This window comes from Porites lutea, chromosome 3, assembly GCF_958299795.1.
Source record: "Porites lutea chromosome 3, jaPorLute2.1, whole genome shotgun sequence".
NCBI lineage: Eukaryota > Metazoa > Cnidaria > Anthozoa > Scleractinia > Poritidae > Porites > Porites lutea.
This window is the reverse complement of record NC_133203.1, coordinates 48,100,248-48,172,336: the sequence shown is the minus strand read 5'-3', so window position 1 is coordinate 48,172,336 and position 72,089 is coordinate 48,100,248. Positions and strand designations below refer to the sequence as shown.

Here is a 72,089-nt window from a genome sequence, read left to right as displayed (position 1 = left end):
CGATTACATTGTTTTTGTTTTAACCTCATGCAGGGTCCTTCCAGCCTGATAATATTATATCTGTTAACCGTACAAATAAAATAAAAGTAGTAAGAGTTTTTTTTCTTTATTTTCTCCCTAATTTTCCTCTCACCGTATCGTCATTTATCTTAGTTTCCATTTCTCTGTCCATTTCAGCCAGTGTATTTTTGACCCTCTCTGGAAGGCTGGTCAGCGGCACTGCTTTTGCTCGCACGGGACAGTCAGAAACTGGAGGTGCTCCTGTGACTGCTAGCTACAAACAGATGTACATAAGTTACGTAAAAGGTCTTACAAAAGCGGTCAAAAATCATGAAACAAAAGTCGCCCACTGATTAATTATCGTAACCTACATGAACTATATCATTAAAGTTGTCTTCACAAAAAAAAACGAAATAAAAAGACGAAGCCAAAGAAGATGGCTGCATTGCCTTCCCCTTCCCAATACCCCCAATGACTTCATTAGTGGCGGATCCAGAGTTTATAACATGGGCGCTCAGCCGCCGGAAGAACCGCGAGTGAAAACGTTTTCATTAATTTGGGACAATACCGCATTTGCTGGCCAACGCCTGCTATAAGAAAATGCGGGAGGTTAATGTTTAATTTTCCACGCGGCAAAACTCCTTATTGAAGCAATTATTAGGCCAATCAAAATTCACTTATTCATTTTGTCACCTTTGTAAGGTTTGTTTTGCACTATATACAATAGTTCGCTGCGGAACTCAAAACAAATCTACTTACTACTAATCATCGATTTATAAGGGCACCGCCGGCGACAAAAATTTCTTTAAAAAAGGTTATTTACACTATACTAACACACTGTAAACCTTTATGAGTTTTGGATGTTTCCAGAAGCCTCCTGAGGGAAGAGATCAATAACTTTTACATGTAAAGACAATTTTTCTGTAATTTTCACAAAACGAATGTTTCAAATAAAGGTAACAATTTCAATTTCAATTCATAGACTAAAGTTTAGTCTACTGCAACCAGCCAACAACAAATTTATCAGCACCTTTTTGTATTATTCTGGCTTTAGCCAACTGATGAAGACTAATAGCCGTTACGTTTATTTTAGTTGACTCTTGCAATTTTTAATGATTTCTAAATTCGATCGAGAACAGAATCTAGGGCTTAACATCTGTGTATTAAAGTTCTGTGAAAAGGTGGCGGTCTCTGAAACGTTTTGGTTCCACCTGCTTCGCAAGCAATTTATTACACTTTATTGGGTTCCAGCAGCGCCTTACAAAAGAAATATAGACTTTAATTTCGAAGGCCATTGTCAAATGTCCCTCTATTTTCCGGGCAATATTGTAATAATGGGCAATATCATAAGTTATGTTTGTATATCACCCGCTTAGAGAATACGTTTAACGTCAATTGAATTCAATCATTTTGACAGCGTTGATTTCAGAACAAACAAGAATTAAATGTATAATGAGGTTTTGAAAAATAACGAAATTGTACATGACCTTACATATGATCATCTCAAAAAAAAAGTTTGTGCGAAATACATCTAAAGGATCATTGAATTAAAATTTGTCAAAATTGAAGAATGACGTTATTTACTTTTTGCTTTTGAAATGAGTTTTCTATTAAGTTGGCTGAGTCCATTAACTCTTATTTAAAATCGTCGCTTCCGTCTTCACGAGCAAATTTGCTTTTTAAAAAGAGGATCCGCGCCTTCTAAGTGTAAATAATGATCCTTTTTTTTCTTTTAGTTTGCCACCCTACTTCACTTCAAAATTATTTTACCGGACATGTTATAATTTTTTAAATGCATGCGCACCAAGAAAAAACACTTTTTGTTTTAGCCAAGCATTATTCTCGATCCATTTTTGCCCTGAGAAAAAGGTTTCTATCTTTAATAACGGGCGATTAGTTTTTTAATTAGATTTAATTGCAAAACACACGCTACGATTCTCTTTAAACGCATTAAAACTATTGGTACGCAAATACGCGGACGACTTCAAGGCGAACAAAACATCTTTCCATTCAAAGCTCCATCTATGTTACGGTCATGTGGCAAGATAAAATCCCTTTCCGTTGAAAGTGGAGTTTCTGTATCTGCACTCTCTGCGTCCTAATACGTCAACAGCATGTTTTTATAATACAGTTATAGTAAAATACATTTTATTTTTTGCTTAGATATGCTTCTAGAAATTCTTAAAATGGAAAGATTTAAGGAGAAACTGCAACCAAGACAGTACTGAAAAATTTCAAACCGAAGGGTGTGTCATGAGATAGAGAGTCACACTCAGTTTCCCTTAATACTAGAAATGATTACGATTCTTTTACTCCTCTCGAGCATTCTATCGATCCTATGCCCACCTGTCGTCCCCGTTTAAATTACGAAAAAATAACTTGAACAGCAGAATCCACCCACTCAACATGTTTCAATTTTTGGTAAATTACCAGTGATACGTGGACAGTTGTAATAATAATGCTTGCAAATCCACAGAACAGCGTGGATTTCACAAATCAGCGAAAAATATGGATCGAAAGAATATTTTTATGGCGCATAAAAATCTTGTAGTACACGTTGTACTGGGGTGCAAAGTACATATGATTGTATTAAGGGATGAGCAGGTTGCATACAATAAACCTCACTAGGTTTGTTTGCTTGAATATTATATTTTTCTTCAAGATAAGACAATGGTTCACCTACTCGTTGAAAAGAGATCATGCATATCAGATTTTGAGTCCATTAGGAAAGGGACTTTGATGCTTAAATATATATATGCGCTTTTTTGGAATAAGCTAAGCAGCTTACCTGTGAGATACTGATAGATGGATTTACAGTGCTACCTTCACTATTCTTGGAACCGTGGAAAAGAGCTCTCCAGATAAACAGACCAGTCATTACAAGAGACAGTATTATAAATAGCAATAAAAACACCGCCAGAGTTAGGATTCGTCTTGAGTACCATGGAACCATATTGCTTTTGAGGCACGGATTGTCCTGAAGGAAGCTTTTCGCACCGGCAGCCTTGCGCAACTCCGGTAGGCACGCCTCACTGCTTGAAAATTTGACCTTGTAAACAGCGAAGGGCATGTCTGACTTCTGCGACTCCCCTCCTGAGGACTGGGGCAAATGTAGCTTTACTCTCCCCAGGCTTTCGAGGTTGATACGGGTGTTCATAATTTAGGATCTGAGAACAACATTGATTACTCCAATAAGAAGGGTGTTTCTTATTGTTGGGGAAACCATTGTTAGCTCGCTTTTGTGTTGAGGTGTGAGTTATCATTCCGTGTCTTTTTTAAAATTGCTTGAATTAAGTCATTTGGTAATGAGTTCGGTAATCACTCCTGTCCGCAACACCAACTAGCTACCAATAAAATATCGGTTTGTTGCAGGAGCCCATGACATCAGTTATAGAAAACCCCTAGTACATGTTCTAGAGAGTTCATTTTATCCAACCAACCAACTTTTGCTGTTTCACTTAATACTTTTCATGCAACGTAACGTTCAAATTCTTTCTAGTTATCCCTAGCTATAGCTGGCTAGCTGGCTTTTCTCCAAAGCCAGGGAGAGAATGAGTCAATGTCTTTGGCAAGAACAAAGTAAACATGCTATTCGTATGGAGACGGCTTTGACAGATGGTTTATAAAAAAAATAATCTTATATAACTTAAAAGTCATCTGCTTGTTAGTGAGTAAATTGAGAAGATAATGGTTATACGTACTGATACAAAACCTCGGATTTATCTCACTTAAGATTTTTAAGATTTTCACCCATATTGTTAGTTTGACCGTTGACGTTTTTCGAAGCATAGTCGGACGACACACCCAAATACAGGTCCCATTCTCGTACCGAACATCTAGTGAACAGTTGTAAGGGTTCTCTTTCGCCGACTTGCAGTTAATAAGCAACATATTAATAATGAATCATTGTTTATACCACAAATTACATGTTACGGCCTCTTAGGAAACATATTCAACAAAAAAAATGGGAATAAATACTGTGCTTTCATTCGTTTATCTGCTATCATCACTGGTGTTAATAATCAAACAGATAAAAACTTAAAGAAAAAAATGAACGCTCAAAGAAATTAATGCCAAACGATCAAATGGTAAGGGAGTTAACCTAAGTGAACGAGTCGACTAAAGAAAACGAAAAAATATTACTGATTAAGAAAAACTAACAAACAACTGGACAAGGAGGGAACAAAACGAGAAAACGATGAACAACAGATAGCACAGAGAAAAGCAAAAACTGCAAAAACTACCAACCTGCATCCATGGAACTGATGATCATGATACGTGACAAGCAAATTATCATTAATAGATTCCACTGACCGAGCATAATTGGTTCTCTCCCACATAGACTCCGCATGATTTCGCCTATTTTTGGTGTAAACAAACTACCACCCAAGTAGTATGGTTTTTGACTACTTATGGTCAAAATCGGGATAGTTTTCAATCGCTTAGGTCAAAATACTGTACGTTTTTTTTTCTGTTTGTCTGGTACAGGGGTCTGGAGTTGAGTATAAGTCTTTTTTCATTTCTCTTTTTGAGAACAGTGGTCCAGGGTAGAAATAGGGTAGGAAAATCACATATTTTTGTTGTGTGAAATAGAGTGAGCGTACCAACACCCTCACCCCTGGAGTACATCCTCCCCCCCCCCCCTCCTCCCCTGAGATACAAAAGGAAGAAAAGTGTAAACATGAAAACATTTAATGCTTTACGGGGGGGGGGGGGGGGGGTAATATCATAGCAGTGCACAGAAATTGCCCTAGGCTTCTAAAGAATGCTAAATGGGGTCACTTCTTATGAATATTAGTATTAATTTACAAGTATCCCGACAACGTATTGAATCGTACTGAACAATACGAAGAAAACAATAGGGACGACCAAGTGCAAGTTTTTCTGACATATTTGCAGCGGTCCTGCATATTATGAAAATGTCTGAAATGCTTGAAATTTCATTGTTAGCGGGCGCTCTTAACACGCTAAATCTTTAAACATAATTAAATGTTATAAGTTGATTATGTTAAAACAAACAAACAAACACATAAACAAAGACAAAATAAAACATGCAGATTAAGTTTTATCCTTGTATCTCTCCTTGGTCAAGAGGTTCTCATTTGTTGTTTTCTTGCCAAACTTTTTTTGTAAGAATGCAAGATGTTTTTCGAATTAGCCCCTATACAGGTCACTATTCTTTCCATTTTGAATTGAAAATACATATGGCAAGGTTAATCAAATCAATGCAGGGCTGAGGGCAAGTTATTTATAAATATTTAGTTATTTTTTATTAATTCCTCGCCAATTTCTCACCTGACCAATCCCTTGCCTTGTCTTTGATTCTTATGATTTGCTTCTTCAATGTATTCAGTCTCAAATATAGAGGAGATTTTGTCGTATCTGCTCTTGGGATACCGTATTCCACGGGGGGGGGGGGGGGGGTAGGGTACTTCCCCATATGGCCTATACGGGGATGTGCCGCTGCCGCTGGACAGACAGGGTATATAATTTCGTGTGAGTCTGTCAAAAGGGTATTGTCTGCATGATCGATTTTATTTGTTTGATGAATTTTGTTTGTACTCCAAGTAAACGAAAGCAATGGCTATAATATGAATTTGCTTCCGTAGGGTGGTGTCCTTAACAGGGCATGTATTTTAGTATTTTTTTTTTTGGTCCTAAACAGGGTTGTGTTTCAGCTCACCTATACCCAAATATCGGTCGAGTACCCCCTCCCCCGGGTATTCCACTGATTCTAGAAAGTTCTAACGTTTTATGCCGGGCTCGAACTATTGATAACAATTAGTGACATGACAATGGTCAATCTCCAGCTGCGTAACACGCATACCTTGCTGCCATGTTGCCAGGACTGAGAATAAAACATCTTGTTCATAAGAATTATTTTTTATTCCGATTAAACGTTATAGTGGCCTTGTAATGATAGTCTTTAAATGTCTTGTGATTTTTTTTTTTTCAGTACGTAAGTATTTTTATTGCCTTAGAAAAACAAGTTATTTCCAACCGATGATCGTGATATTAATGCAGTCATAACTGATGCCATTTATATAGACTAGGCATGAAGATTTTAACTTTTAACGTATACGCAGTAATGGCTGTTAGTTGTAAGAACTGTAAGCTCCATAAACCCGTTGTTGATCAGCCAAACACAAGGCCCGCCAAATCTCTCTCCTTTTTACAAAGACTATTACATTTGTGCTTACGTTGGTTCTGAAATGCGCAGAGGCTAGGAGAGGGAAAACGATGCCGGGAGCGCAATGACTGACGGGAAAGAGAAGAGAGGCGTCGGCCATTTCGATATTCCGTTCATTCTATGCGTGCTTTCAGGTTTAAAAATGTTGCCAAGATGGAGGGTCTACAAACAGAACAACCACCACAGCTTCAAATATGCTGATTAAAGCTACATGTACAGTGACCGTCGAAAGGATGAGTTAAGGGTCAGTTTTCGGGAAAGATATATAGCCGACCGAGCAGAGTCGTCCCCCGCGAGCTCCAGAGAACTCACGAAACCACGCCGACAACGGCATTCGGAAACGTTTCTAATAACAGGGAATGAGCTGCAGTTCTTGATTTTGTTAAAAACACTCCGAGGGATCTAACAAAAGCAAGAACGTTTTTCTCCCGATGGTGCATCATCATCAAACGCTTAATGGCAAACTCTCACAGCAAAGTAATAATGAATACTTTTATACCTCTAATGAGTAGGTAGGAGTGCGGGTAGATGATTAGATCACACGCACCGTTAGTTAATGTAAATTAGTAGCCAGTATTAGAGAAAAGTAAAACAATTATTCTCGTTATTTCTAATTTTTATTAAAGAACACGAAATTGATCGTTCCATTATGCCCACCAATAAGATTTCGAACTTTTTTCCTAGTAGAATTGTTGTTCCATTGCAGATAGTAAACAAAACAACGACAAGAGCTAGCATTTGCTTTTAATTGTGTGAAGTGCGCATAAAAATTGTAAATAAATATAATGCAAGTTCTAATGCATGAATGTCTTCTTTTATCATATTCAAAATCTTTGCTCCTTGCAGCTGAATTTAAAAATTACCGACGGGGCTGGTGTCACCGTTCGAGCTCAGTTCGAGGTTCTGTTTCTTGCACAATGTTTGCTGCTAGAAGGTTGCCTGTATGAAAATAAGTATATACGAAAAATCAGTAAGAAAAAAAAGACCTCTTTTGTCCACTGAACCTTAACTTGAAAGTGACATTACCATACTTTTTAGAACTGTTTCTTTAGTACTCAATTGTCGGTTTATCTCAGCGCACTTAGCTTGTGTAAACAAACTGAAGTAAGTGAAACAATTGTTGGTTCGCTTTCGTTGCGGTGTGGGTATTATTATTCAGCGTCTTTTGCATCAATCAAATTATGCACTGAAGCACGCGTACCAACTCCGCGGTATGACCAGTACGTTAAGCATGAGCACAACCATATCACCCCGGCAGTGGAAGCCATGGACAGCTGTTTCGCCCTCATTAGCGCTCGTTAGCATGACATAGCCGTCGGGTCAATGAGCTGACCCTACCGCGGAGTTGGTACGTCGTGCTTCAGTGCATAACTTGGTTGTTTCTTTTTTTATCACCCGCACGCAACACCAAGAAAGTACCCCAATTTTAGATTAATTTAAAACTGTCACCATGACAAAGCCGAACAAGGATTGGAACTGAGTTGGCTAGTGCGCGGCCTTCTGTGCGAGAGGTCTGGTATTCTTCAAATCGTTTTTTTTTTTTTAATGTTAAAGCTTTATAGATACAAAGTAGCCTTAAATACAGCTTAAGATTATATTTGTACTGTAAAACGGGCTTATACCTCATACGACCAACTATAATTTCTTTCAACCTTAGCGCTTGAAAAGAAATAACCTGAAAAAAATTCAGGCTGACCCGGAATCTTTGCCTGTCGAAGTCTAGGATGGAAACCTGAAAAAGTGGGCCAGCTTTTTCAAATTAAAAATGAATCCTTGTGATGGCTAAAAATAATCAAAACCGATCATACTTTGATTTTATTGTAATAGAATCATTTGTAGACTTCCCTATCTGCTTGTTAGAGTTTCAAGTATAAGAAAAGATGGCCGAGAAAAAGCCGAGAATACATACTAATTGAAATTTGTTGAGCTAAAAAAGTTTTAAGATCAAAACTGAATTAAGAAATCACCGTGGTATAGCTCTTTAACCCTTTAAGATGATTCCCTAGTAAAAGAACCTAACAGAGATTGTAGATGAAACTTGGTACACTGATGTAACAAGTCAAGAAGATGATAAAAAGGTAATAAAAAGTGGGGGTCACCGTGCTCGTTTTGACGTCACAATGCTGACAAATACGGCTATTTTGGACCCTTTGACAAAAACCGCGCCCAGCCCAAAACTAGACAAAAAGGAAAGATTTTTTCAATGATGCATGTGCTATCGCACAGAATTTGACTTTAATGTATTGTTTATCCACTTACGTACTAGAAAAATGCCCTGTAATGCCCTTGTTTTTACTTTACTCTCCAAAGTAGAATTAAATTGGACACGCGCTATTCGACACGTGATAGCTCAATCCGTACAATTTAGTAAAATTGCCAAAAAACTGAACATAGATTTGTGCCAATTTTTTTCTCACCGAAAGGAAGCACTGTCCTTATTAAAATCATGCAATAAAAAATGGGGGTCACCGTACTCGTTTTTGCGGTAGCCAGAGCTGCAGAAAGTGCGCACCAAATGCATTTTCATTGATCTTTGAGAGAGGACTGGGGCGAGTTTCAAAATAGAATGTATGCGAAAGGGGAAAGAAAGTATTAAAAAATCCGTCTTTACAGAATTTACATCGAGATATCACATTTAGGACACAATGTGATAAAGAAAGCGTTTAAATGAAAATCAAAGTGAATAAGCACAGATTAAACATTCACTATCGAGGTTCTCCGTGAGGAAGTCGAACTCAGCAACACGCGTACTGCTTACGTTATGCACATTCCCACCACACTGAGTCTTACCTCGGCAAGAAACAACCGCAAGCAAAAATTGCAATAGCGTTTCTCTTCGGTCAACTTCATTTTAATAATGTTACTTCACAAGCTCTGTTTTACGGAGGCCATCTTGTTATGCGCAGTAAGAGATGCGCAGTGCAAAACCAGGGAATCACCTTAAGCCCTAAGAGTGATCAGCATCAAATTTCTCCTTGTAATATCAATGCTTTGTAAAACAGAGTGGTCATAAGAATATCGGACATGATCACACAAGATGAATTTGCTTAATATTTTATCAACTTATCCTCACTTCTTCTATAGGAAATGAATAGGGACAACAAATGAGAATTCAAATTTTGACCTTATGGTTTAAAGGGTTAAATAAAGATAAATTATAATTAAATTAAGGTTAGGTTACTAGGTCAAGATATAGCTTGCAGAATTCAGAGAGCTTGACGTACTTGGACGAGTGGGAGCCTTGGCGACCCTGTGGTTCTTCGGAGGCACAGTCCTTCGTAAGAGTCGTCTTGTGTACCATTTCCGAGTTAATGTTTGTGTGTCGTTTATAAGAGAGGAGAGTAAAAGGGCCGACATTGCTAAGCAGAGCAACACAGAGGTCTTCATTATATTGAAATTCAAGGCTACAAGGAAGTACGCAAAATCGTATTAGAGCTTGCTTTCTTGATCGTACGGCTTGGTAGCCGTGCTAGCACAAAACATAGGACCTTGTTAATTGTAGCTTGTATTTCCAAATACTGAGATTTATACTACTACATGAGACATTTCTGCCATTTGATTGGCTTAGAGCAGTGATATTTCAGCCTAATTTGAAATACCTATATGTGAAAATTACAAACCTTTTGTGGGTAGTAGTATAAACAAATAATAGCATGATTTGTACGTGATATTAGGCATAAATACCACTCGTGATATTTCAAAATTGTCTCAAATTTCACTCGCCTAACGGCTCGTGAAATTACGTATAACAATTTCGAAATATCACTCGTGGTATTTATGTCAAATATCACTATAAATCATGCTATTACCTATAAAAATTCGCTCAGAGCGGGCAAACCCCCAATTTTAGCCTATAGGCGTTTTCACATCATTAGTATCATTTTGGAGTACTTTTTCCCGCGAAAATGGAGGCCGCACCGTCCCGTATTTGGGCGCATCCAGAGTAAGATAATGACAAAAATTTTAACTAAGAAAGAGTGGATTTAATCAAAACATCATATTAAATACTATTTTGCAGTCTCCAGTTTTTGCTGCCTGATTAGTAAGGCTCATTTAAGAGACAAAATTCGAGAGAAAATCGATCTAAAAATAAACACCGTTGCCGGTTGCATAGGCACAACTGAGTTGCTCGCTCCGAGTTACGGGCTCACGAGTCTGTATTATTTATCGATCATCTTACTGATTTCAGATCAAAGGAAGTTATCAATGTAAAATTTTTACTGCAAATAAAAATGACATAAAAATCATTAAAAGCTTACAGTGGCTTTGTGTTTAATCAAGTCCAAAACACTAATAACTCTGAAGTTTAGTGATTAGGTTTAGGAAACTGGATAAATCAAGTTCAACTTAGGGTCATTAAACTGGGCAAACTGACCCTGCCGTTAAAATAAGCTATCGTAGGAGCCGGTTAAAGAGAGAGAAATGAAGTTCAACATGGCTAATGGAAGTAAAAAAATAGATAAATTGTTTATACGCCTCTAATAGTCGGAAAAGAACAAATCCAGTGAACTTGGAAAGGAGATCAGTTTTCAGTGTACACCCTGTTTCAGAATTTTTAATACGCAATCAGAACGTAAGCTTAAGCTCCTAGAGCTTTCCGATTTTTGTTGTTTAAAATCTAAATAAAGCTTTACGAAAAAGGTCAACCATTTTCTTTTGTGCAATACATATGATTAACCTTTCAGTCAACTGAAGTCCCGCCACTTAATTAAACTGAGTCAAAGAGAATGAAAGCCCCTAATTGGCGTTTCACCATAGCTAGGGCAGAATTGTCATCCATTAAGCGAAGATTCGGCGACTGACGTGTTAAATACAACAGCTTCGTTTTATTTGAAAGGAGCCGTTTTAAAAAATACATTGCTTTTTACGGCTGTGTGTGCAATAAAGAACACTTAGACATAGAAAGCTGAAATTTCAAATGAAAAAGAATCGATAAAATTTAACCAAGTTAAGTTCATTAGCCGGTTTAATTGCCAGGGACCAGTTGCTACAAACGGTTACAAATTAAAGGCGATGGCAATCGATCATTAATGGCTGGCTGAAGCTCGTTTTGGTATTGCAGATAACTAAGGGAAATCAGTACAGTTTGCTAACCGGTTTACAAAGGGCGCAAACCACGGCCAATGGACTAAGCAAGTGCCTTTGAATCTGTACAGTAATGCCATGATAATAAATCGTCTTTTAAAGTTCTTGAGCTGATCTTACACGTAAACTGCGAGGATAAGTGTAAGGTATTTTGTAAGTTAAGTTCGGAAAGTTTGTCCTGTGCTACTTGATAAGCTGATTGACGCATTATATTCCTATCGATCATTTATGAACTCGATTTAGTAGGGACAATTTCAATCAGTAAATGAGAAAAAAAGATATCTCTCCAGTGGCTACTTAGAGCTGCCAACCGAAATTAAAAGGCTAAATTTATAGCGCACTATAAGCTTTTTTGTGATAAATAATAGATGAACGGTCGAAATAGTCAACCAAGGTTTTTTCGGGTGAAAAGATCAAACCAGCAACTAACCTTTCCTCTTTAACCGCCTTTACCTTTTAGCTTGTTCGGTGACAACAGCCCCAATATTGATTATAAATAAAGCAAAAAAAATCCCTTTTATTATTTATATAGCCACGTTATAGACCCACGTTTTCACACTAAAGATCAATCTGGCAAATGTAGAATTTTACATTTTCCTCTATTTCCGCCCTTATTTTATTAACCTTTAAAGGCGATAATTTGTGGAAGATAACCTAAATTGAAGATACAAATCTATTGTTATAATTGTTTCGTTCATTGATTGAGAGAAAGGTTTTCATGGGAGGCAACTGCAATCACAATGCCTTGGCTCAAATTATTTTGTCAACTAAAACAGCTGTTTAAATCAAAAATAGCAGCCTCTTGTTCATTAGCTTAAGGTGGGTGTAGAGAAGTTGCTTCGATATTTGAATAGTCATGCGGACGATTATCTACAATTCAAGCTTACTCGAAATAGCCGGTCCAATTTAATCTCTTTAATTTAGCTACTTTAATTCGTCTCTGATTCCTAGAAGGAATGATTTGCTTAGAAAATTTAGAGACAGCTATTCGAATAGTTGCGTGTAGTTGGTGGATCTAAAAATGTATCCTTTTAAACAATTATTCAATTTGCGTCAGCCGATGTTCATCCGTGCTTAAAATGATTTTTTTACCCTCGAGACATTTTAAAAAGTAGTTATCGTGATCGCTGTGCAATTGATCATGAAATTTATATTATATGACTAAGCCTCCAGTTGGTTTGTTCTACAACCTATATAGACTTTCATATATGAAGAAAAGAAGATACAATAATTGATAAAGTTACCTGCCAAGTTAGACAATGACAAAAAAGAAAACAAAAAATAAACTAGGCCTGTAAATCCATTCATACAGTCACGTATATATATTTTTTATCTCTGAGAACATTTATATCCCACCTCTTTTTGGCTGTTTTACTAGTTTCAAGTTAAAAGAAATCTTAACGTGGGGAAGATTCACCAGATAAAATGACATGGTTTAGCTGATCCGACATTTCTTTAACCTAATTGATCTAATTTTAACCTATGATGTTCTTAATTCATTAATCTTCCAAATAAACAAAATATCCATCGCATTTCCCCAAGGAACAAAAGCGTCAGAGCCTCCCACGTTCATGATCTCCATTTGCGCATTTTTGAATTTTTTTTTTTAGTTTCTCTTATCTAACTAAGGCGTTTAACACATCTGCCATCTGCACAAGGTTAGGTTTTATGGTCTTTGTGTTCCTTGCAATATCACTGATCTTTCGCGCCTTAAAGGGACTGGTTCACGATAATGCGCATGTGTGAGTTCTGACAGTAGCTGATTGTTTTTCAACCAATCGGAAGCGAGTTAGATGCACGCAAGTAAATTTACAAAATTCAAATTAATTGTTCGCGACGCGAGAGTATTTCCGGGCATTTGGTTTGATTTTATTTATCCCCATAATTCAATTTTATTCTTTGCTACTCCTCAGATATATGTTGCAGCCGATAAGAATAAGATTTACAGCCCTGTCCTGCTTTGAAAGAAACATTTACCAACGTGTATTTTTACGAGGTCGTACCCACGCTAACAAAACAGTCACCGATCGGCAAACAAAATTTGTAAACAAACATCTTATTACTGTTCTCTCAGTTCGCCTTATATAAACCCAGAAATACCTACAAATAGCGCCGGACCGGTGACAAAAACACACAACGTATGAGTATAAAGATTATCCTTAATTGAGCATAAATTTCAATTGCTTATCAGCAAATGAACAAATTCATTCGCGTTGCATCGGGTCAGTGTTCCGCAAAACAAATGTTATCGAGTAGCACACATAAAGAAACTAGATTATGAACAGAATATTCAGGCAATAATTTATTTTAAAAACATCAATTCTTAAACATATACGATGGTAAAGCAAAGATACAAGGAACATTTCAAGTGTACCAGATCGGTGAAGATCGCGCGGCCTGTTGCGGTATAACTACAGGTCGGAGTCAAAAATCAAATCAAAGTTGAACGAACTCATGCCTTTAACCACTTTCCAAGTGTCATGTATTCTTTTCGTATGCCACACACTACTCCTAGAACCATACCAGATCGATAGGCTAAGCTTCTCTATCTCCAGAGACTCTTGAGAACGTCCTGTTGCCGGACGGCCACGATGCTCTTCTCAACCTCCATGATCAAAACATTATTTTTTGCGTCTTCTTAAAACGTAACCAGTCAAACGACACAACCACACGTTAATCACCACTACCGAAGTATAACTAGACCAGCCAAAGCGACGGATGTCCGAATAAAACGAAGGATTTTCAATGATTGTACCGGTAATGGCGATTTCGAATTTAGTGTTGACCCAACAAATTTATTCTGAAGAGACAAACGGCGCGCATGCGCATTATCGTGAACCAGTCCCTTTAAAGGAGAACTGGTTTTTCTTGTGTCAGAAGATACAATCATTTATAAGTTCGCCGCACGGCTTCAGATTCAAATCTACAATTTTGTGCAAATTTTGAGTTTTGGTCAAAACTATGGTCAAAAATGATGACTGAAGTTTCGTTTACATAAAAACAGGAGAATATTGAAGGAGAAATGACGTTTAACGCTTTGATCGAAAATAAGAGTTTTCTTGTGAATTTTAAACGCCTTTTCATTCTCGAATCGAATTATTCGAGCGAAGTAGACACATTGAAAAGCTAAAACTGAAAGAGAATTTGCTCGTATGACTTCAGACTTATCGGGAAGTTACTGATTCAGGCAGCGACAACAAATGAAAATATTTATAATATTCACAACTAATGGCAGGGACAGCAGTCGGGTAAGCAAGTGAAATTCTTCATGCCAAGTGGGACCAGCCCACACGATATGTCAGGCCCTTTTAAGAAAATTTTCAACCTCACTCTGGAGTCTGCTATTATAAAAATTGACTGAAACTCTGGGAAACTTTTTGTGTTTGATTAACATAATTTTGTATTGCTCGACGTGAAGAAAAAAATCTCCACTTATAACCACGTAATCTCTCGTAGTAGCAAAAATGGAAGCCACAAAAAATCTCAAGAATTTTAAGTTATGGGTCAAAATAAACTTTCAAAAATACGGAGACAATATCTCTCTCTAGCTAGCTTACCTATTGCCGGCGTGAAAAAAAATTCCCACAACGAAAAAGTGTTCAAAAGTGTACCCGTTTTTAGTCGCTAAATGACCCGATAATTATTGCAGTTGTTATAGTATAACATGACAAAAGTAAAGCACGCGCTCTGATTGGTCAGTTAGCCATCTACCATTTGCCCATTGGTGCACGTCAAAAAAAAGCTAGCGCGGTAAAATTGAGGCAAATTAAGAAAATCTCCTCTCTTGTGTGGTGAAAAATTGCACTGGTTTAATATACAAATGAAAGGAAGAAAAATAAAGAAATACTCATTTCTCGCTTTGAAGTAAACTGAAAAGATCAGGCGACAAATTTGCCTTGGAGGACTTCATCATTGACTACTTCGAGGTGGAACAACCGAGCGAGCGAAGTTTTAAAAGGATATAAGCCCGGTATTTAAGGTACATTTTGTCTGTTATAGTAGAGAAAATTGCGTTTTGAAATGAGAATGTGCATGGATCAATTAGCTTTGTGTTATTGACCTTTCAGCTTTGTTGTGTAGCTTTGGTCTAATTTTAGTTAAGTGGATGACGCAGGAATTATAGTGTGAATTTCATTTCAGTAAAGAAACATTTCGGTTTTCCAATACTTTAAAAAAAAAAGACTTCTCTGTCTATTATTTTGTTCGGTTTCATTCATGGCAGTATTTTAAAGAACGATCGTAAGACAAGGCATTGCTCACGCATCACTTCAGCGCCGGCTGTGTCGGCGAATTTTTGCAATTTTGACTTTCGGCTCCATTTTCCTGGACACATTTTTATACGAAGCTAATCAACGTCTTTTTAAAATTAGTTTTACTGGTTATTATAAAAGAAATATAGTAATTTTTTTTTGGATTATTATCACTTTAAGTTTACTGCATTCACACATTGATTTCATTTTAAGTCAAACAGTCTTTGATTTGGTGTTTATAGTTTTTGTGCTATAGGTTTCCCTTATAGAAGTATTTAAGTAGACAGAGGCACCATTTAGTATAAGACAAAAAACCCTTTTGCAATTTTAATACCTTGAGATGGAGAACGGCTGATTAAGCGAAAGAAAACTTCATTGAAGTCAAGTTTTTGGCATGATTTGTTTACGCAGGGACAGCATCTATAAACTCGTTTATAGTAAAATAATGTTTTTTCTTTCGATTATGCTATAAAAGAAATGGTAAACGTTGCAGCTGTACAACCATCCAGTTATGGATGCACTTGGGAGGTTTGCTAAGCAATCACGAAGCTAGAGTTGCTCTCGGCTACGCCTCGAGCAACTCTTGCGATTCGGAACTCTTTTTTGCTTGCGGCAACCTCCCGCGTGCATCCATAACTCGATGGTTGCACGCTGCACGCCTACCATTTCTTAATTCAGATAACAAGAAAACACTATCAGTTGTCTAAACAAAATGAACTAGTTTGTTAGCTTCGACCCGCGTTTATTCATCCGAGATTTTGATTTGAGTATTTGATTTCGGCTCCTGAAATTTGCCGAGACTTTCGAGCGCCTAAATTAATAACGTATAATTTTGATCATGTGATAAGTCATGTGATTTAAGATTCGAGTTAAAAGAATTAGTTAACTGTTGGTGAACTGACTTTGTATGGATGAGTCAACTATTGTTTTTTTTATGGAGAATAATTATATTGAATGTTTCACGAGAAGTTTTGAATTACGCAAATTTCAAAAGTAAAGTAATATCAAAATTAGTTGTTCTCTTGGACTGCGAAGCAATTCATAAGTTCCACTGTCTAGGCGTTTATTCACGTTAAAAAAAACTTAGAACCAACTTCTACTGCTAATAAAAGGTAAGTACACATGAAAGCAGCTTTTTGTTGCTTTCATTTGAATGGGCACACTCAAGTACTTTATAAAAAGACTCAAAGCTAGCGTATATACTTATATTCGTTTAAATGGTACTTCTTTGAATTTCATGACAGTCTCAAATATCAAACCATAGGAACCTTGGTTCACTGCACTAAGACAGAGTTGAGTACTATGAAAGGATTACACTTTTACAATCGTAAATTCAACATGCGCAGCTATCATTCTGCAAAAAGAAGAATGTCTAAGTCTAAATCAGAGATACGAACCGTAAACATTTTTGTTAATAGATCATGATATTTTCTAATATTGTGGAAGTAGCAGCTTTGTCAAGTTTCATTTTTTAATTCATTTGTCATTTTAATTTCAGCTCGCTAGCTACCCAAATACTCTGACCTTAGTATAGTACATTTTAATACAAGCTGGCTAAATTTACTGACTAGTCTGAATTTCAGTTTCCGTGACATTTAGAAAAGAGAGCTGACAAACATAAGGAAAACTTTTATTGTTGCTTATATTGTTTGATTTGCACCCCACCGAAAATGGATTCATATGACGTGTGCGTTTGCAAAACTGCAGCTTTAGAAAAATATTCCATGTCATTGTGATATCCCGGAATGAGATTTGGAATTAGGTCAATTTGTCCGTCTCAGCAGGGTATAAACTTCGATAGACTTACAAGCACGCGAGAGCGGGAGCCACCTTCCCGAGGGAACATTATTACATGAAATTCGTCTCGAAGGGCAATTTTTATTGAATTTACCAATGTATGTAAAGAGTAGACATAATTCTACCCACTTTAATTCGTCTGCCCTCCCGTAACAAAACTTAATTTAATGCGTCTTGCCTCAGGCACGGTCATTAAGCAACCCCGATCAGAAGAAACCGCAAAAGGAAGCTTGAGTCTTACGTAATAAAAAACAATAAGGAAAGTGGCTGATTTCTTGGCATTCTAACCACGTGGCTAAATAAAGAAGCGTAAGGTTCATATATCAGGTGGTCTTAGCGAATCAGATTTTAGTAGTTCTCACGCCACAGGGCTTAGTTTCCTTACTCTGTCTATACTTTCTCTGAAATTTTCTAATATTCAACGAACATTATTTACTTAAAAATATATAAAGAGCACGTTTCAAATTTCTTGTTAATAGTTAGCCGCGCGAAATTATCTCTCTCAGCCTCTTAGGTATTTACATTAAGGATGATCAGAAATAAAAGGGAATAATAATTTAACCTCATGACGAAACGTGCAGATTTCAGTGGAAAGGAACTGAAAAATTGTCTCAGTATAGTAACTGGTAAGAATGATATATTTATATTTTAGGTCGCAATATTGCTCACTTTTGAATATAATCAAAAGGGTTTTTTTTTTCGTCTTTTTTACTTATTTTCCTCTTGCATTTGCTTCAGTAGAAGTGAATAAGGACCAATCAATGAGCGGCGTGGAGAAGCAAAATTCAAAGACATTCGGATAAAAAGATATCCTCGCCCTTTTTATAAGTTATGGTTTAAATGGTTTAAAGTACTTAAATATGCTTGCTTTCCCGACTTCAGCTTATTACTTTATAACTAAGGCTCTGTTTATTCATTTAGATCTCTATTCTTTACACTGTCAAGTCATCTAGCGGCAGAGAAAAAAATTCAATCTTTAATAAAGAAAAACTTGATTTCTCATTTAAATATGTTGAACGTTGAGTACGCCCATTCCATTAAAGTTTTTATCGTATCAGAGCTTCACTTTCAAAAACCAAGACTTAAAAAATAGTTTGAGACGGAACTTAGTAATTGTTCTCTGTTCCAATGTGCCCTTTTTACTATCACGTTCTTTTAGCAACCTTTGGTCGGCAATGGTAGGGTTTTTTCTAATTTTAATATTTTTTTCCCTTAAATCTTATCGACAATGCGTTGTAGAAATATCAGATTATAGATGAAGGTTAAGGGAAATCGTCACTGGCCTTATTATAGTTTGCTGTAGTCTCGGTGCGGTGCGAGGACAAGAAGGTTAAACGTCGAAAGAAGTGTTTCAACTCCAGGCTAATTAAAGGTGACTTATATCTTTTTGTGCTTTACCATTAATATGTCATCGGGATTTATGTTGATTTTCTCGCATACTATGTCTAATGTGAACATTGCAGTAGACGTCGAAAACTACAATAAGACCACGATTTTTAGTTCATTTCATATTGTATCGACACGATGAACGAATTTGTCAGGCTTGCACGAGCGTACTTATAATAGTAATTAATACCATACAAAAGCTCGAAAATTTTTCCTTCGAATATATTTCCATATAAGAAATATATAGACCACCAGCTAAACGAAAATAATTTAGTACCTTTAACAATTACCTTTAATGTGTACCCTTAACACATTCTCCAAATGTCCGATTTCTAAGTTCAATTTGATATTGACCATGAACGAATTTGTCAGTCTGTACATACTGGTACTACACGATTAACAAAAGTTTGAAAACATTTTTACGCTCATTGTCAGCAAGTTAAAAATAAAGACAGTCTGTTTGATTTTTAGCTTAATGGAAAAAAAATATTGATTCATTTATAACTTACACACGAAAACCTCTTCTCAATGAGTTACCCACTTTTACAAAATAATCAGATGAGCTAATTCAATTTATATTAAGTGCACATTTAGAACTGATATCGGTACGAAAGGCATTCGTTAAGAGATATTGGTTCAGTAAAGATAACTTATATGCAAAGAAGATGGACTTCTTACCACTCTTACTTAAACATAACGGCTTTTTTATTATTTTTCATCTATAAAATCACTAAAAAAAAAAGTAAGAGAGATTTTTCCGGTGTATCATTAATAATAGCTAATAAAAGTTAAATTCCCTTTCTGAAGAGCTTTTGAAGTATCTGAATCCAAAAATCAATCTCTCGACACCCGATCCCACAAGCAATACCGAAATAATTCACTAAGTAATAGTGTAAATGTGAAGCTTTTTAATCGTTTAACTTCGTTTGACAATCACATTTTCTCATATGCCGTCCACATTTAGTTGCTGAAGTCGCCCTACAGAACTTGAAAGGTGAGGTTGGGCTTGCCTAAACCATTATAACGTCATGAAATTTAAATAATTCAATGTTAATTAAACAATTTCAAAACTTAAGAAGTGATGTATATTTACTGGTTCTGCATTAAAGTAAAAAAAAAAGCTCATCGCTTTGAGTCTTCGAAGGAATATTTTGCCATACATATAATTAAAAGTATTAGGCACTTTTAGGTTAGACAAGTAGGCACAACTTGCATTGAGTCACTGGAATACAAGTTACTTTTTTAATTTATTAATCTAAATCGCTTATCGCACTAATCTAACCGTAACGTTTATTTATGCGCTATTCCGGCCGCAACAGGAAAAAGTTATAATTTCGGATGGTACAGTAAGCTGCGACAATATCCCAAAGTCGTGACCAGTACTTGTTTTTGCCGCGTATCGTGTTTTCGGTGTCGGATCTAAAAGTCGCTAAAGTAAACTGAACAAAAGCAAAACAAATAAAATGGAATATGAAAAAAATAACAATAATAAAAAAAACAGCGGCATTCAAGCTTAGGGAAGGTTCGCCTACTCAACAAAAATTACATCAAAATATACTTTTCTTTATCTTATAAGTGCTTCAAGAAACGATAAAAGCTAATGAATCACTCTAAAAAGAAATACCACTTTTACTTAACCTTTGAACCAGTAATAACCACAAAACCCAGGTGATATAAAAATCATGGTGTAAAAGCTTTTTCTGCAAAATACGAAAGTTATAATGGAAATAGCCATCAGTCAATCAGTCTTGTACTTTTCACCAGTTACGCGGGACTGACCTCCTGAAAGAAAAAGGAATTATTATTAGTGCAAGGAGGATAATACAGTTTCTCTGTCGTAGTGAATGCCCAGAAAAAATTCCATCTGCATCACCCCAAAAAACTGAAAAACATCTTCAAGGTAAGAACTTCCCCAATCAAACACGGTAAGCTCTTCCTCAATAAGTTTATTCTTCTATATTTTGTCAACTGACGGTTTGCATGTTGTGTTCAAATACCGAAAACCATACCAAGTTCGAAAAACATTTTAGTGCCGACTTGGACTGGCGGAAACTTCTGATATTCGAATGGCTGTTTTACGTAAAAGCGCCATCCTTGTCCGTGCCATAAAAATAAATACAATCTGAGGATTATTAGGATATGACCCAAGTTATTTACGATAACTGCAGGAATTTCACTGTAAGCTGATCAGTTTTCTAAGTTTGCAGCGCGCGTCATGACGGTGGCCGTGAAAAGTTTCTGCGGTAAAATGAATGTTTAGAAGAGGTCGATCGAAGAGAAAGTTTTACAACAACCTCGGCAAGGAGATTTCCTGGCCTTTAGGAATTTTGTTTTGGAAGTTTATTTTAGTTGAAGTTTGAATAAATAATAATCTGAACAAAATATATGGGTGCGAATTATGCCGTTGGTCGAAACAACTGTTGCAGTTTTTCTTTTTTAATTGAAATACGGATTATGCTTTCTTAAAAAAAAATACGGCGATTAATTTTGAATCCGATGCGTCTTCACTCCGAATCGGTTCATTCCAGAAGGATTTGTTATGCTTTATGACCGTGTGTTTCTTTTGGCGCGAAACCGTAAAACTGCACCTGGCAAGCGGTTTTCCATAAAGATTCGCGACCAGTCCCACGCGAAGGGTTCGCGCCATCAATTAATGCTGGCACGCTAAAGATTATTTTTAAGTTGTTGTTCGTTATTTCGTCTTTCGGGCTTTCGTTTTCGTTTTCTTTATCATTTCGAAAACAGGGTTACTCGTTTCTACTGCTAAAAGGGGTCTATACAACCTTCTTATTTGGTTTTTATCGACATCTTTTCCATGTTTGTTATAAAGCAGTGTAACAAGTCTTACTCATTAGACTGCAAACTCTCTCTCACTTTTTCTTCATGCAGATTTAGTGAGGGAAGCGCACTCGCTCGATGAGGTCATTTTCGTGTCTCTAACGTTTCGCTCGAAAGTCTTTGAAACGGTACTGTCCTGGGGGTAGGAGGTGGGGCAAATCACGCTACCGCCACCGCTACATACTACGCAGGCTAGGCGTATGTCGGGGGGGGCATGGTAACAGGTCAAATTGAACCATGCATAACACACAAAGGTCATATTATTCTGATGGAATAAAAGCAAATGCAATTGTCTTTTGAGACGAAAATTGTTATATCAATTCTCTTTGAAAGGGTATATACTCAACTAATTTAGTTTTTATATGGTATAATCAAATTTATCGTAAAAAAAGGAACAATCAATCTCATACTCACATCTAATAGCAGATATGAAGAACACCGTGGAATTTCTAACTGCCCGGCGCACCAGAATTGAAGTTCAAGATCCGTACCTCGGAACTGGGAAATTCCCAGACTCTGACAATCCATAGGCATTTATAATTCGTGATTTAAACAACTTTATATTTCCAGACACTCCCTAGATTTGACGATCAATCTTGAAAAAGCTTAATATAAAGCATCTAAAAGTAACTTAACCCGCTCACAGCTCAAGCAAGGCCACCATATTTTGACACAACAATAGAACGCTTGTTTCCTACCACGTGATCGCACTGCGCGAGTCGGGATCCAGTTATACGTGTCAGAGAAGGTCATAGTGCAGAGGCAGAAGTATAAAAAAAAATGTACTGTTAGTATCTTTGTCGTAATCACTAAATCAAAAGGAGGATAACGATATGATGGAGATTCTTGAGCGTTGGTTCTTCATGCTACAAATATCGAGAGGTTAGATCTTAACTTGCACCTTTTACTTGATATAATTTAATTTAGGGCTTTAAAAATTTTGTTGTCGACGGTATAGGGCTCTCCGCGGTTAACGGCGCGTCTGGGTCAAAATATTGAAAAATGTGATTATACGTACTGTAGTTAATGGACAATTTTAATTCCAATTTTGAAGTTACAAAACTTAGGAATTGTTAAATAATTGTAATTATAATATATGCTGTGCGAAGCAATTCGCAGTGAGATCGATGGTGACCATATGGGCACTGTCGAATGTTGTCGAAGATTGATCTTTATGATCACGCTGCCAGGGGGCGAAGTAAACCCCTCGATAATGGACTCATTACGCATGCAGTTGAGAGATTAAGGTTATGAAAATATCAGATCCACAAATACATGGCAGCCTATTTTGTAGAAATTCTTCCGACCTTAAAAAAGGTAAACTTATATTTTTTTTTTTTAGTTCGACACAATAAAGTCAAGGTAAATTTTTAAAAGAAAAGTTAACCGAGGCTTACATTACCAAGACAGTATGAATATAATATGTCAAGTGCAAAAGCCATAGTTAAGCAGAATGACGGAGAATAAGCTTTCTAGAAACTGGATTCTAGCGTCAGCTAAACATACATGTCCCCGAGCCGGATTTTCTGTCGTGTGCAATTCACTTATGGAAGCTCTTGCAGATTCCCGGGGATTCTCGGATATTTTCCCGAATTTCATGTTGTCCAAAGATTTCATAGGAAGTCACGATAAATCCTGAGAATTCTTGGAAATAGTTTTCATGGCTAAGTTTACGGTTCGTTTATTTTAATTGTTTGCATTTATGGTATACGATTGTATCTCTTATCGATGGCTTATCGCAGATCCTTATCAGGTGATAGTGTCGATTTTCTGGGTGGGGTTATTAACCCACGAAGGCAGGTGATTGGCATCGTTTGAACAATAGCATTGCTAATTTTTTTTAGAAGCTGTTTCTTCAGGGGTCCGTTGTTGTTTTTACTGTTGTTTTTGTTTGTTTGTTGTTGTTGTTTTTTTTCAATAACCGCGTTATAATAGACTGTTAGAAAATATACTTTGTTTAGATATTAAACTTTGAACTGATTTTTGAAAGTGTTTGTTTCCGACCAGATCCGTTGATTAGTGTGAAAGACTGTGGTTGGTTGACGATTTTCGTGGTTCTCATCGCCATTATAAAGCTAAGTTAGATTTTATTCGCTAAAACTTGGAGCTAATATCGTCAGTTATCGTCTAGTTGATTATTTCTTATCACTTAACTCGTGCGGTTCTTGGTATCAATACTGTATAGAGAAATCGAAAACCAGTCACGAGGAATTGGTGGTATATATATCATGAATTAAATTGAATGCCGAGTTATTGAACATTTTATTAATTCAAGCTTTCTTGGGCTATGCTCACACTTTATAGAATAACCAAGATAGTACGCGCGTTTTGATTGGTTAAAAACCTATGCTTTTGATTGTGCCGGTAAACTCATAGAAACGACCCCGTTTTACTTAAGGTTAATAACCCACGCGGGATGCTGGGAGAACACGAGAAAAGTTAAATATGTTTTAAATATCGGATTCGCTATTTTTCCTTCGTCCCTTTCCGCGCGCGCCTCAACCTACTAACCCCCAATCTTCTCTCACCCCCAAAACACATAAATCTAGCGACTGGGTACGAGTCTGATAAAGAAAGGTAATTTCGGTGAGAGTCTGTAACGGAGCAAAGCTGCGCAGGTCTCTATAGTGGAGAGTCACATATCGGATAGGTGTTCATACTATGTAGCAGATAGCTTATCGTGTCGACACAAAATCTATCTGGTATGGTGTGACCACAGCCGCTTTCATTTTTTCGCGGTGCGTGATGATAACTTACAGGCAAAATGAAATTATATCAGTGTGAAGATTAAAAAGGGTGCTAAAAATAAATATTAAATGTACTCAAATCCATAAATAGTAAAATGGTGACGAGCTGAGGCTTCACAGTTCATAAATATGTAACAAATTATCATTCGTTTGCGTCAAGAAACCGTTGAGATATATCACTTAATCAGTTGTTTTGAACATTATTTTCTAAAAGTAAGCCACGGACCATTTTAAATAACAATAACAACTGTTGTCACAGCGTTATAATTTCACTTCCTTTAAATTTAATTTGCTTGGTATAATAGCAGATACCTTGAATTGCAAAAAAATACCCGTGAAACAGTATCCAACAAAATAAGGAGACAATATTAACTACAAGTGGAAGTCGAAGTTTTGTAGTAATTATCACCCATACACTGGCAAACGCTGTAAAAGATAACTAAGATTTTGTGTTATCTTTGATACAAAAACAAAGTTTTAGTTGGGATAATACCAAGGCCTTTTCCGAGCTGTAAAAGAAAACGAAAAGTTTCCGACTCCCTGCGCGATACCATGGAACAAACGCGTTGCAAACCCTCGTGAAGTTCTTGGCGCGTCTGATGGCTTCTAAATATCCAAAGCATTAAACTAGGACACCTCGACGTGAGGTTGAAAGTTTGTTAGAAGTTTACGATTTGTTTTTTTTGTGTGCTTTTGGTTTCGGCAGACACTTTGGTCTGCAAAAAAAGGAGAAAACGTTCTTAATACATATGAGGGAAATCACTGACTCAAACGCTGACAAACTGAAAGGAGGCATCACGTACTCTATAAATTATCAAAGAACGCTTCTGTTGTTCTGGTTGGAGTTAGACTTTACCTGCGTTGCTTCCAGCTGGGACTCCAGCCGTTACCACTATCACAAAAATGCTTATCCAAGAAAGACCTATAAAAATTTTATTATTCACGTCAGCAGCGTTATTCTCAATCTAACCCAACTGGAAGTTTCATCTTATTTGCTGACAACATAACATTTTTCATGTGAACGAAGAGGTTTTTAGAGCCATACATCGTATACTTTCCTGTCCAGTTTATTCCCACTTGAGGTATAATTTCCAGAAGTATATTATTGGATAAAGGTACGTTTGATACGTAGTAATTTACTATATTCCAAAACCACGCGGTCCTAGCGCAGTTCACTAAACTTAAAGAGTTGTTACACCACAGAATCGAAGTTTAAAAACGCACAATTCAACACGGTAGGCCGGTTTTATATAGGAGAGTGAAGAAAGTATAGAAAGTACCAGAAGCTGAATCGCAAATGGACTTTTTTTGAAGTTTTAAGTGTATATAATATTATTTTTTAGAAGTACTAACATTTCACAGGGGTTTCATGACTTATTGTGCTAATTTTGTTCTATTAATTCCAGGCGGGTGATACGCTGTATGTTAGCCGGCTAAACATGCACAGCATGCATTGAGTCTTTTTATTTTATTACCATTGGCACACGTTTCTATACAACTTAGAAATTTACACTAATTTAAGTTCACCTTGGTTTGTGTATAAAACAACATTTTCACAAAATGAAACAGTCAAACATTACCAATCCAGTCTTATAGAGTTCAAAACAAATAATAGACAGTAAATAGAACTCTCGACTAGCTCTTTTTTGTTCCCAGAAATCAAGAAAAAGTTATTTTAGTCGAAAAAGGAATGCAAAACTAGAAAAGTTCGATGTCCTAAAAAAGGAAATAGTTATTCATCGTGATGAAGTAAACAAATAATAATTACTTGAGGTATCGTTTTTCTCACATGTGATTTTTACAATAACTCGAAGGGATTTCTTGCACGCTGAAGGCGGAGCTCTTTTCAATAAAGCCTTCGTTTATAACACCAGAGAGGATTTCTTTGCTGATTATCACAAATGTTTTGGATTTGTAAAATTTAAGGCATTCGGATTCCGAGGCGTTCATACTAAAAACGATAAATTCAGACGCCGTATTTAACTTGAGCCGAATCGAATTCAATGAACACTCACCCCAGACATCAATCTAAATTTATAACACAGTTTTATTAATACAATAAATTAGTTTAAACATTTACAAAACTATTTTTATATCGCAGTCATCTTAACAGCGTTCTTTCTTCAGATCTTGTGTCTTCTGGATAAAACAAATCACCTACGCATAAAAGCACAAAAAATGACATATTTAAAAGAAAATAACAAAATTTACGGTATAGATAGATCCGATAAATTATGCGTGAGTAAATTATGAACTTCGGCATTCAAATTTTGATATATCTATACAAAAAAATAGACTGCAAAACAGTCGGTTTTTTTTCTCAAAATCAGTAAAGAAATCGGTAAAGCGTGGCGTAAGAGTCTTACGCGCTGGAAGCGCGCGAGCCTCACACGCCCTACGGGCGTGCGAGGCGCGCCTCTCCCCAGTCTCGCTCTCTGTTATCAGCCTCATTCCAGACCTTTGGTTTGACTGCTCGCGCGTATTTGAATACGCAAAAATACGGACTGTTTTGCAGTCTAACAAAAAAATCTCTCAAATAGCGAGGCCGAAAGGACACGAATAAAGCCGTATATACAAATGGTATAATTTGTTTTCTTGAGTTTCACGGTTTGTTTCATTTTGATCCAATATAGCAATTGAGTTTCAAGAGATATCAAAACACCCGTAATCGAGTAGCTGCCTGATCATGTATTCTTTCTTACATAATTACATAGAAAAAGAGCTTGCTAGCGAGGAAAAATGTGAAACACAGATTCCAGGAAAATCTTGCCTTTGTATGTAAGAAAAGCGTAACATCACTCCATATTGCTGGCTTTCAGTGTCACGCCATCCAAAATAGATCAAAATAAAAATCAAAACCATTCGACATATAAAGTCCAGAACCTGGGAAATGAAAGGAGGTGAATATACAAAGACCCTCGCCAAGATTTGGGTCGAAGGAATAACTCGTATACGAGATATCCGAGGAAATGTTTCACCCAAATTTATAGAGCTTTGTATGGAGACGCCATGCTGGAGCTCATCCGGATGAGCTCCAACATGGCGGACCGAAACCAAAAGAAACACCTGTTACCGAGTTTTGCTACAAAAGCGTGAATTTACTCCTAGAGGAACTCATAACATTAAAGTAATACTTTTTCTAACACTTGAACTGTTTAGATAGCAAAATTTCTCGAAAAAAGTCACTTTTTTATCCTAAATGACATCTCTTTCGGCCGTCATGTAAATGCTGCGTCAGCAAAAGCTTAAAAATTCAAGGGTACTCTATTACAAAACCAAGAACCCTTTTGAAGCGAAAATTTGATGGAAAATTAGTTTTCAGCTGCTCTAAAACACCATGAAAGTAAAATCTCAGTAGGATCGATAGTTTTGTAGTTTGAATTTTAGTGACGTCATGTGAAAATCAACAATACCGTCCACTCCACAGCCGTTCTTTGTGCCGTCACGCAACGTTCGTTAGAGCGTTGCGTGACGGCAACACAAAGAACGGCTGACCAAAAAAGTGAAACGGGCTAATTTAAACTTCCGCGGAACAGTGTTTATTAAAAGAAAAAGGCCCACAATTACTGTGCAACAGTGCGTACTTACTGAACCGAAATTGAACCAACCCGTTCTATCTATTATTTTCACTGAGCCGCTTTTACAGTTTGCAGCTGCCCATCATTTGTGGATCATTTCTTTTTATCGTAATTTTTGTTCCATTCAGCCTCGCTTAGATAGACTACATACACTTCAGTCTTTCTAGAATCGGTGTATTCAGAGAAGAAGACCAAGTCGACTCGTTTTCATGTCAGCGTCACTACTGACAGCTCAGATGACACCTACAATTCTTTCACATGACATATGTTATGTTCAACGCCTGATTTTTGTCGTAACATGATCTTCTCATACATATAGTGCTGCATTCTTCGACTGGTTTTCATCGCTTAGCAAGGATCGGTAGGAAAGTACAATTTTCATAACATTAGAAAACAGCCGACATTTCGTGACCACACCACTAGTTTCCCCTCGAAATGACCTCTGAGCCGAACGAATGCAGAAATTCCATACTGGTGACGTGTCACTACCCATATCTAGGTAGTTCTGCTGATTGGTTAAAGCAAATGTCCCTCTCGCCACGACTAAGAAGCACTTCTCAGACCGGGGTAGTTCACGTCATCAGTATGGAATTTCTACGCTCATTTCTCAGACGTCATTTCGCGGAGAAATCAGTGGACGTCGCGAAATGTCGACTGTTTTCACAGGCTAATTTTCTAAGCCTTCTAAATTAACTAACCATTTTCGTAGATATCATCATAATATTTACGAACGTCCTCTTCATTAACAAATTTTGTTGGACTATCGCTGTGTTGGTTATTTTGGGCCTGACGCAACGGAGTACGATATCTTCTGGTCGGTTTTGCTGTTGGTCTAAGCCTCCATCTCGATCTCAAGAACCGCCTTTCATGAAATCTGACTCGGGATTTGCTACTGTCCGTTAAAAATACAGCGATGGTAAGCAGCGTTAAAATTCCAAAAACAAATAGAATATTTCTGTTCATCGTGAGATTACTTAGTTGCGTCTTCAATAAGGTGAAATGTATCTGTTGAAAGAAAAAAAGAGAAAACTTGAAAAAAAGGGTCTTGTTCGTTAATTTTCTCCTAAAAACGACTAACTGCGTGCATGAGTGATAAAATGGTAGTGCTATTTATGTTCTTAATTTTGGAGATGTTATGGATGTTTGCAGTTTGTTAGTAGCCGTTTATGTTTGTGTGTGTGTGTGTCGTCACCCATGCGCAATTCTCCTACCGGGGCAAAGCGTATGTTTCGTTGTCTTGTATTAACACGAACTGAACTTCGCAAGTGAAGTAACAGAAGACTGTGTAATCAATATTATTTTAAAATACCATTGGCAATTGGTAACAACATGTCCAAAGCTTTCTGTTAAAATCTCGCAACCGACTGCCCTTATTAGGTTTTTCACATGGTCGCTTATTGCGCTTTTCACAAACATGCCTACTCTAAAGTTCAAAAGCCGCCTTCACAATTCATAATTAATTACGATCACAAGCAACTAACCTTGAAACACAGAAACACACAAAACGGATCGAAACCCACCAATCACAAATCAAAAACCATGACCTTTGGAACCCGTTAATGTAGAGTTTTGTTTCTTAAGAGGTCGGTTTAGATGATCGACGGCAACGAAAAACGCAATCGTCAGTTGGCTTTAGAAAAACAGAATTCGCACGTTTGTGAAAAGCGCAGTAACGCCCACTCTCTTGAACGATCAGCTCAAGTTGCGACCACTTTATGAATTCGAGCCGGTGTGGTCGCTTACGAAAGCTTTTATAATCCTAATCCTTCTTGAGGATAGATAATACGCGCAGAAATTTTCATCTTGTTTACATGCACCTCACCCACCCTCTTTACGAATAGCGTGGTTAAGAGTTAAATATCCGCCAAAGGGCGGATGTATTACCAGCATTCGATGATTGCTTAAGTCGACTATGTAAATATGATTGTAATATTATGCTGGAAAATTCTACCAGTGATATCTCGCCAGAGTTGCATTATACTGGACCAATGAAAGTCAAGTAGCACTGAGTAGAGTTTGAGTATTAACCTAAGGCCGAAATAGTGGTATAGGTTAAATAAAGATTACAAAATTTATTTAAGTCATTAGTCAAAGAACGAGCCAGATGTTTTTTCGGAGTAAGCAGTATTTACCGTAGACCAATCAAAATCGCGGATTACTCGCCTTTGTCCGGACTGCGGCGGAAAATAGTTTAACAAACGCCTTCTTCAAAACTCGAGAACGAACAATTGACAAGCCCAAAATCATTTTAGAGTGGACTCTTCTAGTTTTTTTAATATAACCTTGTTGAGTTATTGAACAGAGATCGGAAATGTTGATGTTTTAACGTAATTTCATCTACTCCTTTTGCCACCGTAACATCAGCCAGTGTTACTTAGAGAAAACCAGGAACCCCCGAAATACTTTTCTATTTCTTATTTATGAACGTCTTTTCGAAATCAGTTAGTATTATTTTCAGATTGGAAGGATATAAAAAAACGCGAGAGCTTAAAAAAAAACTAGTTCTGGGCCAGGATTAAATATTACTAATAACCGTTCAAAAGTGAATTAAGGCATTAAAAAGTTTCACTCGCTCTCTCATTTTCATCAAAAGTGTGCTTATTTTGTCTGTACTTAATTTGTGCAATTTTGTTTTATTGCTTTGTTTTGTTTTTTGGCTGCTTATGGTTAGAATTACCCCGCACCGAGATCCTTTTGATTGCTGACACACGGTTTTATGGTTACAGTGAATTTCAATCATAAGAGAAACCACACATGTGCAACGTACTCAAAGTCTGTGAAATATTGAAGCGTGCGGACGAGTCAATGCATTAAACAAGATGTGACACTACAAAATATAGCTGCCTAATACCACTTTTTGTCACTCCTGATAATCAAAAAAATAAAGTTATATTCTTACTTGTTAACAAGCATTCGTGATCTTAGACTGTAGGAACCCAATTACCCCTGAACTAATAAAAATGAGTTACCTTTGTGACTTCGTTAACTCTAATACCAGTCCGATCGCTTGCTTCTGCGATTTCGTTAATGAGAAGTTCCACCGCTCGTTACTCCTCCCGTTTTGTTTGAGGCGCTAATTTTTACCACAGTTTTATAACAGCTTCAACACGTAGGCCTGGAAGTGACGTGTACAAGATATCAGTTCCTCAGTGCCACATTTTCACCTCTCTTTTCCTTCGATGGTGCTTAGTCTGGCTGTGGCCATCCGCTTGAGGGAAGCAAGTTGTCAATAGTACATTTGGTAAAAGCCCCTTTCGGCGATTATCTGAACACCAGGACAAACGCCTTTCTTAGGGAAATATGCCAGCACAAAAGACCCACCAGACCAATATCCTTCTAAATGTGATCTTTACAGAGCAGATGTTAGCTTTTAGAATGATGAAAAAATTGTTAAACCCTGCGGAAATACCTGATTGTTTAAAAACCTCAGGGAAAAGAGGATGAAAATTCCTTAATTAACATTTTTCTTGGTATTAGTTGAAAGGCGATATCATAAATTTTGTATCTGGATTACGATAAAAGTCAATATTTAAGCTGCCTTAAATTTTACTTAGCGACCGGATAAAAGTTAGAAAGTTAAGTGCTCTTGAAAATAACTAAACCGCTGAGAAATGAAGAGATCTACGTTTAATCGTCTAGTTGGTTAAGCCACTCTTATCATTGTTGAATGCAGTATAATTTCCTTTTCTCTGTTGTTTTGTCCGGTAGAAAGACTTGAAAACAAATTAAGCAGAGCACTGACTGCATTAACGCTCCTATTAATTTATAGCCAGGGAGAATTACGAAGATTACGGAACAGCGAGGCCATCAACCGACAATTCTTAAGTCGAGAGGGATCATAACTAAAGCAAAGAGACAAAGAAGCTTGAGATTTTTTATTCATTTTTTACTGCTAAAAAATGTTACCTTTTTTGCCTAGTTCGCCGATCAAAATCAATGTTTGTTTTAGTTTATCGGGCGATCAAATCATTAATGATAACAAAACGCGCGATAATTTCAATTGTGAGATTAAGGCTATGAAGACAGATTGTTCTAGAGCATTGCATATTTCCGTTATACATAATAAAAAGTACGCTTGACATTGCAGAAACCTTTTAGTGTTTTAGCCGTTCAATCATAAAAATTAAATCCGAGGTTTTAATTTTGACCCAGCAAAGCGGCTGTCACTTTTTTAGTCTTAAGTTCATAAGCGATCTTAGTTTGTCGCGAAAGAAAGCCTTGTTAATCATCGATTTATATAAAACTGAAGATGAGTATCGAATCCAAACACCCGAAGGGCTAGCCGCCTCGACTCGCATTAAGTATCTACATAAGTCTTTTTTTTTTTCTTTTTTTTTGCCAGAAATCATCTTGTTTGAGACTTTGTATCAGGGAGTATCGAACCAAACGTAAGCGTGTGTTCGGGAGCACGCGAGAAAAGCTAAAGAATCAAATTCAGCAGGCCCAAAGTCCTTTCTACGAACAAAAGATCTAATGAATGAACTAAATATATTTCACAGCAATAGATGTGATTAAGGTGATCGATATTACTCATATATGAATAGTCGTGAAACCTGCCGGAAACTAACTTCTCCATGAATTTTTAGGCGTAAAAATACTTTTTGACAGTTTCACTGTTTTCAAATGTGAAATAATCAAAGAAGTCGGGTTGAAATGACAGGAAACGTCTTTAAAATACGGAAACGCAGCCGAGTTTTGCACAGAATGGTTATGTTTGGCCGTTGTATCCCCCCGCAAAGGGATTTTTAAGCTGAGTTTTTTCATTAGAGAAAAAAATATAATTGTTAATAATTATTTGCCATGCCAGATCGCGGCTATTGTCTGCGCAGTAGTGAATTTATCGGGATAATCAGATCTTGAGGCACGCCTGTCTTGTTTAATTTGTTCTTAGAAGCACTGTAGTAGGTTTCTTTCCTCTTCTTCTTCTTCTCTTTTTTTCTGGGATCCTAAGCTTGGGAATCAATAGTTTAATATACTTCTAGGTATGATCTTCTGTCACGAGAAGTTGATGTAGGATTGAAGCTACTCAGGTTTTTCTTTTTTAATTATATCGGTTTTGAATAACAAAAACAGAACAGCTGCTCTTGATCTCAAAAAAGCTCAAAGTGTTTTGAAATAACCTTTAAGGTCTGGTAGTTTAACTATCTCCGCCTTTTACTGCGAAGCTGACACGCCCCTAACAAACTTTCTTCTTTTAAGGCCACTGACACGTAATAAACTAAGAGCTACATGTAAGAGTAGTATTTTGCTCCTCTGCGTGTGAGTCTTTGACTCAGTTTTAGTCAAATTGTTTTACTCACCTTCGCTGAGGACTTGCCACGTTAAAGCTTAACAGGGTGACCCTTAATTGAAGAAAGCCATGATACGTAATATATCTAGAATAGCTGTATACCTTGTCTAAGGAGGAACATCGATCATTATTCCTGGAGGAGGTTGTCTTTGATCCGTTCGACAAGCATGCGTATAACGAAGAGCTCCTGTTAATTGCAAAATGACGAGATAAAGAAGGTTTTTTTATCGAATCGGAAACACTACTCGCTTGACGCAAATCATTAGCAATGCTATAAAGGTAAAATACACCAAGCCTTTCTATTCTTATTGATGTACTTTAATTAATGGCTATTCTGATGAACAAAAAATAAGAAAGGAAATTTTGATGTGACAGTATACAAATGACATCCCATGATGGGTTCCATATAATACAAAGGTTTTGTTCAATGTCTGTAGGGATGATAAACAAGAAAAAGGTAAAAACAAAGAAGTCCTATTCTGTAAAGTAATAGCCATTATTATGATTACCTCCTTTGACTTAATGCAGTAATACAACAAAATACCTTAGCCCATTCCTAGGGCCTAGTGTTAAAATGAGGTAGAGGTCTATTCGATGAATAGTGTCTTTCTCGTTAGTATACAGTATATGAGATGTTCCAAGTAGTGTGATCCTCCCATCTGTAACTATAGTTCATGTATTTTGATGTTACCCGGGATCCGTTGGACATACTTCTGCCGTTTTTTCTTAATTGGTCCCAGGGCTCCTATTACTACTGGAATTTTTGCGGCTATTTGGTTTATTAATATTGTTCTGTCGTAATTTACAATAATTTTATCGTAATTTGTAATAAATAATTTCATCGTAATTGACCTGCTCACGACTGAGTTCTCAGTAGCTCAGTGGTTAGAGTATCCAACTGGTGTACGGAAGGTCGTGGGTTCAATTCACATAAAGAATTTTTTTCTGTGTTCTTCTCCCCACAGATATCATTTCATTTATCATTAACTTTGTCATGATTTGTAATAAAAAAGCTGTCGTAATTTGAAATAGAGCGGTTTTCACTTGACTGTCGAAAGTAATTGAGGAATTGGTTTGGTTTTGGTTTTACTACGCCCTTTGGTTGGCTAGTGTATTTACTAATTGGTTTTGGTTTTACGACAGTCAAGTGAAAACCGCTCTAAGATTCAAGGCTTGTTTTTCGAGTGGTTTTTGATCGAAGGGGACAGTACAACGTTGATAAAATAAATCAGCTCTTTTTTTAGGAACAACCTGTTAACTATTTCAAATGAAAATGTTGCATGAAAAAACGAGTAAGGGCAATCTGTGCAAGCTATCTCAGACTGAGACTCCTGTAAAGAGTTTTAAATTTTAGTGCAAGTTTACCAATTGAAAATAATCAGTCATTCGGACCACCTTTCAAGTTCTAGTATGCCCTGCTGTTGTCAAAACAGGTGATAAGTACATTTATACGCCAAAGTTAATAACAACAAAGATGATAATAGGAATAAATAAATCTTTACTTTGTCTTTTATTCTCAGAGGGAGTTTCGCGTGTTCTTCAGCTACCCTGGTGGAGGGGTGGAACAATTTTGGACCAACTTTCCTCCTTTTGTCGGTTTGACATGTTCCTTCATGTGAACTGATCCAAACCGGGGGGTAGCGTTGCAGAGGGTGTAATTGCCAAAATCCCTCCTGTAAAAGCCGGAAAGACACCGAATCTGAATGCACAAGCGAAACCATACGAAAATATTGTTAAATGTAATTGTTTTCAGTGGATTTATTGGCCTTAAAAAATGAGACACTAGCTTAAACTACTAAAAATTGGACAGTTGTATGCAATTTCAGTTTTATAGGAACTCATTTCCAAAGTGACCAAAATTTGTCGTCGAAACAAGATACTTGCAATGATATACCTTGCAAAAAGCTAATTAGCATTCACCAAAACTAAACAAATATTACAATGAATTAACTTCAATAGGACATGGCAGATTTTTTAAAACAAAAATTAGCTTCATTCAAACCCGTTCCGACTGTAAGAAAACAAGTCTATTTTCTGCAACTCAGCATTGTTTTGCGTTAAATGTGCTACATTTTTTCCCAAAAAAAAAACGAACAACGGCAAACCAACCATACCCACTCCGCTTCAACTTCAGCCATGCACAGTGGAGCGTTTTTTTGCTTGAACTTATTCTATGTACGTCTAACACATAATCTCCCAACTGGTTGAGTTTCAGCCTAACCTAAGGCGTGGGCCCAGCCGGTGCCTAGGTCCTATCGTAAATAATATACCAGGTAAAACTGAATCAAAAAATTTGAAAATATTAGTACAAGTCACATGATCTGATTAAAATTTATTACAAATCACGACAAAGTTATTACAAATTACAACAAAGTTCTTAAAAATTGAGACAGGCATTAAAATTACGACAAAGTTATTACAAATTACGACAGAACAATTATTATTATCATTATTATCATTATTATTATTATTATTATTATTAAATATATGTTGATAAAATTAATATTGGGAATGGTCAGCAATTCAAAAAAAGTCTCAGGTTTATGAAAAGAATGATGATGATTTTTAAATAGAAGGAAATGGTGACCTTTTCATGGTTACTCCAGTTTTGTTTTAGTTTAGATTGCTAGCAATCTCTTATTTTAATTTTCTTTTGAGTAATCACTCATCCTTTCTACCCCCAATTGAGATAATTTTACTTTTTTCCCGCCCGCACTTGGCTCTGAGGAAAGAATGACGACCGCTTGCGGTCTAGTTCTATTTTCATTGACCCCTGTCAAGGTCTACGATTCCAGCATTCTAAAGGAAACGGTTTCTTAAATACCATACTTGAGTTTCTTATCCCCAGACACATTTGCAATTGATGTACCGAACGTGCGCGCAATACCGAAAAGGAGTCATCAACCTTTAACTATGACATTGCAATTTTTACGGAGTATGCATATGATGCTTAAAATTTCGTCTAGCGCGTTACATGGCCTTAATGGGATCAAAAATTTGTTGCTAAAAGGCTGCTAGACGAAAAAAAAAAGACCAAGATAATCCTTATAACATAAGTCAACAATTTGAAGTGTTAAGATCACTTCTTAAGACTTAAGTTTATCGTGACGCGAGCCTGATCGTGGCAAGCAAATCCTATTATAGATGTTTTCTTCCCGTAATGGTCCTTTTGACCGCATATATTATTCCGTTTAGAGTATCAGAGATCACCTTATTTGACCAAGACCAAATAATCATTGTCTCTTGATTTGACTTGCTCCCAATCTTCTCGCGGCTCCGCTCGCCAAAAAATAACAGCACTGACCCGCTAATCCCGCCTGTTACGCAGGCTAATCTATCATTATTTCTTCCGGAATGGCTTTTGAAGCAGATAGTTATTCTGTCCTATTCCCAAACCAAATTGTTGTCATGATAATGGCATGTTTCTAGCTATTGAGGATCTTCTGTTGTAGCAAAGCCTCTGGCTCCCTGAGAGATGACTCACGGGAAGTGACCTCATTCTTCTAACAGTAGACCTTCTTGTCGTCAGAGAGATTGCATTCAAGTAAGGCTAATTCAGTAAATGAATGAAGAAAATTCAAAGGACGGGCGACAATTTCGTTAAACCTACCTCACAAAATCGTGTGAAGCGGTTTTTAAATTGATAACTAAGCCGGATGGTTAGTGATCATCACCTCGACGGTGGGCTCACTTTTAAAACTTTTTACGTGTAAGATCAGGCCTCAGTAATTCAATCAGTGGATAACGCTATCCATGGATAAATCCCTATTAATGGATAATGCAATTGCTTCCCTAATACGGCCGCTGGATAGTGATTTACACTTTGGCTAGCCCTATCCAATGTTTGAACAACGGGCCCTAAAGCCGATTGCTCTCAAGATGAAATATCCAGCTGTTGTCGTCAGACGCATTTTCAATCCTAACTTTGCCTCAAGGGATAATTCAAATCCTAAGAATAATCTAGTAAATTACATATTGGAAGTAACATGACAAGAATAACTACAAACAAGATTACATTTCAGTTGCTTCACTTAAAATTTAGGCTATCATGTATCTTAGAACTCACATTGCCACAGAAAAGTATGACTAGCTTCTGTTTTCGGCGTCTCTTTTCTTGTTCATTTCATTTTCCCAATTAGTCCTAGATCATAAACTAGAACTACTTTAAGTCTTTAAGACGCAGAGCTGGAATCTCTGGATTTTATATTTGTTAAATCATTCAACTGCTTATTGATTTTTGTACCATTGCAATGACTTTAAAGCTGTAAAACATTGCACAAAGTTAGATCCTGACTCATTTGACTCAGTCGGCACTGCATTACTTAGAAGGCGTAGTCAATGGAAGCCAAATTGCTTATCCAATCACCCTTCGTAATTTGCTGTGACCAAAAATGACTGAAAAGTTCAGTCATATTTGGTCGTAGTTTCCCATGTTCAATTTAGTTATAGCTACTAACATCATCTAAAAGAAACAAACTAGGTGTTTGTGCAGGATGGTCTCGTTCGAAACCGCTGCCTTCCAATCTTAAATCTACTATTAAGTGATTGTTATATACTTTCGCCACGAGTCGAACTGGATTTAAGGCAGTACAGTTAAATGAATAAATTTAGCCTTCGTGTCCAGAAAGACTATTAATAGGATCCTGATATAAAGTGAAATAAATACGCTGGTTCACTGAGCACTAAAGAAACGAGTTGAGACAGGGTAGCAAAATTATAGATCCAATAAGTTTTCGTTAATTGAGTACACGTCAGGAGAAAGTTGACAAAACCTTACATGAATTTCATCTTTGAGAAGGATCATTGCCTCAGGTTTAATAGCCCTGGGCTATTATCTTACAGAAGGATTCAGTATTCGAAACTGAGCACTTTCCTCGGCTAGTGAACGAAATATTAAGTGCTACTTGATCGTGAACACAGACATCATTCCAAACGTTCCTATTAATTAATTTGTAGTGAATATACGTTACATGCTGAAAAGATGGCGGTGACCTCTTTGCCGGAAGTTTAAAGAACTGCTATTTTCCTCGTCAACAACACACTAGAAAGGATTAAAGGAGACCTATATACATCGCTCGAAATTAATAGACAAACACAGACACCCGTTTCGCCTTTATTGGAGCTCGTCAGTGCAGACTTGACGGAGACTAAGTGGCCCTTTACCAATACCATAAATAATACCAGTCATTCTGGAGAATGACCTCAAACTGGGAGAATCGATTATCGGTCGTGCCTAACGCTTTACTTTGTGAAAAAGTCTCAAATGTGATTTTGATGCATAGATTTGTAACAAGAATTGTGAAACTGCTACTTCGGATAACACGTTGTTCAGCGAATGTCTCATCCCAACAGCAGCCTAAAAAATCACCGAAAAGAACTTTGATTGGTAAGTTGAACGTATTTATCATATTAGTGGCTTAGCAACACCATGACAACACGCAGCGCCATAAATGAGATTCTGAGCTAAGCGGGTACCCTTAGCAGTTAACAATGCCAAGAGGCCTAAGTCGAGGTTATTCAAAATTTGGTGTGTGATAGAGGAATACCTAAAGAGTCCCTTCTTAGATCTGTTTAAATATATCTTATATAAACAAATTTTTTCGACCCTCCGACCTTTGCAAGTACTTTCACTCTAAATGCGTGCCGTAATCAACGTTTTGAGAAATGAAACCGTTAATGAAGTTTATAGGTAAGGCAGTGTTATCAAATAGTTCCAGTATAAATGGTTGCAGATTAAATCGACTGTATAAGATTTTATAAACAGGCCACAAGTTTATTTAGCCGTTAGGCTACGCTAGTGTTACGCTCTGCTTTTTTAAACTGACCGGAGAGTTATTTAACTAATACTTTGACTTTTTAAACTGAAAAGTTAAAACCACCTTAGACAGCAAAATAAACATTATCTAAGAGGAAAGAAGCCTTCATTTCAATCTGAATTGTCATTTACTGTAGGATTTCACACACGAGCTAAAGTAGCTTTCATTTGGGTGACGACAGAACTTTAGTATTTTTAGCCACACGCAAAGATAAGGTCTTTATGATTGAATTACTTAGTGCGACATTCTAAACAGTTCCACAGATTAAGGAGGTTCTATTGCCCAATAAAAGATTAGCCCATCTAGCTTCACATGTGACCTTGTGAGGATCAGTTTGCGTGCGTTTTGGTTTAACAGTTCATGACAAGAACTCCTAATGGGGTCCTGGATTTGGTGAACTTGTTGTATTTGAATTCAGCCACACCCCTAAATTCCAAAATTCTGCAGGGTTTTTTTGATCAATAGTCGTTTGTTTGTTTGTTTTTATTTGTTGTTGTTGTTGTTGTTCTTTTTTTTACAATCTTTTACCCATAAATAGTCAGGTGATATAAGAATTCGATTCTCAAAATATAACGCAAGTTTTTTTCTTGATTTCTTTTAACTGTCAGCTTAATGTAATTAGCGTTGAATATAATCAGCGTTGATCTTGAAATGTGCAAAGGAGGTGTTGAAGAAACACTTATTAGAAGCTTTTCAACAACCACAATTAAACACCAGTCCGTCATTATACGTTTCTTTTTCTCTGGAAAATGTTCGATCTTCTTTAACTAAGTTATATTCGTTTCAGTTCGCAAACTGCGCGTGTATCAAGTGCTAATTGCCCAGAATCAGAAGACCTTCTGAAGACTTGACGTCTTTTTAAGTACTTCTTTCAACTTTGGACCTCACAGACTGAGAAGCATGTTAAATTTGAACCTCAGCTTAGTTAATAACGACATACGACATATTGTATTTTAGAATTCACGATACATAATCCTCTTATAATGCTACTGGAAGTGAATTCCCCGGAAGCAAATCTTATTGATTGTGGTCAAACCTTTAAGAACCCAAAGGGGCTAGCGAATGTGTCTAACTAACTTTCTCCTTGTAGCTTAATTGTTTTCAAGTGTTCTCTTATGACCTATATTCTTAAGACGAACGGCAACGCTATTTTCTCTTCTCCTTCTATCACCCGCAGCTGATTAAATCTATCTGCATTTGGAACTTTCTACCATCTATTAAATGAAAGCTTGCATTTGGCAAGCCCGGCTGTAATTCATACCGGACCAGCCCACACGATATTAGGGAGGTAATCATGACTCAGAATTTTAATTTCTTTCCGTGTCCACGATCATGACATCAGAGCGTTTCGCTCAGCATTAAGAAGCTTAAGAAACCGCGACGGCGACGGTAGCGGCAAAATAACACGTCCACTTAAATGTTACAATCATGACATTGTTTAGTCCTTCCCAAATGTAGGCGAATTTTTCTGGAGTTGATTTGCTAAGGATCGTATTGAAGTTCAGACGAAAAAAAATGAAAATCTTCCTTTTGTGTTTACGTCCTTCATAGAACGTAAAAAGAAATTTCACGTCGTAATGGTGCAGAAACCACAAAGAAGTGAACTTTTTTCTTGTTGTTTTACCTGCGCTGTCTTGGATGCTTCATGGTCAGTTTAGGATAATCTGATAATGGCATGTAAAATCTAGCTTTTAATAGTTTAAATAGGCCCATCTCATTTTTCTTTTAAAAGCATGGAAAATTGGAGCTAATAACTTCCCTCATGTGGAAAAATGCCTGAAGCTTGAAAGCTCTTTTGGGGCGATTTTAATTCCTTGTTAATTTTATCAGTTTTGTACGAAGTATTTAGTAGCTATTATAAAGATGGTGTGGATTTTAACAGCGGCGTTTAAAATACAGCTTTTTTTAGTATTGTCCAATTCACTTTTCCTTTGAAAATTCGGAAAATCGTGAAGCAAATAACCACCAGCTTCATGCAGGGAAAAAAACTTCGCTTGTCATCTCCCTTCGGGCTATTGTAATTGTAGTTATTTTCATCGTTTTTGTACCACGTAGTAGTTAAGCCCCTTGTGAAGAACTGAGTTGTCTGAGCTTTGAGCATCGAGTAGAAGTCATAAATTTTCTGGAAATGTTATCAAGAGCTTGTTGTATTTCTTATCACAATTTAAAGATGAAATTAATGTCTTTAGTTTGCTACCATGAGATATAGTCATTACTATCCTGTCTTAAGTTAGCTATCGCTTTCTGAACTTTCAAAGTCCATTTAAGTGCAACGAAATTTCTTAAAGGCTGTGAAATTAATTGATCGTAGTAGCACTGTAAGCATCGTAAGCCTCCAGTTTTGATCGTGTAACGTGACAATCCGCTGGGACGGTTGAGTGGCCGGAAAGTTTGGCATCATTGCGATTTTATTTTTTATTTCGAATGGAAGAAGCTGGAGAATAGAAAATAAAATCATTGAAAAGTACAGTCCTTTCTAGTACTCAGTTCCTTGTCCTTTTAAATGTTTTTACTAAGCATTTATTGCACTAAGTGGATTTAAGAGCAGGATTACGGGTAAAGATCACACTTAAATGCCAAAAAGGTGGGGATTTAAAACAAAGCAGCTGATACCAAACAGAAAAAGGTTTCACTTATCTAAATTGAAAAAAAAGGAAAATTGAGTGGGAGAAAGCTCTTAAGCAAATTGCCTTTTTGTTTTTCCTCATAAACCATCCGTTCACAAAGCAATGTCAACGCATCGTTATCAAATTGGAACCGTTAAGTGGAGTAGATAAAACCTTTTTAATAAGTGGACCTACTAGGCATTGTTTTAAAAGGGACGTCCTGGATAAAACGAATTAAAGACTAAAAGAAAATCAACACCTTTAAAACAATTTGACGCATACGTTGAATGCGCGTCTGTATCGGCTTTAGGAACAAAAAACGCGCGTGAATTCATAACTGGCGTTAGGATAAAGACGGTGCACGTTCTCCGTGACGAGGCCGTGAGTTGAGCTACAGCATTTCATTTACGGACAACCGACTGATTTACAAAAAAAGCCCTTCAAGTTTGCTGCTTTCTTTTCTCTATAGCTTGACGGTAAGTGAGATCCTTCTTTATCATGTAGTTTTGATTTTCAAGTTATCATTTATATATAATCGTCCTCGATCTTTCTTCTTCTCTTCTAATGGGATTTAACTGATTTTCATTTTGTTTTTATTTTTGTTACTGTTACTCTTTTAATTTCGTTAAATTGAAAGCAAGGAGCTAACAGAGGTATTTTTACTTTGGGCGTAGCTATAAAATATATATCCAGTATTCTGACGGTAAAAAGTAGCAGCTTGTGTTTGTATGCTGATCCCCTTTGTCAATTCTCTTCAAAGCCCATTTCCAGCGTTTCCCGTTATTAGAAACAGATTTAATTATCTATTTTTTCATTTGACTTTTATTGAACTTAAAATAACCGCATTTCATCATTATGAAGTTTTTCTTCTCAATGTTAAACGAAAGACAGTTTGAAAGTTTTGAAAGTCAGTTTCCTTCAATACATCGTTGTTATTAACAATCAGTGACTTAAAAAACTAAAATATTTTAGAAGATTGCTGAGCTATGGCAATCGCAATAAACTTTAAGTTTACAAAACGTTTCTAATTTGTTTTCAAAACTTTGAACTTTATAATAATCGGCCAAATACAATTTACGCTTTGTTTCAAATCGAAATTCTTCTGCCATACTAAATGTATTTGCGGTTAGAGCTGAATGTGTAAATAGCGCCCTTCAATGTTAGTGAATAAACTTGGAATTGGCAATTGTTTCTTCTTCCACATCGATGTAAAATTACACAGCGGGAGGAAAAAGGCTATGAAAAGCTGGTCGGAACGATAAGGAATAGGTTAGTGAGATAGTCGACCTCGGCTGACTTGATTTGAGAGTCTCTGTATAATTTTCGTTCTGCTTTTTGGGTGATACGGAGGACTAATGATAAAATGACATGAAAATGGTATAACAACGGGGTTAACTTAATTATAATAAGACTAGACTTTGACTCTCTTTGGACGTTTATACGATATTGTGACTAATAATCCTTTTTCCAGTACAAGTTTAACTTACAAAAGATTGGAGCTTTCTTTCTTTCGCTTGTCGACCTGACCGTGCGTTACAAAAGCAATGATATTTTGCCGACGAAATAACTCATTTTATTGATTATTAAATAGCCTTTTTCCTGGAAATTATTTAAAAAAAAAAAAAGAAAACATGGATGAATGAAAGGGGCTCGTGAAAACAAAACACACATTTGCTGGAACTTTTAAAATAGAAAGTTGTTTATGATGAAGCAACTCAGTGTTTCGTTTTATTTTCCCCATTTATTTGAGCTTCTTTCTCAATGCTAGCTAAGCCTTATTTTATTATGATTTTGACTATGTCTCAAATTGTAAGGTTAAAATCAGGTGATAGGTTCCTGGCTGAAATAGAACTGTTTCTTTTTTTATTTTTTTTTTTTTTTTTTTTTTTTCGACAAACACTATTCCGTCTTCAGGTACGTCATTAATTTAAGGTACAATGCATTTCTTTTTTAAACACAATCTGTCTTTTGCAGTAAATTCGTCTTTCTAAAATGTTGCTAAAACTTTGAAGAGTTGCACGCTTAAAGGTCAAATGAACCAAAATTTCGACCTTTTTTATTTTAGTTCAATTCTAGTGAAATGTGTTTAATATGAACCAAATACACATACTATGAAGTTTCAGCTCAATTGAAGCAAGTATTTCCGAGATATTCGCAATTAAAAATTGCTATTTTTTGGCCCTCATCTTCGTAGAGCGGTCGGAAAAATTGTCGGAAAAACAGCTTGTGACGTCAATGTTGGTCAGGTGAAAAACAGCGGGAAATTCAAAACAGAGTTTTTCGAGTCGACTTGGCGCAGAAGTGCTTTGTGCGGCCATAAACCTAGAAAGAACAAGCAATTTGTCTTCAAAAGTTGCATGCTGTGGTTATAACCTTCTTATTATTTAATTTTCTCGAAGAATACATCATAGTAAAACGGACTTTAACGACATTTACTAATTTCCTAGAGTTGTACTGGAAATGTGCGTGCGTAAGTCCGATTTTTTCCAAGATGCATTCACAAAGTGTGTTCATATAAGGAGGTTCCTGGATATATAATTTCCGGAGCTCCACCGTGGAGACAAAAACAAAATATTTTGTATAATAATCTGCCCAAAGAAATTCAAGTTTGCCCACAATGTGTTTGAAGTCACTGAACTTTGTCGCACTCGAGCTGATATTTTAAAACCTACGCTCGATCGGACACTTCTAGCTTCGCAGATCACTAAAATATAAATAAAATCCTCAACGTAGAAGTTTTGGCGTTGATATGTGGGCAGAAAAAGAGTTAATCATTATCTAGTAAATCTTCCCCAACATCGGTTTTTAAAGCAACCATAATTTTTTTAAACTTGATCGTTTCGCGCAGATTAATTTTGCTTTGTGTTGTCAAGTTGAACATGCATAACACCTGTTAGAAACCTACGCGTAAGTAAGATTTCCTTCAAACAAAGTTAAAGTTACATTATAGCAAGAACTTCTTTCCAATTATGTATAAGATTTAATTACCGATTGAGGTCACTTTAAGGACCATAGACGCCACTGGCCAAGCTGGCAAAGAGATGTGACAAGCAAAGAACAATTCCATCATCCACAAAATTCAGCTTAAGTGAACTAAAAAAGCTTCAATAAGGTTGCAAAACAACAAATTTTCATTAAAAAAACATAAGGCTTAAGGCTCTTATACCTGCTGACAAAGAAGAAGTGAATTTTTCTGTACGGAAACAACCTACCTAAAGGTCTTAAAAGCAAAAGATCAGTTGCAAGTTTTGCAGCCAAGCCATGATTCCGACTGCTCAGCTAGATTAGCTACTTTTAATAACTGGTCCATGCGAGGGTCTTCATTCAAGCAAATTAAACTCAGCAAACTGAATTATTAGAAAATACAGAAAACTGCACGTAAGGATTTGTTTTGCTCGCTTCAGTCAAATGCAGCTCCAGCAATTGTTTACGGGCAAAGAGTCGATTGTATTGGAGTCACTGCCGGCAGTTGTCGTTCTCCGGGCTACTAAATGACAGCGAGTGAAGGAAAAATTTGCGTACAGAAAGATAACAAAACTACGTAATTAAAACTGAAAACACTAAAGGAAAAAAACTCTGACTATTATTTCTTGAGCAAACAGAAAATGATCGAAGTAGTCTTTTCTTCTCGAGTAAGCTTGCTGGCCTTCTAAAGTTCCGAGAAAGTTTTTAAAACTACTAAGTTTTAAAAGCTTAAAAGCGCACAAGGTTGTTCACTCGCATGCGTTAGCCATTACTGTTCTTTGACTGAAGACAAGGATAAAGCTGGTTCTGCAAAGGTAAATAAATCTGGGCATGTAAAAAAAGTAACCATAACAACTAATAACAAAATACAAGCAGGTTTTAATTCAACCCGGCCAAAGAAGGCGAAGCACTGGACACAAAATCAACTCACAAATCGAATGTACAATTATCAGAAAAATACAAACCTGTTTGAAAATGTTCAAAACGTTTTATTCCACCTCAGACTGACGGAATGATCTGTTTTTACTCTAACATTGGTTGTTCTGAATCTAAAGTAATTTTCAAGTGACGAAAAAAAACAACAACAAAAACAAAAAAAAAGCCTTTAAAAGGAGCAAACGTTCGCACCTCGTGTATTTCATTCAGTCTCAGTCAGAAATCTCACAGAACGAGACAAACAAACGCAAGCGATAAACGCAAGCGATAAGGGATGCGCGGAAGCTTGGGCAGAACGTTTTTCCGCCCTGAAAGACCAACATTGACGTCATAGTCTCCAGTCTATCACGCGGCCATTTCAGAAACGTTTTCGTGAAGTCTTCGGAAATGCTCGGATTTTGATCTTTTATCTCTCTATAAAGGCTTGGGAAGAAAAATCTTTACCCAAATCTCACTTAGGATGGTTCTTTTTAGTGTTTGGTGAAGGTAAAGCGACAAAAGAAATATGTCAATTTTTTGGTTCATTTGACCTTTAATGTGAGAAAAGGAAAACGTCAATTTGTATCACGTGATAAAGTTTTCCTTTTATATTACTTGTTGTTTACTGTTGTCTGCTCGAAAATATGCAGTTTACGCCATTTTTATCCGTAAGAACTATTCCTGTATCTGCTCATTGTTAACTTAAAAGTGCCGTTTGCCGTATTCTCGCGAACGTGATTCTTAATCTCAGAGTGCATGGTCAGTGAAAGACGAACGTCAGAATAAAAAGGATTCATCTGAACGATAAGATCTTTCTTCAACAAATGATACTTTGATACGGGATCCATTCCGGAAAGAACGGCCAAGAACTTAAAGTTAAACAAGTGTAAAAAAGAACCTGTGAAATTTTCCTGAAAAAAAAAAATGGCATTGAAGGAGGTTACAATGTACCACTTAAAAAAAATAAAAATAAAAAAATTTGGTGGCGTGTTTTCTTTTTTCGAGAAATAGAAAGGAACATGTTACGTAGACTGCTTGTTTGAGACCCTGGAAGTTTAATTATTTCTGTGAGCTTAGTGTTTTGCCGTGGCTCTAAAAGCCCCTAGAATATAAGCCAATCTTCTAGCTGCTTTATATAAACGATGAAAATGGAAGTTTCTATACTTTGTTTTCAGTTAAAAACTAAACATACCCACAGAATAAACTTCAATCGGTTATTAAACCAGGAGATAGGCGGGAAGATACTTGTTACCATGTTTGAAATATGAAACTCAATAAGCTGGTTTCATTAAAAAAAAAAAAAAACCTTTAATGAAACGTCCTTATTCAGATACTTAAAAACACACATTTTTTACCCTTGCTGGATTTATGGGGTAGACAGAACAATACAAAAACATAGTAGTAGGAGCAAACGTTTACGTACGTAAGGTTGAAATGTCTGTACTGCAATTCTGATCTACGCAGCCGATGGCTACATTTTCTATGTACGTGGATTGTGTTTTGTTTTTTTTTTTTTCTTAAAATCCGCCTTCCTTTTCTTTCCATTTGTTAAAGAGGTTGATTCATAAGTAATACTGTCCTTTAGCAAGCTTCTGTTGTAAAAAAGGGAATTTATTTATGCGGGTACATGTTGGTCATCACGCACTATACTGTACCTTGAGCTGCGAAAACGGTTAGTTCCAGAATTGTTAAGATAACAGATTGAGGAAGAAAGAACAAAATGAGTATGACTGAATATTTTGTCGGCATCGCTTAAGAAGAATATAGAACATGTTATCAAATTATTCAATAAATATTTATTGTTAGAACCCGGAATGAAATAACTATTTTTAATGGAAACTCAAGGAAGTAAACCTCGCCATTTCTTTTCACGTTACTTTTCTTTTCATTACCTACATTTATTTTATTTCTTAATTTCATGGATGAGTTTGTAGACTTGTTGTAAAATGTAACGCGTGGATAAATGATTTCGTTTTTGTTCCCCGAAGAGCATATTGGAATTAATTTCCAACACGTTCTATTTATTTATTTTTTTTTTTCGCCATGTAGGTAATATAGCCGCATCAAGACACTTTTTGTCCTAGTCAATACAATATAGAAAATGGTCCTTGTATGTTAACGAGTTTTTCTGGAGGTAAACTCATTTTCCTTCGAAATTCCTAGATACTTCGGCCTGATGTAAAGCATTCAAAGAACAGAACCTAGTCTTGAACTTAGAAGAAATTAGATTTTGCCAGTACTTTCCCAACTGTTTTTGTATTTTTGGAGTAGGCCATTAAGGCAGGAAATATGGGTTGACCATAAATTAAAAACTATATTTCTTAGATTAAAAAAATAAACATCAAGCTTCCTTGTGAAGGGGCGAATTGGCGTGAGCCTCCCACCAACATAAAAACTTAATCAAACCAGTGACGCGCCACAACTTGAAAGTATTCCAAATATTTAAGAATACGCGTTGTTTTCAATTTCACGTTTTAATGCCCTCGTTGGTTAAGTCCACGATGTTTGACAAATAAATTTAAGTGTTATTCTCTTGCCATCTGGAACAGGTGCTTAAATATTGTCAAGCCAATTATATAAACGTTCCTTGATTTCATCCTCTCATCTCCCCGCGGGAGATTGTTAATGGGTGATTGGAAACATTTGCCAATTTTCATATTTGACGTTGTCGTTATTAACGCAGTTTATTTTCATAAACGAGAAACAGTTTAAGTATGCGATATAGGGCCCATTTCCGCTCGCCACTGCGTACGGAACTTAAATAAGAATGCCATGATCTTTTAACTTTAGAGAAGTCAATAAACCGAATGGTGGAAGATTCCTGAGAGGGTACGTTGTTTTGTATGTCATTATTTTCCTGCATCGTAAAGTTTTCTACCAAAACGTAAGTTGATCATATCTTCGCTGTTGAAAATGACACCTTAATTTTTGTTTAGAGGGTGTGGCAGCCTTTTTTCAGTCCAGCACTTTCTATGGTTCATGGCTCTTAAGTAGCTAACATTTAGTTAATTTGAGCAAGGAAGCTCTTAGTCTAAGTTACAAGACAATGAAGTCTCGACGTCCCATTCGTTTCTTCTTTTTTTAACCTGAAATTTTCATTTGTACTGCCTTGGTGGCCGTCCTCTGCAAGACTGGTTTTTGCAAATTCTTCAACTCGGCTGGACGTGACAAAAATGTGACTGCTTTTTTTTCCAGCAAAAAGCTCAGCGAGTAATTCACTTTCATGCAAACACTCATCTTAGATATCTTATCTATTTTTTGCTCTGCAAAAATTCAAATAGTTTTCATTTAATTTTTCAGCTCCTTAACGTTCGTTTTCTTTGCTTCCTTTCCGGTTTCGTTTTTTTTACTATATCGCCGATAAATGTAAATTTTACGCACAGTCGTATTGCAGAACTAACAGCCTAGTTTATGTTTTACTCATAAAACGCTAAAATGGATGGTCTATTAGTTTACCTCAAGATTGATGACTATCATTTTATTTGCTAAACAACCCTTTTTAAACATCAATGAGGCCGCAAATTGCTCAATACATTCATAGAAGACGTTGAAAGATTCTAATTGAAAGTAATTCATTAGATCACCGTTGTCTCCAGAAAACCCATAACGAAAATGATAGTCATTAATGAAATTGAAATTGATCGAGGAAATACATGTCGACAAACTTAACTGAATATTTTCAACTGCGGAAATTTGTCTGTTTTTTAAAATTGTTTATTCCATGACAAAATGATATCCGTGATTATGCTAACTTCACTCAAAGAAAGATTCCATTTGTCCGTCGTTCACCGTGCAAAAAGAAAATGCCCTTAGGTAGGTTGCAATAAATTGATCTAGGACTTTAATAGAGGTGGAAACTTAAAAATGGCCAATAAAGGCAACGACAAAGTGAAACTTGACACACGATTTCGATCTGTTAAGAGACAAATATTTCATAAAATTTATTGAATCTGATTCAAAGTTTTGCGGTCTTCTTTATTTTTTCAAATTCAGAATTCAGAACAGTTCCTGTAATCATTGGATCTTCTCATCTTGATTCATTTCACAATTTTAATTTTTGTCTGGACTTTTCAGGTAATTTCAGGCTCACACGCTCACACATCTTTTGGGCGTCGTTTAGAGTCCTATCTTAGTCCGAAACCTTGTACCAATATATGGCTTTAAAATATACTTTGGGCTAAGCTTTAAAAAAATAGAAAGATCAAGCAAAATAGTTGCTGATGAGCGACCGTAGGGAGCGTGCAGCAACATAATCAGGATTTAAGGGAAATTTATAAGGGGCGACGAATTCTCGAATTCATCACTTTTTACCACAATGCATTGCATTTAACCACACTTTTTACCACAATGCATTGCATTTAACCAGAGTGCATTGCGTCACGAACAACTCAAATAAAACAGGGAGAAGTTCGCATCGTTTGCTGCCCAGACTCAAGAGTTTTCTTTGTAGCAAATTTTCTACAGCACGGTTAGAGGTCTTACCAAATTTAAGACACGCAAGAGTCTTTCAGATGAGTACGATGGTGAACTAGGGGATTGGATTTCAATTCAAGAGCATTTGACTCGTCCAGGTGTTAAACCTGATTAGAAGATGAGCATTTGCTCTTCGACTCCGTAACACGGGGGATATACAAATTCCAGCTTGCTAGAAGGTGATGTGAAAGTGAGAGAATGTCATGCCATGCTGTTCTTGAGAACCTGTATGAGCCGAAAATGGATGTGATTGTGACCATTCGCTTCAAAATAACAGCGGAAATCGAGATAACAAAACATATGTTTTGTGTCCTACGTTGCAGACGAGGACTTGTATCGGCGTTTTGAAAAGCATAATTATGTTCTTTCATTCATTCATTGCCATGGAATATGCATTTACATTGTTTTTTTACTGTTAATAGCTCGATTAACCCGGCTGGCGATCATCTTGCCGGCGGAAGTTTCATGGAAAAGGCATTAAATTAAAGACTTTTCCCAAAATTACGTAATTAGTTTCTGTGGTGTAGTGGTTAGGTGTAGTCGCGTCGAGCCGATGCTGCCGGGTTCGAGTCCTACCAAGGTCTTTTTTTCCTTCTTTCTTTTTTTTTTCCGTTTTTTGTGTTGCTGTTTTCTATAAATATATAGCTAAATAACTGTTGCTGTTACATAATAAAGTGCAATAAACAGCAAGAAAAGTATCGTGTTTCCAGAGAAAAGATAGTACACCGTACCATCTTTTCTATTAAATATATGGATCAACAATCTTAATTTCTATCATTTCCTACAATTTACTGTGGTAAAACCAGAGTTGATAACCACTTGACCATTTTCTAAACAACGTTCCCACGAGTTCTTTCTATAGACTGATAGTAATTTTTCTAGTACTTTCCAACATGTAAATAGAACATTCAATGTCATTTTCGATTCTTTTAAGTCCCACTGCCTAACTAATGCCAGTATCAACAGAATGTGCTGCAGCATTACTATCTTTTAGATACCCTAGTTAAATAAGTAATGAAAATTTCTTCCTTTTTAACTGCAAGTCCTACTTTAATAACCTTTGATTCAACTCCAACGAAAATAAGTTTGTAGTCTTCAGCGAGGAAAGCAAAAGAGATAACTTGAAGAATGATGAATGGCGACGAAACGTTCCAAATTAACGATAGCTATTGATTCTGAAACGTTTGAGTCGTAAAAGAAGACATTGAATTTTAATGGTGCCTAATTTGAAATTGCTTCACGCGTTTAGATAGTAGTGAGTTGTGCGAAATGGACGAAATGTTTTTCCTGCTTCTTTCTCTATCCCCACCTCTTTTATCTGAGCTCCTGGAACAGACTTCAGTGTCCTAATAAATAGCAGAAAAGCAGTACTAAGAGGAGAATTTCAAACATGTTCATTCCAAGATTTCAGTGCCTTCTGCGAGCAACATGAAAAGATAAATAAACTAGTTTATGGCCTCGCTCTCCATGAGTTCTCCGTAGCTCAAGTGGATAGAACGCCCGCCCGATGTTTGGGAGGTCACCTTCATAGGTTCGAATCCTGTCGGAGATTCAGATTTGTTTCTTTGTCCCACGCTCGTGACATGCTGATTATTTCGTTTTCGCATTTGTTTCACTGAGCTTAAAATTTACCATCTTTCATTCTTTCAATATAGGCCTTGTTATACATGCATGAATAATAAACGACGCGAGGGATCCGAACTCTGAAGGAAATCCTGAGGAGATGATGATGATGGTGATGATGATGATGATGATGATGATGATGATGATGATGATGAGGATGAGGATGAGGATGAGGATGGCGGTGGTGGTGGTGGTGGTGGTGGTGGTGGTGTTTGTACTGGTGCTTGTGGGAGGGGGAAGTACTCGTGGTGTTGGTGGTGGTCATGATGATGATAATAGTGAACTTAGGCGACAAGAGGACGGCAGAGGAAAAAAGACGGCAAAACCTTGTGTGATAAGCTTAATAATAATTATGTTTGAAGAGATTTTCTGCAAAAATTCACCTTCCTTTAAACAAATGTTTCAGTCTGTAAGAAACCAGAAGACAGTAATGTTAACTAAAGATCGCAACAAAACACTCAAGTAATAGCTCTGTCACGTTTGTCACACATGAACGTTTTGCCGTACTCTTCTTTCCGCCACCCGATTTCGTAAGCTCACACTAATGATGAACATATTTGTTTTAGATGTTTTTAGCATGTGATCGTATATGATTGTGATGAATCATTATCAGTTATTTTTATATTGGGTTTTTTTGCAAGATAGTGATGCACATGTGATTATTTTTATAGAATATGCGCAATATAAATAATAAATGTTATTATTATTATTATTATTATTATTATTATTATTATCATCATCATAATCATTATTAATTATAATTGTTGTTATTATTATTATTACTAGAAATACGTGAATCGCAAAACTTCGCGGAGCACTTTGATCGGGGGAACGTAAAGAAGTAGGAAGAAAGAGAAATAAGGCAACTGGGAAGAAAATTTATAAATGGAAAAACTAACGCTATCTAGAGAAACAAAACAAAGCTACAATAGCTAAGAAAATACTAAACGAAAAGGAAAAAAAAAAGAGAAAAAGAAAAAGAGGGTCTTCCGTCCGGAATCGAACTCAGAACCACCTACGCGCCGCGCCACACCGTTACCACTGGGCCACGTAAGAACAGAACGTGAATAAGATGCTAATATTTTATCTAAGCCCTTTCTCCTAGAACATCCACCACAAGCCCTGCTTAAGGTGATCGAGCCCCATTAAACACGATTTCAAAGCTACGGTAAAAAGCCGAACTTAAAAGCATGTCATCGCATTTAAAGAAAAGATGCCCAACATTGCACAACATTGCGTATTCTCTGGCGGTACTACACTAGCTCGAAACTCGTAAGCGAGCAAAACGTGTTTTGTTATCTCTCGATTTTCGCTTATATCTTAAGGCTAATAATCTAAATCGCTTCCATTTTCTCTTAAAAGTACTCTTCGCAAAAACCTCTTATCGACTCCTAAAACTACATGTGTAGGAGCTCCTCGTAACGTGGCACCTGATTGGTCGTAGAAAACAATGACATGTCATTCTTTCAACCGTTTCAGTATTGTTTTGGGTTAGGGTTAGGCACCATTGGTGACTTCTCGAGCAGCTAAAGCAAGACGACACTCTTCACAAAGCAAGCCTATCGGCTGCCTGGAAACCGACAATGCGATGACGTCAAGGCAGACACCGGCCAAACTCGATAGATTTGTGGAGCGGTTTGACATGACGTCATGGCGGTCATATTAGTGTTCCAAAACAATGAAATTGCGGCCATGTTGGTGTACCAAACCAATCCAATGGGAGTTGAAAAATCCTTTCTTATGTAAACGATTTCTTTTGTTCCAATAAATTTGCATAGATGCTGGCCACGTGAGTGAAAACCCTCTATAGAGACGATCACGCTTGCCTTGCGATCCTCATGGAAGTCACGCGCGGTGGACGCGTTCGCGCCCGACGAGATTATAAACCTCGCTTTGCGCCTGGCTCCGCAAGGAATTATTGTAACAATAAAGATACTAACTATCTGATGTTCTTTTCTCACAGGATGTCTTCCTTAAAAGCAATCTTCCTGTCCGTGCTTGTTTTGTTCTTGTCCACATCTTGTGCTCTGCAACTGGAAGCTAAAAATGATGAGAAAACTGGTGGGCTATCCTACAACGCACAAGAAAAACGAGACGACGAAACAAAAACGGACTCTTCAAACAATCTGCAGCGGGACTCAGCGTCAGGCATTAACCGAGGGGAAGACATGGTGACCTCAGCTGATTTGGCGGAAATAAAACAAAGGTCATTCATGGGACGGAAAGCGCAGCCGCCTGGTTTATGGGGACGAAGCTTGAGAAACCAACCTCCTGGTCTGTGGGGAAGACAAGCTACAGTCGAGGAAGAGGAGGAAGATTCAGATGATGAACGCAAGATAAACAACCGTATTCCGGGTCTTTGGGGGAGGGGTTTAAAAAACAGAACCCCACGTCTTTGGGAACGATCAGGTGAAGACGAAAAGAACTTGAGAGAAGAACACGAAAACGACATCTTCCTACCCCAAAACAAGCCTCCAGGTCTCTGGGGAAGAGGAATTAATGACCATGAAGACTTTGAAGACAAAAGCATGAGAGCGCTGACCGGTCCTTGGGAGCGGGGCTTAAGAAACAACCGTCCGGGTCTGTGGGGGCGCGGAATTGAAGGTTCGTATCCGGGACTTTGGGGTAGGAACACTAGAGATGATCCATCAGAAAACTGGAGTCGGCAACTTCGGCCTGGTCTGTGGGGACGAGCACTGAGGAACAGTCCAAAGGAGCTTTGGAGAAGAAACTTTTTGCCATCAGAGACTGATGAGGACAAGGATATCGATTTCAACAACAAATGATAATGGCTTGGATGAAAGGTTAAAATCAGATCAACATGTTTACAGCCACGATCGAATGGATATTAGTGTTTTTTCTTATCATTTTATTGGAAAGAGTGATGAAAATTGTGAACGTAAAATCTTAATTATGTTAATCACTCCAACCTGCATGAACAAAAGAGAGTATTACATGATAAAAATAACATAGAAAGCATTAGGTCAGAAAATGTATAGTGTACTTCAGACATAGGTGCAAGGAACCCTAAGTTCTACCTGAAATGTACAAAGTAAAGTCACGAGCAAATAAACAGACACTTACGAGTGTTATAAAATCCGTGAATTTTTTGTAACGCTTATCAACGACCCTGTATCCTGTAATAGGCTCTAAGATAGTTGGGATGTCGAGAAAACAAGCCAAGAGAAAATAAGAAGCGCGTGATCTGGACCGCTCCTCTTTCCCTAGTCCCCGCGCTTTTTTTCCCATCAGCATTCATGTCCTGGAACTGAGGCTAAAAACCCGCGTCTGAAGGTGCTATTCAGGCTCAGAGAGAAACTCATTTTGCTAGCTCAGTCCAAATTAGTTTTTCCCCCAATCAAGAGATAAGTAAAAAGAGATGATCAATAAAAAGGTTTAGTCATCGACTGGCAGGTAAGAGAGAAGAACGGATTTCCTCTGTCACGAAATTTTCTTTTGTATGAAAGACCGGCCGGGCGTATATGAGCAGCTTTTAACCCCCCCCCCCCCCCCCCCCACTTTGCCAAACTTTGTATACCCGTTGCTTCCAATAGGCCATTTCTGAGTTCCAAAAACACTCACTTTCATAACGAGGCTAAGTGCACCTTTCACGTGATAATGAGTTTTAGATTTGCATGAGAATAGAGAATCAAATATCAATCGCTTCTGCACTAAGCCTCGCTCTGAAACTGAGGCTTGGAGAAGCCAAGAAATAGCCTAATAATTTCCTCAGCTGGTATTGAAAATTGAAAACAATGCTTATGCAAAATTTTGGAGGGAAAACAAGGCGTATTATGAGTCATGCAAAAGTGGCAACTAATTGACTTGTGTATAATTCAGAGTTTAGACAGTCTTCAGTCCAACAGCTGAACTGCTAAATCCACAAAGTCAACCTGTTTCAGAGATGCAAGTAGAATTTTGGCAGAGAAAGCTACAAACATTCACATTCCACTGAGGTAAGTTAGTGTTCCAGTCGAACAGCAACTAATCCTAACTTACGAAGTGACGGTTTAGTTAAGTTAAGTCTTATTTCCAGGGACAGTTATGGAAAGGGTTGGGTAAAGACAATAATGTCCCGATTTACGACAAAATATAGAGAAGAGGAAAACTCGAAAAAGTGATATGTGTGTTTCATGTAACCTTCACAATGATCTGCAGATAGAAATTAGAAAAACGGACAAACAAACTGAAATCGCGAGGTCATCAAACTCATGTTGATGTTAAAGCGCCTTGGCAAGGTATTTAAAATATTTTTATCCAGTTATTTTTTGAATATTCAGTTATTTAAAACATTTAAAAATTGTCAAGTCTAATTTTTCAAAACAAAATTCATTTTTAAACAACTCATTGATTTTTAGTTGGCAGATGTTAACTGTGTTTGAATTGTTTACATAACACAGACAGTGTGAAGTCCCGGTTCAGGACCATTCAACCTTAAATTAACGGGCAAACCATGTATTGAACAACTTTCAATCGCATCTTTTGCTAAGTTAACAAAAAACCCGACTGCGATTCACTCTCCAAGGTGAGAAGAACCTATACAATAGCTTTGGAACTGTTTCTGCGACAAATAACTTTCCGTAGACTTTTTTGTAGGGTTGAAATACTTTGTTGTGTAAACAACCACATCCTGAATTGAGTTTCGCTTGAAACACCTGTAGTCGCAAATGAAATAAAATATGTATATGCTATTTGATTATCCTTAGTTTTTTTGCCATCGTAGTAAGATCAAAATAATGCTAAAGGAAAGTCTTAACAGAACACGGAATCAGAGATGAGTTTTGGCTAACCATTTTTTGTAAATAATTAAACGATATGTTCGGTCGTCCAGCTATCCAATCAGAGCATGTCCTGATCCTAGGGGTAAACGCAATTATCATGAAAAAGATTATTACACCGGATGCACCAACTGCTATATCATGTTCATTATTAGGTTTCCAATCTGTTTTTCTATTTACAAAACACCATGACGTGATCTAGTATTCGGTAAAATCTCTCGGCGTGCGCAGATCAGAGGGTTTCACCGGACACACAAAAAGATGGTCATTAAATGAGCTGTGTCACGAAATTTATCAAAATTCAAACAATAGGAACGGCCACCAAATTGTGTGAAGAAGATTGAATCAAAGGGATGAAAATTGTGGGTTTTAAAAATTTGTTAGTTTTCCAAGTTCATTTTTGTTGGCTTGGGAAGCTGTGATTTTGTCACTTTCTTTGCTAAGGTTAAGTTTCTCACGGTTTACGGAACAAATTCAGTAATATTAACAAAATGAACTAGAAAGCTTAGACTCCCCCCCCCCCTCCCCCTTAAAAACCCACTCAACAATTAAGCCTATGCAGCTGTTTATATTTATCGACCCTTATGTTGCTCTTCCCACCAGTTTTGCCCCGCATAAGTAGTTTTGTTCTCGCAAAATGTGTTGATTTGAAAGGATTATAGAGCGAACAAACCGCTCCCAATAAAATCCAAAAAATGGCCACAAATAGGCCCGAGGACCACATAGCATAGGAAAGAAGAAACCACATGGGCGGCAGAGCAGGAAGGGCAAGGGGGTCCGTAGCCCCCCAAACAAAAATGTGGGGGGCAGAGCTCCCCCACGTTTTGGTACCGAAAAACTAACACTTTTACGGATTTATTTAAAGCTATTTGACAATACCCGTGACATCGGTGACTTCAGAGCGAAAATATTTGCTCTCAGACGACTAAAGAACTAGAATAAAAGTGGTTTTCCAAGGAATCGTTCTAACTATCGACGTATCTACGATCTATGACATATAATATTCTACAACAATAAAATATATAAAAGACATTTACTAAAATCCAACTAGTGGTCTGTTATCAATGCTGCGTTCTGATTGGTTGAGCTACTACTAGGCTATATGTTATAGCCCACTAGTAGAGAAAAACGCCAGCTTTTTGGCGGCAAAAAAGGAATAAAGTCTGTCTTTAACTAGCTTTTTTTTTATTCTCGATATTTTTGACCAACTAGTTGGATTTTACTAAAACAATTATTCCCTTCGCCCTCATGGGCTATTGACTCAGAGCAGAGCCATTCCGACTCGAGCAAGGCACTCGAGGTCTAGGAATGTAGTAATTTAACGCTGAGTTTCTATGGTTATAAGCAAGAACATTTGCTGTATCGGTAAAGATCTGCTTCAAGTATGATGGGAAAAGATTATTGTGCATCTTGTACATGCAGACAGCAAGTTGTTTCCACCTAGAAGTTTCTTGAAGTCTTTCTCAACCAAGCTCATCCAACAGCACTTTTAAGCGACCTCCTACCATAAAAAAAGTGAGAATTCTGGCAATATCGTAAATCATTTATGTAAATCTAGTCACGATTTTCTGAGGCTTTTATCTTAGGCTATCTTAAAAAATACCTTTACCTCAAAAATTAAATAAGATATATACACCTAATATGATCTACCCTTAATTCGATTTCTAGAGCTATGTATAATCCACTTACTGGGCATTACCAACTCACATCAGACTCAGACTTGATTTGACGATTTGATTATTTGATTAATCATTTGTACTGATAGTCTTAGAATTAAGACTCCGGGAACTCAAAATTACATTAGGCAAAACATCTGTAGTGTCTTTTGATGTAATTTTTCTGTTCAAATTGAAATTGAACCTATGAGATGAAAGTTGTGGTATAACTTCCCACTTGCTTTGTAACAGTTTTATAAGGTTATCCTTGCTTCTCCATCAAAAACAATAAGCACGCAAAGGTAAATGGTTTCTGCTGAATATTCTGATACAGATCAATAAGTAAAAGATTAGCCAAATCAAATCATTAGAAGTCGTTCTAATTTACCCAAGATCTGGTGCCAATTTTGAAATCAAAGTCATCTCAAACCGCCGACATGGCCACGCAGCCCCAAGCTGGTGTATTAAAGAACGATAAATGAGGCCAATTTCATCTTTGGTCACTGGCATGTAATTTCATTTTTGATTTTTTCCCCCGAGAAATGAAGCTTTTAAAATCAGGTCGTGTACAATCAAGGGATCTAAAGAAGTAAGTTTCTGACAACAACGAATTAAAGTAATTCTTATTCTGCTAACAAAATTCTATACAGAGCAGGGATCATCAAAGAGAATTAAAACTCTCGCTGCTATCTCTCTGCACTCATAGTTAGTTTACAAGGAAATAAGCGCGGTTCTGCAGACGCAGGAAGGAGCAAAGACCTATTATGTCCTTACAAACGAACAGTGTAAAGAGGAGTGTGGCTGGAATATTGACTCCAGTGACCTTCACTTTTACAATTTGGTTCTTAAAAAAAGTCGACAAAAATAGCTGTGGTAATTTTTTTTAGCTTAGTGTATTAAGGGAGAAAATGCCATGGATGTGAAGAAGCCAGAAGGTACATAGTGCATCAAAATGGAAGATTTCTTAACATGAAATTCTCGAGCCTTACTGCTGTAACACTTTTGTTGTAAGACTTGCTAACACCAATAATGTATTCCATGCCATCCAGAAAAAGACAAAAATTACATTTGTTCGATTATATATTGATGTCCTTTATAAGTGCTTTCGGTGTTTACTAATAGCCAAAGTGCTGCGGTAATTTTAATTTTCAACAAAGTTAATTAGTGGGTTTTGGAATACTAAAATGTCCTACCTACAGGTAACTTGTACTGCGTTGGCACCGGAGCGAGGGATATCATCTCTACATTTCTGCGCAATGCTCCCTTACCGCATTTTGGGAAGTTGATTTGATGCAGTCTTTTGCGCGCAAACTTACCAGCCCGCTCCTTTGAGCAATTAAGTCTTGTATTGTGAACCTATGATTAAACAGATGGCTGGTATCTTTGTGGACTCAGTAGCTCAACCATCTGCTAAAATTAAGTGCATTCCTAGCTATGAAAATAATAATTTTCGGTTTCAAAGGGAAACATTTCTGACCAGCTTTTTTTCCGGAAGATCCAACTTAATTGATGCCCGGAGCTATGGGCAGCAGATTGTAAGCAGTGGTTTTGTAATTATTTCAGTCTTTGCGTGTTGTACACAATTTGACTCTCTCTTCCAGAAACATAACGGCCGGAAAATGAGAAACATTACTCGTGCAGCTGTTAACTTCAGAAAAACCCCTCTTGCTTGTGCAATGAGATTAGTTCTTGGAATCTTAATTGGTTCTCAGTGCTGTATTTGCCATAGGTAAGTTTTAAACGCGTTATTATGTCGCTATTAAGTCGTTAATTTTACGTCGTAAAAATGTTCAATCAAGGAGTGCTCAACGAAGAAGCATCTCACGAGAAATAACAAACAAAATAAAATTTCATAATTCCTACGCAAACAACGCCCAACGTTCACTCACAAAACTGAGCTGAAAAAAAACTCATTTTCTCATTTAATCCGAGAAAAGTAGGAGTATTTGATTGCTTTAAGCCTTTGACTGTGTGTTCACGCTAATTTAAGATCAGTTTCTAAACTCATAAAAAACTCATTCTGGCCATCCACAGATACTGCTGTGAAATTTTTGCATGTGAAATTGGAATCTTGAGCTTTGGAATCCGGACTACGGTTCAAGGAATCCGAAATCCTACAAAGACTGGAATCAACAAAGTATCTAAAGTATAGTGCCTGGAATCCTGAATCCATGGCGTGGAATCTAAAATCAAAGGCTGTCTTTGATTTGCGTATTATGGACGAAAAAGCAATCGTGCCAATATAATTATTAGTGCTTGAGTGTGGTAGGTTTTAAGGACTTTCACAAACGCATTACACTGAACCAAACTATGGGTAACGTAAAGGGACACTGCAAAGAGGGTGGGTCTTGAAGAACACTCTCGATCTCAACGACTGAGTCCACGGCCTTAAATAAACTTATTTATCATTGACGGTAATCTTGTTGTCCTGTTGCATTTCAACAGATCAGAAATTTTAGCAGATCAGAAGTTAAGCGAGGGACTGCAAGATCTTCTTCGTGGGTCTGATCCTCGAATTAGGCCAAACTACTCCGGTATTGTTAGTCGGTTATTAAACCTGTTTATACTTTTTTCTTATTTGTGTGTGGCTTAATAAACAGTGATAATTTTCAGAGGAGGGGAGACTGTGACAAGTCGTGATGGGGGCAAGGGAATGGGAGAGGCTTTTTTAAAAGAGAATTAAAATTCTCTTTTTAGGGGAAGCTTATGTCTTAGGGGAGTCATTCAGATATAGAACCTTAAGCTAGAGATGAGCAAGTTTGGAGTGTCTTTGTAATAGACATAAATATTTCTTTGCTAATTAGGAGTCAAGAGGAGACTCATGCTAGAAGGCTTATGGGTAAAAGCTGAGTTTCTTTACATCAATTTGTTTATTGGCCTCTTGATTGATTAATGTCAAGTTAAGCTGGCTGGCCAAGACTGGTCAGCTGGTGCGATTTTTTTATAAATCCGGCTAGATAAAAAAAAAATATGAAAAATAACAGTTTAATGAATAAAAGATATTTGTATATGCTAAAACAGCGGATAGCGTTTTTCGCGCGCTCTGGTTGGCTGCTCAAACTCGGAAAGTCCAGTGCTATTCACCTCAGAGCGAAGCCAAACTCGCGTAAGTTACTAGCAGAATGGCTTACCGATTTGCTACTGTACCAAACGAAGAAATTTCACGAATAAACCAAGAAGCTGTTCCCAACAACAATGTGCGCTTTGGGTAGCCATAAAACTGATATTTATAAAACAAATCAGTCACTTAGAATGTGAATGTGCATGCTACAGCTGGCCCCCTTTTGAACATAACAAAATTTAAGTCTACATTACTCTACAAAGTCTATTGTAATACGTAAAATTTATTTCGATCATTTTCATTTTTCTTTTTTTTTTCTTTCTGAAGGAAATCCAGTTGAAATCCTAGTTGGTATTTCGGTTGCATCGTTTTTCAGCATCAAGGAAGTGGATATGGTAATACATTTTAAACACTTCGGGCTGAACCCCAATTTTCTTTAATTTTATGGTTATGAGGCTTATTCACGAATAAGCATATCAATTCTAATTTCATGCTATATGTATCATAGCAATTCCAACAAAGCTGATGGTTCGAGCCGGGTAATATTATCAATTAGGCCTGTTACATCAGTGTATTTTTAAATACTTTTTTAGGAATTCGGACTGGACATGTTTTTTCGGCAGCACTGGAAAGACCAAAGACTTTTCCATAACTTGACTTCCAAGATAACTCTTACCATGGGAACTAAACACCCTGCGGATTATATCTGGGTCCCAGACACGGTGTTTGTAGACGCCACCAAGTCATACATGCATAATGTGCTGACAACCAATCACAAGATCGATATCTCAGCCGACGGTCAGGTAGACTGGGGAACAAGGTTGGTGTGTGAAATTTATTAGACCTTTATCTAAGGTGAGGTCTAAGTAGTGCGCGCTCGTGAACCAGCGTCATTTTGGAGGGAAAACGTAATAGCCGTAGTCATTCCACTACAGGTTTAAGCGAGAATGTCTTAGTGGCGGAAACAAGTTTATTTTGCGATCAGAAGAGGGCTTTTCTCGACTTTCTCACAGCCATCTGGCCATAAAATCCTTCTGATGGCCCTTTTGGGTTTTTACAGAACGAAATGACAGATTTCTCTACCCTTTTATATTATTCAATTAAAATTCCTACCCTTTCCGGGGGCCTCCCCTTAGAGGCCATTCTAGGGATTCCCCCCCCCCTCGGGGCTTATGTTTTATGTCTTGTGTATAGATGTAACTTAAAATGACTGAACGCGGGGTGTCTGAGTGAAGAAAATCTATACTAACTACAATAACCCTTTGTTAAAGATTAGCGTTCACACTCGGGTACTTATATAATAATAACTTGAGATTAAAGAAGCAGGCTACCGTGATTTAACATAATCACAAGTACTTGTGCGCATTAAATCATATATTTGAATGCTATTTTGTGCCTAATAGGTAATAAATTATTATTATATTACTAAGGCAGAGTTTAATTTATATCACAGAGCAACTGTTCAAGCCAAGTGTCACATGGATTTTCGTACTTTTCCTTTAGATGAACAAAAATGTACACTCAACATTGTTAGCTGTAAGTAACAAAACTAACTGCCTTTTGATTTTACATTTGGTTATACTCGGTTTTGTACGTCTCCTCTTGGGCAGCTTATCAACTTCTTACCGACAAATGCGTCAACAAAAAGACGTTTCCTGAAGAGGAACGTCTGAACAGGTCGGTAACCGCACATTTTGTTGTTTCATTTTCTTCCTTTCGCTAACATTTTATAGGCAGCTTGCTTGTTTTTGAGGGAAGTAAGGTGGAACCTGGTTAATAGGGACACCAAAGGGACATGACATGGTGTCCGTATAATCCCGGTGTCCAAATTAAGTGGGCTGTCAGAAAATTCGTCACGGACATGCACGTGATTTATTGAAGACTAAAGAAGGCAAAGAAAGAAAGAGTAGGAACAATGACTGCAGCAAAAAGCTAAGGAAGCGAAAATTGAGTAGCAGGAGGCGGATAACTTCAATAAAGGCTGGCACTACCAAATAGTCAAACACATTAAGAAAGATGGGCGGACTCATCAAAATCAAACAATATAAAAAGAAAATCTGTCAATATTTATACAGGGTACAATGTCTACAGCACATGATTGTGACAAAATAGACAGTCAAGGGCAGCAAATCATCATTTGCCGTTTCGGTTAGGTTCTTTGCAAAGATATTCAATCATATAGAACGTGCGTTGAAAAACAGTGTCCGCAAACCGGGGCGGGGTTGACGATATATGGGAGTTTGTGATTCGGGACACAAGAAATTGTCTGTTTTCCGTACTAACCGATGTCCGAATTAAGCATGTAAATTTTAGAGAAAAAATATAAGCTTTTCGTCTAAATAAACGAAACTTTTTATTATATACAGGTAGTCGTATTAAGTGGTAAGCGGGTGGCCGTAGACCATGGCTCTGCTGTCTGTTGGGTACATCCCCTTGCACTATCGATGACGCTTATCTCAAGGGTGTTGACTAGAAAAAATACTTCAAAAAAACATAACAAAGGCAGCCTCGTTGCTGTTAAGGTAACTTAAACGTGTTTCTTTTTAGACGCATACCCCACCCAACATCTGATTTACAACTGGAAGACACCATCGGTCATGGTACTAGACAAAGAAATGGCGCAGTTTTTCATGAAGGATATGACCACTGAAGTACAAAGAGTCCAGTATGTCGCAGGTGAGTAGAAGTTTCTACATTATAACAATAATAAAATATCAAAGATAATAATAATAAATTAATTAATTAATTAATTAATTAATATGATACTTTAATTATCTTCTCTCCTTGTGGGGATTTTCAGAGATAATCAACAAATAATCAAATAATTTCAATGAAACAACATGATTAGAATCCCAGCTGGTAGAAGACGAACCAGTTGGCTATGTTACAAGCCTGTTCAAGGAATTAAACTCGGCACTATACTGGAAACTGGTTAATACGGACACCGACGGCGCATGCAATAGTGTCCGTATTAACCGGGTGTCCGTATTGAGCAGGTTAATTTTAGAGAAAATGTGACCTTCTTTTTTGTTGGGACAAACAAAACTTTCCGTCATATGTACCAGTGTTCGCATTAAGCTGGTGTCCGAAGACACATGGTAGAAAGGGGTTCAACTGTACCGAGAACAAATCTAGCTACTCGTCAACGCGAAACTTGACCTCGGGACCTCCGACTACAAGCCCGGCCCTCCGAACCGCTCGGCCAGGCTGCCTCTGATTACATCGATCAGTTCTCTTTTGACTAACCTTAATTTCATTTTCCTATCTCCTAGGAGAGTATTCAGTTCTGCAAGCGACATTCACATTTAAACGGAGAATGGGTTTTTACCTGATTCAAATCTATATACCTTGCATTGCGGTGGTATTTGTAGCTTGGATGTCGCTGTTCATTGATAGTCGCGCGACACCCGCTCGTGTAGGTCTGTGCATTACAACACTTCTCACCATATCAACTATCTGGGGCGCCGTCAATTTCTCCTTGCCAAGAGTTTCCTACGTGAAGGCCATTGATGTGTATCTGATGACATCTTTCTTCTTTGTTCTCTGCACCATGCTCGAATATATTGGCCTTATACACCAAGGAAGAGCAAAGGTATTGGTAGTTTTATGAATTAGTGTATAGCTGACTTTGCGAACGTACAGCCGTGTAGGAATCCACAACGGAGATTCACAATCATGCGCAACCTCCTTCCCAAGATTCTTCTCGCCCATCTCATTTTCTGGGGGAAAGACGTAGAAATTAGTAATCACAAGTGTTTTCTGGAGCCAATTCCATTTACACCCTTTCGCTGTTTGATCAATGCCAAATACAACCCTAAGAATCATATTGAAGGGGTTGCCGGCTTTTCTTAACATAACGATTCCACGGTTGCAGTGCCCTTGCGCACACGTAAGATACAGCCGGCCTTAACGAGTAACTTGCAAGACTTGCCGTACGTGAATTCCTCCCTGGCAAGTTGCATAGCATTCTACTGAACCCTTACAAATAAGGACAGTCATATCACCAGTGGACAAGCAAGTCGTCATAAGATCTCTGTTCTACCAACTACGCTTCCTTTGACTGTTAGTATTTGCGATTGACCAGAAGAATACGTGTGACTGGAATTAGCTCTATAATTGAATTTCTTCAGTAAGAACTTATATTTAATCATGGACCCGATCAACTTCTAGTAACCACCCTAAAAAGACTGAAAGGCTAAAGTTTATGTGCACTGCAAAAACTAACATTAACTGAATTATTAGATGCAAGAGTCTTGGGAGCAAATTTACTTTCCTAAGACGCACGAAAAAGTTACTAGTTTAATCAAAGTCGAAATTGTTTTACCTTTTTAGACTAAAATATTTCTTCCCTAATAGAATATTTCTAGTCTCGTCACATTAGAAGAAAACATTTTTCTACAAAAATTCCTAGTCGACCTAGGCCCTAATAACCACTCGTAAGAGTTGTAGTACTCGAATCGTAACTTCCACGACTTGTATTTCGGTTGTGAGAGGACCCTGGGGGGAGGGTACTCTATACATTTTTAAACGGGGAGGCTCTACTCCTCACACTCCTTACCCTTCTTTAATACACCATGAGAAAAGGTACCCCTTTCCAGTACCTTCTATTGACATTGTACCTTTTTCACATACCTAGCTTAGAACTTGGCTTCTCTTATAACTGCAGCCTGTAATTTAAAAACACTCGTGAAGACAAAACCACAGCTGCAACAAACCAGTGAGCGGTCAGTCGAATCTTTAGTAGACCTGGCTCAGTAAAAGCAATTCAATGCCTAATTATAAATTAAAACAGTAACCTGATCCTTTCGGAGGGAAGCTAAGAGAGAGAGAAATAAAGTGCATTTTTTGTAATTTACCTGCAAATGCTTCTTCGGTAACCAGAACGTTTTCCTGAACTGTTCAAAGCCATAAAATACATCGGGTAGCCCAGCTGGGCCCTTTTACAGACCGAAATGACAGATTCCTTTACCCTTTGATATACCTTAAGCCTAAAAAAGGTACCTTTTTCGAGTAGAACCTCCCTGTATAGGCCATTATAGGAAACACTCCCCCCCCCCCCCCCCCCTTCAAGGGGTATTGGAGAACCTGTATAATTTCGTGAAAAATCACTTGCTGTATTCAGATATCGACTCAAGCTACAAATCTTGGGCATCTGTCAGTCACAGGCCTGTAGGAAACTATTGATATTAAAATTTACCTTTATTTAATTTATTTATATATTTGTTTTGTTTCCCAAAGAAAGGCATATGGCGGATCAAAGCACCATTCTTGAGGAATGCCGAACTCCGCGCTTTATCGTTAACAAGTGATGACAGCAGTTTCTATAGAGGAGGATTGTATTCTCTTGAAGAAGGAAAAAAGGAGCAAATCGAATTGAATGACGTAAGAAAGAACAAAGGATCTTCAGTGAAGGACAAGGATGAGCTCGAATCGACAGCTGTTGACTTTGCGGCAAGGATTGCATTCATTATTGCCTTCGCATTGTTTAATTTCTTTTATTGGTTTATTTTAATTTATGTCGCATAAGTAATCTATTACAGTAACTCTAGAACCCAATATTATGTATAGCTAAAATGAAGTCAAGTGGTAGCAAGTCTACATTGTTTACTGAAAACTGTAAACGTCAATTAAACTAATAAAGAACGTAATCCATTTACTTCTTACCTAGCTAAAAGTTTATGGTGACTTAAAAACCTTCGGGTTCTTTCTTTTAATTTCTAAGCGTTTTTTTGGTACACTGACTCTCGCGATTTCAGTTGATTTGTTGTGGAAAGTAGAATTCTTGTCATTCAAACAACACTGGGAGAAATACCGTATTTATTCGATTAACCGCCCTGGGGGCTTATTAAATTTTTGGACCTTGAGAGTGGGCGCTTATTCGAGGCTGGGCGCTTATTAAATTTTCAACATTTTCAACAACTGTAGTATGTTTACTTTGCAACAAAACAATAAATAGTAAAAACAAAAAGCGAAGATGTAACAAACCAAGGTTTCTGAAAAATACTCTGAAGAAAACTCCGTCTTCGGGGAGGTCTCTTAATGGTACTTATTCAATGTTTGGGGGGTGTGAGGGCAAAGGCGATGGGGTGGGGTGGGCGCTAATTCGAGGCAGGGCCCTTATTCAAATAAATAAGGTAACTAGTAGGGGCTGATTAAGAGCCCGGCTGGGTTGCTTTTCCGAGGTAACATGAGTGAAGCCAACCAGGAACCACGCCATCCCGTTTCCAGAGTCCACGGACTCTGGGACTATGGGAACGAGATTGGGATCCTCAATGTTTAAAGAGAGATTGGAAGCAGTGCGCATGAGCTGTGTGTTACCCGCTGTAAGGTTGTTGGTTTGGTTTTCCAGGGTTGCGAGAGTGATCATATGAAAAATTTCCAGCCCGGTTATCCGAGTTCCTCGTCATCACACATTCACCATACCGTGTTCCTGTCTAACCGGGCTGGCTTAGTTGTAATGTAAACAAGAAGCCGATTTTTCAGTGTTGCCTTAAAGTAACATGCCGACTCCTTGACAAATCGAACAAACCGCGCCGCTACCGACAGGGCCTGCCCAACAGACGGATCTAAACTCTGGTTAATTCCGTCTGCGAAATAGTGCCAAAATCCTCGTTCTGGGCTCCACTTGTGTACCAGGATTTGAGTACGTGCCGACCACGATTGACTCCTTAAAATGCCATTGTAAATTTGCCTATCAGGATGAAAGAACTAAATTCGAAACGAGTCCTTTCGGGACCCAGAACAACAGTATGGGCGCTGCTTCGTGGCTTCCAGTTTAGGTCCTCTGACAGAGAAACTCCGAGGTAAGGATAGTGGTCTACAGCCTGTACGAAATGACCAACTGTCGTAACTGGACGAACCAACTTGCAGCATAATGTTTATCTATCTTGTCCGTTAAATTATTTTCGTACATTTACGTGGACTGCCCTACTGTTACTATCGAAATTAAAGCTAAGGTTGAGAAGATTTCCCAGTTAACATGGCCGCCAGGCCAATATTTAGCACACGTGAGTTACTTTGGCCTCCTGACTAAAGTGCACGCGAGCTCACGCGAGCTCACGCGAGCTACTCTCGCCCACGCGAGTATGATTACCCTGACAGGCGTCTACAAAAAACAAGAAAGAAAACAAATCGTTAAACTAGTTCTCTCTGAAAGTTGAATTGGTTGATTTAAAATAGTAGTTCTGGGCATTTGTAATGTGCCAGGTAGATACTAGAGATAGCTTGGTAGGCATATTTCTGGTGGTCTGATCAACCGTGGTAAAAAAAACCCTCCTAAAAAGATTCGATTCACTATGTAAACTGGGTAGTCAAAGTTTTTCTGGAGTTAGACAAGTGGTTGGTGAAATTTGAATGAAGGTGTTCTCACGAAGGACCTTAGCATGTGGTACTCATTATGGTATTGGAATATTTTGTCTGAATGAGATATGAGAGCAGCAAATCGATTGGGTCCCTGAAATGGATTGAGCAACTTTGGAAAGGTAGCTATTTCCTAAAATCCCATGCCAAAATTGACAGTGGAGATGCCAAAAATATCGCAGATAAGTTTACCAAGATAACCATTTTTATAGTTTGGGAAGCATTGTAAAATAGATGCATGCAAATACGCTTAATTAATTTAATTTCCTTGTTGTTTGAATTATAGAAAAAATATAAACATTTTTAATTAAATCAAGCTAAATCATGTCTCTTTTCTTAAATTTAAAACTTTTGTCACTGTGAATATATTTAAGCAATAGAAAACATTTTCCGTGTTTGCATAGCCTGATATAAACACGAGAGGGGTTGGGAGAATTCGAGACAGTCATGCAAACCCGAGACGAAGTCGAGGGTTTGCATAACTGTCGAGAATTCTCCCAGTCCCTCGAGTGTTTATATCACGCTATGCAAACACCGGAAAAAAGTTTTCTATTGCTTTTATAAAATAAATTTCCTGAGAAAAAAACGCAAAACTCTTTGTTATGGCACTGATTAATAGAGAAATTCTTATCAGTTGCAAAGTCTTGTACACGAAGTCTTGCACGCGTAATCAGTTCTCGTTTTGCAAAAAGGTGCTTTCAAAAATACGGATTTTCTCGCTTAAAATGTCATCTTAAGCGAAAAAAAGTTGACACAGCTTGTTTGTAAAGATTTTCCAAGTTTCAGCCGACGAAGGAATGGGTAAATAAAGTAAACTTGTCGAGTTTTGATCACTAAAACTTTTTCAAATTCGTGCTTGCGTGATTAGCGCGCGAAAAGCAAAACACCTCACCTCAAAACCATATTTACATATTCTCATGCAAGCACTGCTCTCAGCCAATCAGAGCGCGCGTACTATCTTAATTATTTTATAAATTTTTAATAGTTTCGGTTGATGTTGGTTTTTATTGTTATATCTTCACTAATATTCATGCTACCTTGCTGGTATTTATTGTTTTTATTGTTCGTATATTAATAATATAACTGTTCAGTGTTGTGGTAATTCTATCTTTAATAGTATTTTTTTTAGCAAAAATGGTTTGAAATCTGGATGTTTGAGACCATTTGGGGCTATGGTGAATTAATATATGTGAATACAAAATTAAACAAATGATTGGTACAATATAGGTTTATTGCAAGAGATTTTGTTGATAATTTTAAAGTATATGGAGAGATTAATGCTAAGTTTACTAGGTTTATATCACTCGAGTGAAATAAAGTCACCTCAAGTCGCCTAAAGACGCCGTAAGTCGCCTAAAATAGCCTTAAATCGCCTAAAGTCGCAATGTTTTTACTGTCAGTTTTGCTTAAGTCGCCTAAAGTCGCCTTAAATCGTCCAAAGTCGCCTTAAGTTACGGCGACTTAGGCCCGTTCCAAACGCCGCTCCATTCATGCGCCGAACCTAACTGATGAGTTAACTTTACGGCAGAAGAGCGGCGTTTGAATCAGTTTGGGTCGGCAGGTTAGATTTGGAGCGGCAAACAACATTAAATTCGGCAGTGTCTGTCGCACTATGCGACATTCGAGCGGCGGCTGATTCATACGGCGTTCTCCTCATGTGCCGAACCTAATGCATAAATTACTGTAATGGATTTTTCATATAACGGCACTTGTGATTGGCGCAAAATTGAGTGGCGTGACCAGTCATGCATAAAGCTAGAAGTCGTCGCTAAAAATAAAGACAGCAAAAACTCTGTCGCGTTTCGCAGCTCCCATTATGCCTCCGATTTATGAGAAACGGGACTCTATAAGCGAGTTGTTTAGCGCAAATTAATTTTTTTGCTTTTTCTTCGTGATAATAGCCAAGCTTATGAGATTTCCCTTTAACAGGTCGAATTTACCGGAAGAAAACCTCTCAAAATACGAACACTGAATCTTGCGATTGAATTTGCTTCCCTAAATATTGCTATAACAGCGACATATTACTCACAGCTTCTCTATTTGGACGGAGTTCTTGAATTCAGAACACATATTTTCTCATCGAAAATTGTTTACTCTGAGCTTTCCGAATTCGACGCAAGTACGCCATCTGAATCAGCCGTCCTCCAAAGTCGCTCCAAAGTGGAACTCAATGGAGTTTGGTTCGGCACATGAGAGTGAAGCGCCGTTTGTACCGGGCCTTATTAAGGTCTCAGGGTAGGCCTTCTTTGCTTACCGGTTAGCTCGCGTTTTTAGCAGGTTCTTCGCTCTTCTGTTTCCTTAGTGTTGCGTGGTCGGTGAGGTTCTTTCACCGAGCACGAGCCGCAACAGCTTGCAATTATCCAAATTTCGCAGCTAACCGGTTCTCAGCACCAAGTAAAAATGAAAACTACGGCATCGCCGGTTAAATAAGCTCGCTTAAAGTTGTCTAACAGCTTTTTCTGTAACTTGAAGTTCACTTTCTTCTGCAATATTTACAGCCGTTGTGGTAATACCACACTGGAATATATTTCTTATTCCATTTCCCTGAACATTCCAAACACTGTCTTTTTGATCCAGGGCGACCAAGAAGATGGAGACACAGACGCCCGCATTCGTGACACCTGTGATGAGGCAAAGCCTTGCCTCCTCTTACATGCCCACGGATTTCTGGTTTGACAAATTTGGGACACCACTCTACATGTGTAATGTCTTCCAAGGAAATGACATGATGCTCTTCGATTTTGAGCATTTCTTCGACCTTTTCCATCAGCGACTTTGGCCATGGTCGACTTTTCTCGAAGTTGTTCCTGTCTACGACGATCTTTCCATTCTTGATTAACTTCTCTTTTTGTGATAGTTCGTTATTTCGCTCGGTGTTTCTTGCGATTTCCCCGATGTCATCACTTCGATGCCGCTTCGGTTGTTCGCTGTCGCTTCTTCGCTTCGTGTCGAAAACACTTCGCGCTCTTTGCGATATCTGATGAAATACTGAGACCGCATCGCGTTTGTGATCTCTGTGAGGGATTTTTTGCCGGTGAAACTTTCTTTCCATCGTCAAAAGAGAGGGGTTGCTTGCAAAGCCCTTTATCACGGTGTATACTCAAATCGATTGAATATTTTTTTTGCTAGCGCGCATATCCAGAAAAATCAACTGAAAAACACCGGAAATGACGCATTCGATTTTCTCGGAAAGCGAGTGTTTTCGGAGAAAAATAATGACGCAATCAAATCGTTTTAAACTGACGTCATTTTTCTAAGAAAACGAAGTCGCCATCGGCAAAGACAGAGGTCGTATGTTTGCCATCCAAAGAATGAAAGAAAAAGAAAGGTTTTTCTTTCTGTTTTGACTAATTTTAGTTAATGATGTGATTTTCTCCCCTCACAATCCAAACAATCAACTAATAAACACCGAAAATAATGCATTTGATTTTCTCGGAAAGCTGATGTTTTCGGAGAAAAATTATGACGCAATCAAATCGTTTTGAACTGGCGTCATTTTTCTAAGAAAACGAAGTCGCCATCGACAAAGACAGAGGCCATATGTTTGCCATTCAATCAGTTTTCACTGATTTTAGTTAAACATGTAGAATTTGGAGCAAGATTATCCAAGCCCAGATGGTTTGTTTGCGAAAGGTATTTGCTTACCAGCCTTTGCACTATCAGCTAGAAGTTTCGATA

General features: G+C 37.4%; 3 protein-coding genes and 1 long non-coding RNA gene across 11 annotated transcripts in view; 2 read left to right on the top strand and 2 right to left on the bottom strand.

Annotated features, from left to right (window-relative positions):
• Positions 1 to 3,038, bottom strand: part of LOC140931316 (putative beta-lactamase-like 1) — a 10,510-nt gene extending 7,472 nt beyond the window's left edge. The window contains exons 1-2 of the mRNA XM_073381099.1: positions 2,789 to 3,038; positions 134 to 274 (exon numbers count right to left, since the gene is read on the bottom strand). Of these exons, the coding sequence (XP_073237200.1) occupies positions 134 to 274; positions 2,789 to 2,953 (306 nt within the window). The 5' untranslated portion in view covers positions 2,954 to 3,038. The remainder of the gene's footprint in view (positions 1 to 133; positions 275 to 2,788) is intronic.
• A 17,428-nt stretch (positions 3,039 to 20,466) lies between these two features.
• On the top strand, positions 20,467 to 54,654 carry LOC140929847 (uncharacterized). 5 transcript variants are annotated; one of them, XM_073379545.1, is made up of 2 exons: positions 20,467 to 20,608; positions 53,522 to 54,654. In XM_073379545.1, exon 2 carries the CDS (start codon positions 53,523 to 53,525, stop codon positions 54,342 to 54,344), a length of 822 nt encoding a protein of 273 aa, XP_073235646.1. In that variant the 5' UTR covers positions 20,467 to 20,608; position 53,522; the 3' UTR covers positions 54,345 to 54,654. The 5 variants fall into 5 exon arrangements, with proteins under 5 accessions (XP_073235646.1, XP_073235647.1, XP_073235648.1 ...); XM_073379546.1 differs by lacking the exon at positions 20,467 to 20,608 and adding an exon at positions 33,478 to 33,618; XM_073379547.1 differs by lacking the exon at positions 20,467 to 20,608 and adding an exon at positions 41,944 to 42,059.
• On the bottom strand, positions 26,328 to 33,320 carry LOC140929846 (uncharacterized). Of its 2 annotated transcripts, XR_012164807.1 has the most exons (4): positions 33,172 to 33,320; positions 30,841 to 31,136; positions 28,570 to 28,876; positions 26,328 to 26,450 (listed from the first exon to the last, which is right to left on the bottom strand). It is a non-coding gene; the product is annotated as an uncharacterized lncRNA (long non-coding RNA). The 2 variants fall into 2 exon arrangements; XR_012164806.1 differs by lacking the exon at positions 33,172 to 33,320 and having other exon boundaries at positions 30,841 to 31,244.
• A 758-nt stretch (positions 54,655 to 55,412) lies between the features above and the next one.
• LOC140929845 (gamma-aminobutyric acid receptor subunit rho-1-like) lies at positions 55,413 to 66,655 on the top strand. 3 transcript variants are annotated; one of them, XM_073379541.1, is made up of 9 exons: positions 55,413 to 55,514; positions 59,593 to 59,720; positions 60,437 to 60,525; positions 61,380 to 61,447; positions 61,646 to 61,872; positions 62,506 to 62,588; positions 63,600 to 63,728; positions 64,325 to 64,644; positions 66,291 to 66,655. In XM_073379541.1, the coding sequence occupies exons 2-9, from the start codon at positions 59,611 to 59,613 to the stop codon at positions 66,576 to 66,578; spliced, it is 1,314 nt and encodes a 437-aa protein (XP_073235642.1). In that variant the 5' UTR covers positions 55,413 to 55,514; positions 59,593 to 59,610; the 3' UTR covers positions 66,579 to 66,655. The 3 variants fall into 3 exon arrangements, with proteins under 3 accessions (XP_073235642.1, XP_073235641.1, XP_073235643.1); XM_073379540.1 differs by lacking the exon at positions 55,413 to 55,514 and having other exon boundaries at positions 59,370 to 59,720; XM_073379542.1 differs by lacking the exons at positions 55,413 to 55,514; positions 59,593 to 59,720; positions 60,437 to 60,525 and adding an exon at positions 60,825 to 60,830.
• Positions 66,656 to 72,089: the final 5,434 nt, after the last annotated feature.

What these genes read in the sequence shown, in the direction of transcription:
- LOC140929847 (XM_073379543.1), top strand. Translation starts at nt 48,306, where the DNA reads ATGTCATTATTTTCCTGCATCGTAAAGTTTTCTACCAAAAC. An exon ending in GTAAAGTTTTCTACCAAAAC is followed by an intron (nt 48,347 to 53,521) that starts GTAAGTTGATCA and finishes CTTTTCTCACAG; the next exon opens with GATGTCTTCCTTAAAAGCAA.
- LOC140929845 (XM_073379541.1), top strand. Translation starts at nt 59,611, where the DNA reads ATGAGAAACATTACTCGTGCAGCTGTTAACTTCAGAAAAACCCCTCTT. An exon ending in CAGGTAGACTGGGGAACAAG is followed by an intron (nt 61,873 to 62,505) that starts GTTGGTGTGTGA and finishes TTTATATCACAG; the next exon opens with AGCAACTGTTCAAGCCAAGT. An exon ending in AAGAGTCCAGTATGTCGCAG is followed by an intron (nt 63,729 to 64,324) that starts GTGAGTAGAAGT and finishes CCTATCTCCTAG; the next exon opens with GAGAGTATTCAGTTCTGCAA.